Source organism: Vanellus vanellus (genome assembly GCF_965231255.1).
Source record: "Vanellus vanellus genome assembly, chromosome: 5".
NCBI classification, from domain to species: Eukaryota; Metazoa; Chordata; class Aves; order Charadriiformes; family Charadriidae; genus Vanellus; species Vanellus vanellus.
In genome coordinates, this window is record NC_138910.1 from 61,162,732 (window position 1) to 61,234,820 (window position 72,089).

The following is a 72,089-nucleotide window of genomic DNA, read 5'->3' on the forward strand; positions in this document are numbered from 1 at the left end:
TGGTGGACAAAAGTGGGAGAGGATGTAGTGAATTCCTCTAAGAGTTTTTCTCATAGAATTTCTTCATAGAATTACTCTCGATTTTCACTTTATTTCACAGACTCATAGAATACTTTTCAGGTTGAAAGGGACCCTCATAAACTTCCCTCTTTTGCTTTATTAGATAGAAACTTTGGACTCATGCTGTGTATATTGAAGCATCAAGCAGTAAAAAAAAGATATGAAAAAGCATTAACAATTCTGAAACTTGAATGAGCTGCTGCTCGTTTCGGTAGTCCCTGCCAGCCTTAAGGGCTCAGTACTGGCTTTGTGGGTCCTAAGCAGTTCTTATGGGCTCCTGGGCAGGAGGTGCAGATGTTGAGGGCAACTCTGGCTTTGTCTTGCAACCCAACAGCGAAATAACGCAACACCCGAGTGAAAAAACAGTTATGCACTTAGAAGTAAGGAGCTTTGTGGTAGCTGTACACGTATGGAGCTTCTTCCGTGTTATTTTTTTACCTCCTGGTGAAAGTTTAATTTACTATTTAAATGAACACAATTCCAGAGTACAAATAAAAAAAATAAACATCTTACATCTTCTCATTTGCAAAAGAGCCTGGTGAGATGCTTTACTTTTGTAAAAAAAAAAATCACATTATAACATTGGAACCACTTATTTTTTGATTAAAGAAGTTAATTCAAAAAGGCAATTCACTTGCTCTTTAGGTTGACATAGCGTTATACCAATTACTTAAAGAACAGTGAATCTTCCCCACACTACGTAATCAACCTTGCCTTGATTCCAAGGGAGTTTCTTAGTTTGGCTTTGACAGTTAATGGCTTACTGGCACCTCTTGGTTAATTATTAATGCAGACATAATAATGCTTATTCCTTAACTAACCTTCTAAGCAATACAGATATGAAAGGAATTCTTCCTGATGAAAACTCAGTTTCATGCCACAGTTTAGATCAAAAATTTTAAACCTCAAAGTACAGCTTTTTGCCTGTAGGAAAACTGATACAATGTTATTTGATTATTTTCCTGATTATATTTTAAACAAGGACATCCTTTTACAGTTCTGCATTTCTTTAATTGTGTATCTTACCTAAAACAGGAGGTACCTTCACTTTTCAGGTCCCCCAAACCTCCCAAATCCGCTGAAAGTTTGTGGCTGTCCCTTGCAGGTTCAGATGAGCTGTCACCTCTCTGTTCCTCCCAGCAGGACTGAGCCACTGCCAACAGTGGGGCTGCACCCAAACATCAGCGCAGCTTGGAAAAGCAGCACAGTAGGTTTCTTGGAGTTTGAGGTTCAGCTTGTTGGCCAACATGTCTTTTAATCACACTGTATTCACTAATTTGCCTCTGTGGAATTGCATAGATAAGGCTTTTCGCTCTCCACGATGATGGCAGGGCTAGTGTCAAGGCAACAGAAAGCCAATTAACGGTCCATAACTGGGTCACACAGCAAAAGCTTCAAAGCCATGCAGTGCTTTAAGAACGTTTTGCTGTCCAGGTGTTTGCTGCTAAGGCTGTACAATTTGACCTCCTAGGGTCAGTCCCACCAGCTACTGGGCAGAAGCTCCTCCATTTGTCAGAAAAGGTTTATTTAGCCATTTGCTCAGGGTAAACTTAAAACATATGAGAGGAGCCTATTACATGCACCTCTGCCCTCGTCCATTCTTCACTAAGCTGCAAGGGACTGTGCAATATAGTGGGCAGTGCTGAGATGTAATATTAAAGTGTGAGTTGGGCATATGAAAGAAAACCCCTTGATATTTCTCCTGGCCTGCAAAGCTCCTGCTGGAAGATTGGTTTCATGATTAATTTATGCCACTATTATCCTTATTTTAGTGATGCTATCAGTGAAATCCTGTCTGTAGCAATCAGGCAAATGAATGCATTTCAATATATAAAGCCCAAATCTTTTTGAAAAGTCACTATTTTGGGTGCAGGCTGACAGCAGCAGGGGCCAGCAGCTCTTTTCTTATGTCCATATTTATTTCCTTTTTCTCTGGACATGTGTCTTGCCACGGATCACTTGGAGCTTGCCAAGCGATGGAGTCTGCACCAGGCAACCATTTAAAATCATTCAGTGCTTAGAGCCACTGATGTCTTACCTACACAAGTCATCCCTGTTTTACCTTTATTACTGGCGATTTGCACTGGTGACAGCTCCCCTGTTAGGTAGCTGAGAAGCTTTTTGTTCTTGTCTTTGTGTTTTCAGTCTAACAGTGCGAGAAATGCATTGTTTACAGGCCCTAGGTATGAACCACTAACATACAAAGAGGCAGCATGTTCTCAACAACTGACCTTTTCTTCTGTCTTGGAATTGTTTCCTCTTTATGGTCAAGACACAGACCATGATGACAAAACCTTGCAGCCCCGCAAAATGTGCAATCGCAGCACTGTCTGAGGAAGCTGGTTGTGGTTAATCAGGAGTTGGGGTTTGCACACTGGACGCTGAGCAAAAGGAGACCTCTTTTCTTTATTTGACTCGTGCTTTCCAAGTACCTGTACATAAATTCAGAATGCTATAATGGGCACTTTGAAAGTATTTGACCAGTAACTCGTGACTACCTGCCAGTGGTCCCGTCTCTGATGCTGGGCAGGAAAGGGATCACTGCAAAAGATGGAGTTGTTGGGCCAAGAAAACACACTCGGTCACATTGCCTCTGCCTGTCTGAGGAAGCTGATAAGCTGTGCCAGTTCTATATTCTACAAGTGGTGATCATCTAACTAGGAAACTGCAGGTGCAGTTTGAATTTTCTATTTTACAATAAAACACTAATGTTGTTTTTAAAGTGATCTAACATAAATTTGAGTGATCTCACATAAACCCACACAGAACTGGAGGAGAAACTCGCTACCGCTCAGAGCTGTTGTTTCGTGCTCTCTGCAGACAGACACACTAAAACATCACACCATTTTTACACTGGTTTCTTTTCTTGAAGATCAGATTTGCCTTTTAAGTGTTTAATTAATTTCAGTCTGCAAATCTGCAGAAGGAAGTTGAGGTCTCCAGAGAAAAGTTGTTAGCTGTAGGTACCTCAAAGTTGAATTCCTAGTCAGACTTCCGGCACTTCAGAAGTTATTTAAAGTGGTTGGGCTCTAACAAGCTGTACAAAGCTATCTGGAAAGAGCAGAAAGGAAATCCAGTAAGTATAGGCAGATTGATTTTGAGTAATCGCATAGTATAAGCACTTGCTAAGCATTAGCCTAAGGAAGGTGAGACTCCATAAAAATAAAAATATTCAGAAATAGGTCTAACTACACAATAGGCTTTCTAAAGTTAAAAGTTTCAGAACTATTTGCACAACACAAAAAGGACAATGTTTGATTGTACTTAACAATAGACCTTTGTTTTGCATTATGATACTGCCACTAGAAAATCAGAAAAATAACAACATGGCCTCTATATAACTAATTGCTAAAGTCTTTCCCCCCATAAATTATGGCCTAGCTAAAGAGGAAAAGATATAAAAAATAAGTCATGGACATAATGAACCGCAGCCCACATTTTTACCAAAGATGCAAAATCTCGGATGGTGCTTCTGATTTCCAAATGCCTCAGAGAGCAGCTTTCTGCTCCGGCAGAACAGACAGGTAAAATCAATGCAACGCACACTGGCATTTCTCATCGCAGCTAACCAGGCATTACCTTTTCTCAGAGGAGCCTAAATTAGAGTCATGGTATTTCATTTTTGTTATGCTTAAGTATTCATATCCTTCAAGGTAAGCCTGTTCAAGCTCAATTTCTTGAATTTTCCCTTATCTGGTATACAGATATGCAGCCTATCTTGTTGGAATCCTGTTTATAGGACCGTACACTACTGAGAGATTAGGAGCTAAAAACGGCAGACAAAATTCAGTATTAATAAATGCAAATTAATGCTCACTGGGGAAAAGCCACTTCTTCTATACCTACACACTGATGGAAATTAAATTATTTAGTAACCTTCAGAATAGCTCGTAATGTTAGTGGACAGTTCTATGGAATGGCAGCTCAGCATTCAGCGGTACTTTAAAAAACAAATTTGGAATTAGTAGGAAAGAATGATGAAAAAAATCTAAGCATAATTATTGCAACATGTACATTTCTGGCGTGCCTGCATTTCGAACACAGGTTGCAGCAATACTAGAATATATAGAGAAAAGCAACAACAATAAGCACAGATGTGAAATGCCTTTTGTACAAGATGATATTAAGCTACAGCTTTTCCTCTGGGAAAAGAGGAGGCGCTTGGAAGACACGCTAGAGGTTTGTAAATTCTTGAGTGGCACAGGGAAGACAAATAGGAAACAACTGTTCATTTCTTCTCACAATTTAAGAGGCAGAGGGCATTACCTGAAATTATTGGGTAGCTGGTTTAGGAAATCACAAAATTAATTGATTTTTCCTGCAAATTGAATTGTGGAATCCATTGATAATCAGCATGGTAAAAACTAAAAGTTTAGATGGAAGGAAAGAAAATAAAGCAGAGGAAAAGGCATTAAGGGCTATTAAGCACATTGACAGAAGCTTTGATGTTAAAAAAAAAAAAACACACACAAAAGACCCAGTGGGAAAGATACAATGGGAAAAGAGCACAGTCCAGCCACGTTGTTCTTCTGTGCCTCCTGCAAGCATCCACTGCCAGCACTGCTGGACACGACACCGCGTGGCACAGCCCTCCTGCACCCGCACCGCCTTCCTCCCAACATGGACTCACTCGCCTCTCATCTGTGAGTCGTCCACGCTGGGAGAGACGCATGCTTCTTGCAGTATTTAAGAAGCATCTTAACTGCCATTTTATAGCTAGAAAAAAAAAAAAAAAAGCTGAGCTTTCATTAATGCTTCACGAGGGCAGCATGAGAGCAGACATCTATGCATTGCTGGAAAAGCAGTACTGGTATTCCAGGTCTCACTTGCAATCTAAATTCCTTAAGATCAAACCCACAAAATGACTTGTCCATCTTGGACAGGTCCACAGCCACCCAAGGGCAGCCATGTGCTTAGGAACTGACGTCCCCCTCCAACCCCAACACAGCCATTAGGTGAATGACAAGAGAGAGCTCACAGACCACCACCAGGAAAGGTGAAGGTGACAGCTGAAGCCCCGCTGTTCTGCAAGGCCAGAGCCGCGGTTAGGCTGTCCCTAATTCCTGCACCTCATTCTTTCCATATTCAGGCTTGCTCAAGATGGTAACTACCAGGGAGAACAACTGCAGGAATTACAAGTGCAGACTGACAGACCTTTTGGGTGGAATAATTCAATGACTGGAGCACTTGAATGCATATTGCGTGACTGAATCAGCTAATAATTTTAATGCAAAACTCTCTTTTCCTTTCTTATCCTTTTCACTTTCACACTGGCTATCCAAAGAGGGAGGAAGTTAAGGATTACAGGAAGGGCAGCCATGGGAGTAAAGGTTTGATCCTGCAAACTCCAAATGGAAGCTCTTGTGTTGGCAGGATCAGTGCTGCAACTAACAACGTATTGTTGTAGAAAGTCTATTTTGTGAACTGTCAGTTTTTCTTTATCCTTTAAAAAATGTCAAATTGAAGATGTTTAATAGACATGTAAATACTGAAAACAGAATTAACAGTACTTTAAAGCGGCATTAATCTCACAGAACGTGTTCGGCATCTTTCTACACCACGTTGCCATCGGGTGACTAGCACAATCTATTAAAATAATCCTAAAGAGCTCCTTGAAGACTATGCTAGCTGATTTTACACGTACAGGACCTTAACAAAGAGAATATAACAAGCATGCTGAAATGCCAAAATACCTCTTAAAGACTAGGACACAAAATGGAGGCAAGCTTTCCTTATTAAACTTTTTATTAAAATTGAGCTATTTTTACATATTTAAAATACTTTATATCCAAATTATGCAATATTTATGAAAACAATTGTATGCAAACACTTGCATAAAAATATGTAAAATCACAGCTAAGCAATATAAAGCAATATATAGCATGTTCCAAAATGTATTTCAGGAATAGAATACCTGAGTTTTCAATAAGCTGGTTTCCTGCATTTCACTGATTTTTAACAGTTAAATTTAATAATGTATCTGATCTTGTATAAAGCACTTCTTTGGTTGGGAGAAACTGCATGGAAAAGGCAGAGATCGAGCAGGGATACTACTCAAGGCCTGTCTTCAGAATCTTCTTCCACATGAAGATCCACTGTTTGAGATGCTAGGAAGGACTCCCATGTAGCAAGGCACTTCAAAAAAAAATCACACAGATACATATGAACATAGCAGAAAAATTTCTGTAACACTGGTAGCCAAGGAGAAAAAGAAGAAGAAAATTAGCAGAATACATACGCATTGTCACTAGCTGCTTTTGTGGGACTATGGTAAGAGCAAAATATGTTTTCCTAGGCAGCTCAGTGATACATAAAATGTTAGCCAACATGCTGAGTGAGCTGTAAAGGTCACTTTTACGTTATGACAAGCACAGTGTGAGCATCATCATTGTATGTGTTAGCATGGAAGATGCTAGCATTAATTATGCTCTTCTTTAATCTCTGCCTTTAGTTACAGGCAAAGATTTCTTCCAAATAGAAAGCGCACTGTCAGGCACAGTTCCCTTGTAATCTCTGTGGATTCCTATTGTATACCCAATTTTCCTTCCAAGTTAAATTAAAACAGTTTTTTTCTAAACACACAGTGAACTCGTTTTTCCCCTGAGTAATGAGAAAGAAATAGGACCAGAAAGGTGGAGGGGATGACGATGACACTTTGTCATCCTTACAACAACAAGTGGCATTTAGAATTGTACAAATTATTTTTTTTATTTGAAGCACCATGACTCTAGGCAGTAAAATGGAAAAAAAAAAATAGTATCTCCAATGTCGTTGGTTCAGTTTGGCTTAAATGAGTGTTGGCAGCTTCGCAAACCATTATAAATCACAGATTAGTGTTGAGAATCATGGCGAGGCTATCACTAGGTAACCCGTGGTGTGCTGGTGCTTGTTACCCAAAGTACCAGGTTTCTACTAGGTCAAGTCTGTCATTAGAACAGGGCAGTCAAACTTATGCAATAATTTTATTGTTTTGATGCTAGTGAAAAAAAACCAAACACCTAGAAATCGAAATGTTCTAGTAAAATTTTGACTTACACACTCATAATCTATGGCTCTTGACAATGCAGCTTATCTACTACTTACTATACATAGTTTTTTTCATTAAGAGTCTGAAATATTCACAGTAAGTAAGTCTTCTGAAAATTCTCAGGAAAGATCTTCTTTTATATTAAAACCTAGACAGCATAATGCATTTATTTGAACTTTGAATTAAATCAGTACCCTGAAAACAGCATGATTTCCTAAGTGAAAACTTTTGCCATAAGCTATTCAGGCCACAGTAATTTGCTATGCCCAGCTACAATGAAGTATCTAGCATCCATCTGTCATTGCTTAGGAGACATGGAAAATACGCTAGCACTCACGCTGCTTGAACTTACAGCCACCTAACTCTGTCTTATTAGACCTTTCCAGTGAATGACTTCAAAACTCTGCCATTAAATATGTAGATTTAATCATGTTACATTAAAGAGCCTAGGTCCTGGTATTATTGCCTATCTATGTGCAAGTAGATGAGTGGGAGGACCTAATAGTTATGAATAATATTAAAGTATAAGCTCAAAGAGCAGAATGAAGGAGATATGCAGGATGACCAGAGTTGGGGAAATCCATGATGACACAAGGACGCAGAACGAGGGATACCAATAAAATTATGGGTGACAAAAGTAACAAGAAACAGCAAACAAAAGTCAGCAGTGATTAAGTCACTGAAGACATAGAAAAGTAGAAGATGTGGGTCTACAAGATAACAAGAGAGTTTAAAACACCTGACTGACCTAAGAGATCACAAAGAAGAAAGTATGCCAGAGCTTATTTCTGCATAGGTTTTTGATTGTTATCAAGCATGTTAGAGACTGTTCCTGTTATTCATATATTGTCCCCTGGACCTTTAAAGTTTGATCATTTGTTTCTCCCCTACTTCATGTGACACTGCGGCAGCTGAGTCTATCTGAGATGCTTGAGCTGGAAGGTGGCACCTTGGGTTTTAAAATGTCAATGAGGCAGCTGCTCGCAATGTGTCTGCACCATGGCACTTGGACTCAGATTTCTGTCTGCTAGAGCCCAGCCTGGATTACCATCCTAGAAAGCTGCAAGGCACATCTGTTTTCCTAGGCTTTTTCTAGGTGTGGGACAAGGAATGATCACTGTTTCTTGAAGATTCTTTTGTTGGTAATGACTGACTTTTTTTTTCTGAACCATAGTTGAATTTATAAGCATTTAACTCCATGTTTTGTAATTCTGTAACTTCAGTAATGTGAATTAAAATACATATATCAGCACTGGCTGGAATGTAAAAATGGCTTTCTGTTATCTTTGCAACACTGAGCCAAACTGCACGTGTTAATATGCAATCACAATATGTTGGCTAACCAGATAGATACACTCTACTGAAGTCTTTCCAAAGATGCAAAGCCATTTTTTTGAGTTATGCAAGTTCTTCAGTATTTAATTTATCCTCGTTTATATAACCAAAACACATTTTCCAAAATGTAAGAGCAATGGTGGCTCATTTCACTGTCAGACATCACAGCGCCGCTACAGCTGACAAGTTTTATAATTAACCATACCAAAACAAAACTAGGTCTCTGCGCCTTAGGCTCACGATTTTTACATTGTGAAGCATGAACTGCATAAACGCTATTTCGTTAGTGATGTATACTTCAACATTATTACAGAATGATTTTACTTCATTCTCCTGGGAGGTTGAAAATGGAGATCTAAACAGAGGATCAGCCAGCTTTCACAAAGGAGGCAGAAAGGGGAAAAAAAGGAAAACCAAACCCAGGAAATTAAATGTGCACGCATAGGATTGAAATTCATAATCCAATTACTTGTAAAAGCCTGGCAGAAGACATAAAAAAGCCTAAATGCACAGAATGAAATAGCAAGAGCTTAAATAAGGCTACTTTGCCTAAAATATTCCGATTACTAGTGCAGGTCACACATCTATTCTGCAACATCATTTTTAGAAAAAACAGCAAAAAGGTTTTCATATAGACAATTGCATATCTAACTAAAAAAGAGATCTGAAAATAGAACGTGTAGTAGGGATAACAGAAGCAGTGTGTTGCATGCCATGTGTGTTTCTGTTCCAGTTCCCTGTTTTTCATGGTTGATACCTTAAAAATATAATTTATGATGGCATTTTCTGGAGTAGAATCTGAAAATCAAGTCTTGTGTGTCTGAGGGAGAGAGAAAAAATACTTTCATAGTTTCTGGGTGCAAGGAAACAAAAACTAGAGTGCATAGAAATAGTGATTCCCACTAGAAAAAAACATCTTCCTGAAAGTGTTTAAAAGGAATTTTTAGGGCTGAAGTGAATGAGGGTTCAAAGATGGATCCTGGCTTTGAAGTGACATGCACAGAGACAAACTGGCTCAGCTACGTGCGAGCTTTTGAAAACCACATGAAGTTTGTAGCTAAATTCCCAGGCATTGCTAAGGTAGGATGTGATCAACATGCATGAGCAGCTAACTTTTGCTCTACAACCAAATGACTAGTTAAATGCATCACTATAGAGGCCTCTAGGGCAGACAACAAATCTCATCTATTTTTTTACAGCTTATACGAGATAAGGGCTTTGGATTTAGAGGGAAGTTGTTGTAATGGGGAAGGAGTATTGTTTTGCCCTAATGAATCTTTTGGATTAATTTATGCCTGTACAACAATGTAGGTCACAGAAATAAACTAAGATATTCTTGAAATAGTTAAGAAAATCGGGAAATTATTTATATTTTTGGAAAAGAATAAGCTGTGTCAATACCAACAAGAATCTCACTATATCAAAGATAACTTCAGCTTTTTGTCTGATTAAGCTTCACAGGTTTAACAGGATTAGTTTGACATGAGAAAAATAAAATTAGAGGCTACGCTTTAAAACAAAGGCTCATCCATGCACAAGAAAAAACATGTTATTTCAATGCCAAAACTAATTAAATATCATCCTACAGTATGAAAAAAAACCCCACTCTTCCTACATTTACTAGACTGCCTCACGAGCAGCAGAAAACCAAATTCTGGTATATTTGCTGGATTTATAATGTCTAACTAGTCTTTGGATTGGGCTGCAAAATCTAGCCACTTATTCCGATGTTTTTTTCTGAACAGAATAGGTTAACAAAGTTCTTTGATGAGAAAAATTAAAGTGTTTCTTTTTCTTTTATGCCGTTAATATCCTAGAGACTATAGTAAACACAAAAGGAAAAAATTCGTAAATGTTTAATTGCTCTTTGAAGCCAGAGTTCAACACTGCCTGGTTTGGTTTTGCTAATTTGCACCAGGAACCCTTCAGACGTGCTAGCTAAATAATGCTAACACCACCACCACCAATAACTTTGTATCTTGTTTTGGTTTTAGTAATGCTGCATCTTTAGGGCTCTGCAGAATATCTATACCTAACTTAATGAAAATGCTCCTGGTGATAATCAGCTTTCTCACCTGTAAACTCCACCCTGTGGACAGGTTGCGATTTCAACTGTTTGGCAGATGCTTCTGGACTAAGGTGTGCTGTTTCAGAGAACAGCGACACAACTAAGGCATGGGGAAAAGGAGTGAAATAAATGGGACAGTGTGAACACATACTTCATTCAAGAACTTTTCTCTGTAAGGCAAACAAATTGATGCAATTTGCTTCAGAAATAGGGGTACAGTTCTGTATGTTTAAAAATTAAAACCTTTTCAAACTGTTTCAGAAAATCCTATTTTAGCAACGCACTCACAGTCAGTATTAATACAGTATGTTATTGGCTTTAAACCTGTGTGAAATACAGAGACACTTAAGCATGTATTCAACTCTTTTCCAGAAGCAAAGTAAAGGAAGTAGAGAAGTCTCTGAACTCTTGAGACCAGCTACAGGAATACCAAATGATTGTTCAGTCACGGTAATTCTTGGCTACTAAATGATGTTATATTTTAATGTATTATAACATAGCTTGTACATTATCACAGCAAAGCCTTCATTCTCATAGGTCTGCATAGGAGCACCCTGTAAATTTGCAACATGGGGCTTTAATTAGTGTCTTTGTTACCACAGCATTGAGAGACACAAGAGATTGGTGATTCCACAGCTGTAGAAACAAAGGAACACTTCCTATTCAATTATATTAAATCTAGATAGTCGGTAAACTGGAAGGCTACAGAAATACCTCTACTTGTTTTGAATTAGTAAATCTGGATAAATATAATTACAGGTAACACTTTAAAGTAGCACTTCATGTAACATGAAAATTAATTCAGCTTAAGGGAGTCGTACTCTTTTATGCTAGCTAGGTGATGCTTGACAAGTTGACAGCAGAATCCTTAGGCAACTACAATTAAGGAGAAATACAAACAAATGTAAGGTCATACTCTCTATTGTGACAAAGAGGAAAGAACATTTTAGAAATTCTACTGTACTTTGACACACTGCTATGTTGTACTTTATCACACTGGCTTTAGTTCTATAGAGTCTTGAAGTACTGTATTCTCTACTACAAAAGCCACCAGAAAACATGAGATGTCCATCTCTCATTGCTCTGTAGTTCTCAGAGATTTAAGGAATGCAGAGAATGGCCACTAACAGGAATGATGCCTGGTTAGGTTGTGTGCCTGGGAAATGAAGTCAGCAAGACTGGGGAATAACGAGGAGCACCGTGAAATAGTGCCATAGAGAAGGGTATGGGACATTGCTCGTGGAGAAGCAAGAATAGTTGAACTGGTGGGGGTAAAAAGCTGTGGAAAGGAGGAGCAGCAAGCAGTGCCTGAGTTAGAAGGTAGGAGATGATTCCTCATAGGAAACGGACAGAAGAGCTGGGCAACTGAATCATATCCATGGTGCCTGGGAGCAGGCAAGAACAAAGATGAGAGATGGTACAGGAAGAAAAGGCTTCGTAAGCATCAAATGGTGTATCCAAAGCATGAACGAGCAATTTAACTTCAGACATGTGAGAGAACGTTAATGATGCAAGTAACGACTGAACAAGTGAAAAACACTAAGAGGCACTGTGTTTGTGCATGAGTTTAATGAGTGAGACTCAAACTGTTATCTTGAAGGTAGGATTTTGTTTTCTACTTAAAGTATAAAAATCAAATTCTGATCCTCAGGTTTCTGAGGTTCCCTTCTTGAAGTTTCACTTCTAAACAGCAAAAGCAGATGCCAGGGCTGCTTTTTCTGCTGTTTTCAGGAGTGCATTATGCACTTGTAGTTTGTAATATAAGGGCCTCTGACAGTAATCACATCTCCAACAATTAACCATCAGCATTAACCACAGGTCTCAAATAAACATGCATTTTTAGATCAAAACTCCCAATCTAATATTAATTTTAGCAAATTCTCTTGAATGTCAGCATTAAAATAATGATTTTCTGATAAAACAGAAAAAAAATGGTAAGCCCTCACTCTGCAAACAAGAAGATTTTATGCGGATTTCAATATTCAAGAAACGCACCAACAAAGAATAATGTCTCAGTATAAACCGATTTGTCCGGTATTCCAGAGGCTATTTAAGAGGAACCACTGGCAGTTAGAGAGATATCTGAGCCATTTTCTGCAGTTTGTGACTTAATGATAGCTATTTCATGTATAGCACGAGCTTTGGCATTCTGAATTAAAATTCTAATTCAGCAAAAAGCATTTCTAGAAGGGAAAGGGAACCAAAGAATTATTTTTGTGTTTTAATTTAGCTAATAATTCGGTAACAAAATATTCCAATATATTTAGCATCCTTTTAACACACGTATTGCTGATATAGAAGTCAGAGATCATCAATAACTGAAGAAAATGTGAGAGGATGCCAAAAGCTGGCTGCCTGATTTCAGAAAATATTTTGATCTTAATATCTAACAACAGATTGTCAATGTCCATGCATCTCACAGACTGTATGTTAATTAATTAGACGTGATGATCAAGAGCTCTGTCTTTTCAATTATGTTTTAACAAAATGATTTGTAAAATCAGGACACTGTCATTGGCTAACGGGCAATCCATAAAAAGTTCTAAATACAGAATTGGAAGTTACAGATGTCAACATATATCTGTGAAAATTACTAATTTATTATTAATAGATGGCTTAGTGTATTCCATTTTTTTTTCTCAAAATAAGAAGAAATTCTTTAAAAAAATTCAAGACATTCAGGATATTTTCAAAATATTTTCAATCAAAACATGTTCCACATGAAGAAACTTCACAGAATGCTTCATGTATTTTGTTATGTTTTCAAGTTCTCTTTCTTAGTATATATTCTTGTAAAAGGGAATTCTTACTAAGAATATTAACCATGACATTTGAGTTGAAAATAAAAATCTAATTTCAATCACTTTTCTTTCTTTCTGAAGTAGTAGGTTTCAATTATAAAAATATTCAATTTAGTAATTGTATACACTTGCAGAATATGTATTTTTTGTTGCAAAGTGTAATAAGCTTTTCATATTGACTTCTTAAAATTGTATTGTTCTTCTTTATCCTTGTAAAGTCTGATTATTGCACGAAAGACAATTCCTTAGAGAAATAACAACGATGACTTCCTGAATGTGCTGTCTGAAATGGAATCACATTTGAATGTTTTCCTCATACAAGATCATTTACACAAGCTTGAGCTTTCCAGAGGGCTTCTTCATGCAGTTATAGCAAAAGGTTTCCAAACTGAAATACAGCAGCTGACATTGAACCAAAAAATACGTTCCAAATTGCTGTGGTTAGTAAAACAAGAGTGCCCTCTGTCGATGATGAACTCAGGATCAACCACTTGGGCACAAATAAAATACGTTTCACTTGAAACGTGTCAAATTAAGGGTAACTGCCTCCCTCTTCCTGCAAAAGCTGATTCTGAAGTTAACACAGGTTTGAACTAAAATTCAAAAATTCCTCTTTAAAGACAACCCATGTTCTTCTCCACTGAAATAATCAATGAAAAAATAACATTGCTATGACAAAGTGTTTTTTTACCTCTTCATAATAACGGAGATTATTCTCAGCCACATTAGTGAACGTTGATCTCATATCACACTGCATGTTTTGCTTCCACCTGTCCCAATCTGCTTTCAGAGCATTATTGGCATATTCGACTTTGTCTTCAAGTTTCCCGATCTCTTCTGAGAACTAAATATGAATTGTAAATATTAAAAATATTAGTAAAGTCACCATTTCAAAAGTGATTGAAATCAAGTGATTGTAGTGCAGACAAACAGAACTGCAGAACCAAGGCTGGTATTTAACTTAACGTAGAAAATAATTTCCTGGGGATATATTTAAATTTTATTCTTAATGAATAACTTGGTACAATTTCTGAAATATTAATAACAGAAATTCTAGACCAGAATTAAAGTGTTGCTGGAGATATTTTCATTGACTGAGAAGTTACAGACTCTGGCACCTCTTCACTAGCACTTGACAGTAATGCATCTAAATAGGAAAATATAGAGGGCTCTACTAAAGCAGAATCAACTACATAAATTAGATTTGGCCAGAAAAACTGACAAAACCCTGACAGAACCTTTGATAACCTACGGAGAAACCAGAATGGGGAGAATACAGCAGAAATCAAAAGCACAAACTTTCTGATTTCTTGCCCGTCACCTTGCCATCTTATCTTGTGGAACTAACCTCTGTGTGACCATGTGAGGGATGGAGAAATACAGAAGCAGGGAAAGAAATTAAACCAAAGGACTTCTGCAGAGAAGAAACCCTTTCACAGCAATCCAGGATCAAAAACCTTGAGGGCTGTTCTACAGACATTATTTTCTTCTAATTACTGTAGAGGCACAAAGTGACTTTTCAGCTAATGGGAATGAGTAAGTGGACAGAGGCCCTCTCTTTAATGAGTCTTCTACTCTTCTCAATAATTTTGTTACCTATTGTCATTTGCTAATCAGCTGTGTCAGCTCTGGCTGGCACCCAGTCACAGAACGAGGTACATCTTCTGTAGCTACAGTGCAAATCCATCCGCTGGGACTGCACAGCGCCTGTCTGCAGCAGGAGGGAGGTCGGGCACAAACACCACCAAGAAGGATCATCAAGCAGGAAAAGTTAATCTCCTTGTATTGCTTCCATTGCAACTCAGGTCCCACACACCTTCCTCTTCTTCCTCGTATTCTGCTGTCAGGCGAGTTGTTGTTTCCTCATACAACACTCCTGTAAAGTTGGATGGCTTCTCATGCTTTCTGCAGTGCTGGTGCTTTCATTGATATGAATTTCACGATTCCAGGATTAACTTCCACGATTTTCAAGGAATGCTTAGGCTACTGGCAGAATACAGACATGCCAAAATTCAGAGAAGAATGTGGAGAGTCTTGGTGCGCAGCCTCCAGCTTGGACCATGCAGGGAAGACAGTGTTCCAGTGCAACAGCCGGCAGTGCTGCCGCCATCAGACATGAACTAAGCAGCACTGCCTGAAATCGTGACAGAACCTGAGCCCAGCGCTTAATTCACAAACCACAAATCCCGATTCAGTTTGACGTACTAGAATCCTTCAGCTCTTAAGTAGCCAAAAACTCCTTAGCTAGTAAAACTGAAAATTTCATCTGAATGGATTCTCCACATTCCACGGTACACAGATGAATAAACATTTTTAGTTAGACTTGATTTCTACACTGATTTTCCTGGCCACTCTTCTAGATTAATGAAATACCAGTTATTAGTCAAGAACAAAATGCAAAATATTATTTCTACTTTACTGAAAAGCCCAAGATCAATTATCTAGCCAGACCTGTAATCAAACTATGGACAAGGGTAATTTCAACAACCAACACTGTATTCAAAATGAAAAGGTTAATCCAAAGTTCAAGTGTGGAGAAATTACCTTTAAAGGAATTACAAACAGCTTGGATTCAGTATCTTGGGCATGTCCCAAGTTAATTGCCTTTTCTTCAAATACCAAAAATGAATGCACACAGAATACTGAAAATGGTTAATATTTTTAGATGATTTAGAGTAGGAAAGGCAGGAAAACCTGCTTTTGCAAGAAAAAAATTCTTATATGGGAATAGGCTACACACATAAAGAACAACTCTGACTTGGAAGTCCTGGCTGCAGCAGCTTCCCCTTATCTCGTTCTTCATATCTTTGACATTTATTTTACAGTTTGTTTTTTGTTTTGTTTTGGTTTACATTTATTTTATACATTTGCATTTATTACATTTACATTTATTTACATTTATTTTACAGTTTGTGTGTTTCTACAGTCTTGCCTTTTCTAGGAACTATGAATTTCTTCCACAGTGTAGTCACAACGTGATGGAGACAGGCAGACTCTGTTCTACATCCTTGCCTGGATATGCGGTTTAAACATCACCTTGAAAGCCCAAAAGAAACTGTGTATTGTATCAAGACAAGGGTTGGACTTAAGGTCTAAAGGCAGCATTAGGCCACACTTCATCTCAAGTAGAGAGGCTTAAGATGTAGTTTTTCACAATTGAATAGAAACATAAATGCCACCCTCTTCGGCTGCCATGACAGCAGAAATCAAAGAATGGCTCGGTCTCAAAAAAACCATCTACCTAGTCTGTTCCTCATTTACAAGGTGTAAATTGTTACAATTTATCCTGCAAATGAAATATGATTCTGAATCCATTTTCTCACATTGATCTCACATCAGTGATCCCCAGAGAAGGACAGCATGGTGCTAATCAGGCATCGGACCACAGGACAGGAAGGTGGGAGCCAGACACTGCTAGGGCAGAGCGCTACCAGACGTGAACCAGTGCAACCTGTAGCCAAAGAGCCTTGGCCCAATAGCCAAATTATCTAGTAAGTGACACAGCAGTTTACACTATCTCACTATGCAAAACAGCATGAATTTCTGTCTGCTATATTAATTGATCCTACAGCTTTGATGATACTGACCCTTTTTAGCCTGGAGTTAAAACATAAGATCTATTCAGAATGTGATAGATTCAGCATTTCATCTCTTTACTACTCAGTTTCAAGCCTGAACACTAGAATTCTTAAGTTCACATTTAATGCTTATCTGGTGCTGTCAGAGCACATTCTACCAACCTTTTGTCAGAATTACTGTTACCAGTAGTGGCAGTACCAAAACTGTTAAAAACTCACAAACCACAAAGGGTTGCACTAGCATTGCTGTGTATGCCTTCAGAATGGAGTATGGGAATGATGGAGCCACAAACTCCAGCGTCTTTACAGCCAGAGGTGTTGAGGTAAGAAAGGTTTAGATAAGCAGGAGGACACCAAAGTCCTCCCAAATATCTCTGACAGCACCTGCATCCAAAATCAGTCTTCAAACCTTCCAGACCCACCTTCTTCGTGGACTAAATTTTGGAGCAAGAGACAAGATTTTGGCTTTTTAGCAGTACCACAAGCAGCTTTCTAAAAGTCTGGTGGCAGAAGCACAGCTCAAGAAAATGTTTATTCCCCAGCCAATGAGCCTGACATCTCATAAAGTTTAATTTGCGATTCCAGCCTATTTCAGCTGCACTGACCTTGGGGACATTCTGTATTCTCCTGCTGTATAACCTCCTGTTTGTTAAATCATTTAAAGTTTGCCGTGACCAATGCTAAAGATCTCACAGCCTTTTATCAGCTCTAATGACAATCTGAGATTCCTTATCTACGGTGGAAATGTATTTCAAATGAGATTAGAGTTCATGCCACTCATTGTCAGCAGAACTTCTGGCTACTAGATTGCACTGACAAGCTCAATCTGACATCTATGAGAACATTAGAAGCTACACGAGTTCTGCTTAGGAATAGAAATGTGCCAATACAGCCAAACTCGGTGTTTGACACCAATTCCAGTAACAGCAATTGTGTTATGACCACTTTTTATTCTGAAATCAGTCTGGTTAGAAATGTCAGCAAAATATCTCAACACATAATACAAAGGAAAATATAGTAAAAAAATGATTATGAAAACAGTTAAAAGTTACCTGAATGGTTAAAAATAGCAGTACACCATTCTCTGTGGCCAAACTATCATTAATAGAAAAAGCCTTCACATTCTAATTAAGAAAAAGTCTTCAGGATACAGCTGCCACTCAATTAGAGAACAGAGAATTGTATGATAAGATTAGACTAACAGACATCTGTTTACTGCTCTCGTGAGACTGCAAGGAAAATCAAGCTCTCAGAAACAAGATTTTTTGAAATAAGTAAGAAATAGAGGGGTTGGAAAGACAAAGCAAAGATCTGAACACCTGGGTAATCACATTGTCCAAAGGCTTTTACCAAAACTGTAAACACAGTTTTGGAAACACAGAAACAGTGAAAAAAGACCAGGTTGTGCAAACCAATCTCAAAATTTTACTGGAAGCAAGTACAAACACCTCATTATGGAGTAAACCATTGTCAATATCAAATCAACATGGTATGATCAATACTATCCTAAAGGAAAAAATACTTCTTTTTGTCTGTAACAGTTCAGGAGAAGAGTGCATTTACCTTGTTTGAGGACTCTGTCAGGTTACAATAGAAATACATTCTGAAAAGACCACGTTCTGCCAGGCAATGTTCCCTTCCCTACAGTGGGCAGCAATAAGACTAGCTGCTAAACAAACTGTGTGAAATTGGAATTCATTGCTGAATTGCTCTATGCAAATGCAACTGTTTTGAGCAGGTTGTCAACAAACCATACAAATGGGAAGTACTGATTAAAAGGGACGTTGAAAAGTTGATAGAACTAGCTGCATACAAATAACTTACACAATGATGTTTAAAACTCCTTTCTGCCAGAATAAATTCTTAGAATCATAGAATCACAGAATATCTCAAGTTGGAAGGGACCCATAAGGATCATTCTTACTGCATTCTGTGCTTTTACATGCGATGCACCTAATGTGTGCTGCCGGCAGGTGGGGTACCCATGGTGCGGGGTGCTGGGGACACAGACAGGCTACGGGTGGAACGAGTCTGCCCATGGCCGCAAAAGGCAGCATGGGAATACAGTGGCCTGCAGCCAGCAGAGGACAAGGACCTGCCATTGCTACCCCAACTCCCAGCCTGGGGGGCTTCTCCAGCTTACCATCCTCCGTGCATGTTATAACAGCTTCAAACTTTATATGTAAACTAAGGACAGAGGACAGGGGAAGCAGCAGAGGAAGTAGAGAATCAAAAACAGATTAGAGAACACGAAGGCAGTGAAATGAGAAGATGATATAAGTAAACCCAATTTCTACTTCAGGAAAAAACAAAACCAGAGGTATTTACTTACTGTCCCACTGCAGTACACAGAGGCAAATTGTTACAAAATATACCGTAGCCATCGTAGATATCAGACAGTGGTAATATATTCTGATTTATTCAGCTCAGTGACAAGAAATCAAATAAAAATATGCATTTCAAGTGCCAAAATGATCTAAACAGCTCATCTTTACATGAAAGCTAATTACGACAACCCTAATAAAAAGTATCTGAAATGTCAAGGACTTTCTCCTTTGATGTACTAAAAAGTTACAGTGATTATTATTTAGTCATTTTTACATATTAGTTACACTGTATAACACTTTGTGTTAACGCTGTGCTTAAAGGACTTTATTTAGGCTGGAAAGTTAAACAATCAAAAATTTAAGAAATGCCAATACCCGTCCCAGAACTGCCTTTTAATCAGCCCACTGAGCCTCGCTGCTGATGGGTTTGGGGATGCCCGCCCCCATGGGCTACCAGTTACAGTCTGACTTCACTGGAATGAATGAAGCTGTCATACTGCAAGTAAAAAAATAGCCCTGGGCCCAACCAGATAAGATAGAAACCTGCAAGAACAGAATCCAGAACTTTTTATTTTAAATAAGTTTAATGAACAGCTTTGCCGATTCTAACCACTTCCTCTCCCTCTCCTACAGCAATGGAGCAGCAGCTACAAGAGCACTGCAGCAAATCTGACTTTCTTTTAACTCCCAGTGTGGCAGTAAACAGAAATACTAAAAATAAGCTGTGGTACAATCTACGTTGACAAAACACAGTGGTGGCCCACTATTACCAGTCCTTTGCTCCAGCAGCCTATCTACTGAAGTCTTGCATCTTTCTCATGATTGCCTTTGCCTCGTATGCACAGCTACAAAGACCAAACCTTTTCAGAATGAGTATGAGAATTACAGAGACACCATCCAGTTACAAAGCACGGCCTCAGAGGACATGCTTTCTTCAGGGGATCATCTTTTGCAGTTAGAATAAGGCCTGGAAGATTTCAGCACTCTGTACATACTCACCAGATCCTTTTCTGTCCGTTTATTGGCTAAAGCATCAACTTTGGAGTCAAGCTCGCCTTGAATTTGGTCTCTCCTTTTCAAAACACCCTTAATATAGAAGAGAAGAAAAAAAAAAACAAAAAAGAAAGTAAACCACACCAAATTTTAGCCATCTATTCAGAAAACCATCAAACAACTTAGCTATTTAATAAATTAGGCAAGATCACAGAATAATGCCATTTAATAATTTTGAAATGATATATGTACTTTCATTAAAAAAAAAATCTTAAAATCATGCAGTGAAGACTTATTTTTCAATACCTGTACTTTATCTTACATGTTTTTCAGAAATTGTGGTAAATCCAAAATCAGTGCCGCAAGAATCTGCCATACACAGTATCATTGCTATTCGTGTGAGAAAAACTGCAACAGCATTTTACTTAGTATCAGCTCAACTTACTATATATTCTTATTTTAAAACAGCAACATGCATTTGACAAATCTTATGAACTAAAGTATCTTCTTTGAGTAAAAGTTACAATATAAAGTTGAATAAATGACTAAAAATGGTATACCAGGCATTATTGAAATTGTGACTTCAACCTTCAATATTATTTTGTAAGTGCCAAATGTAGTTCAGTAAAATCAGGTAAAATTATCATAAAAATGATAGATATTCTAACATTGACATATGTGCTTATTTTCAGTGTATGTAATTATTTTCTCCTTTAAAACTGTCTTACCAGGTATTGGATTTTTAGCATAATGTCAAAAAATAATTAGAAAGGGTAAGGAACGTTACTTGTTACACTACAAAACAGGAACAGTATTACAGATTGAATTTCCATTTCTGATGCTCATTTGCTCTGTGACCTTGAGGAAGCCTTACAAATTTCTCTTTGCCTTAGTTTCCTCATCTGTAAAAGCACACTCAGGTGCGTTTATCTCACAGAAACATTGCAAGGCTTTAGTCCTTTTAAAAAAAAAAAAAATCAGAAGCAGGACATATATAATTACAAATCTCAAAAGCCTCTTTTACATTACCTTGCCACAACTGGTTTTACTGCTTCTTCTGCATATACTAAAGAGATTTTCAGTATTCACCTCTAGCATAGGGCATGTTGAAACAGCACAGGGCACAAGCAGCTCTACCTTCTCTAGCTGTCTTATTTGACTGAGTTCTCTCTGAAATCTTGTCACTTTAACAAACGTAATAAAATAATTTAGGAAGTTAATTTTCAAATAATTTTTCAATGTTTCTTTTTGAACAGGTACTCACTACAAAAATTTGGTAAACATGACTTTGGACAATTCTGAGTAACACATTAGCAGTACATACTAATGCTCATAAATCTACATTTCAATAGCTCAGAATATCTTTTGGTTAGATAAATACAGAAAATGTTTAGCTGTAAGCACAGAAGCAAACCAAATGTGTCTGGAAGGGCTTTCCTTCGTATTACAAATGCTTTCTCTTTTTTACTATTTCTTTTGCTTCTTTTAAAACTGTTTTAATGACTATTTGAAAATTTATCACAAATACTCCTTAAATTACAAGATAAAACAAAGTATTTCAATATTAATGTGTAACAACTATAGACAAGTGCTGACTTTTAAAGGCAAACAGGGGGATTGTGTTTTTAAAACGTATTATACTTTTACAATTTTTTGGTGTAACATTTAATGGTACCCTGCCACAAAACCCTCAAATAATTGTATGTGGACCCATAACCAATTTATTGCAGCAGTTAGTACCCTGAGGCACAGCACTACTTTGCACTCCCCAGCTTTGTTCTGTGAGTCAGTTAGGAAGGAGCCAGTCCAGATGTAAATATTTTAGCTATGAATTCATCTCTTTCCCCAGTTTAAGGCTGAACTCTCAAGACTGGGAAATACAAGGATTGTATTGTATTGACCACACCTTCTTCTGCACATTTACTCATGATCTTGGCAGCACCGCACAAAGGTCCCTGTGATGAGCCGTTAAACACACCTCTGAAAGCAGGTTTTACTAGTGTGTGGCTTCCCCTATTGTATTTTTACCATGACTAGTAGGTCCCTCTCCAAACTGCAAGAAGGAAGTAAACTATAGGAAAAATAAAAATCCGTGGCACATGAAAGTAAAAGAACAGTTGTAGAAGAGGAATGAGCTATTGGAGGAAGAGTCTCCTCCAGACAGGACCTGAAGGCAGCCTAATGCAGCATTGCAAGTGTTGCATCAAGAACACTGCAAGCAGAAAAAAAAGCAATGGGCAACAGCTACTTGTAATGCGCACATGAAGAGCCAGGTAGTCACTCTGGGGGTTGTCCACATAAACCTCTCTGTGCTTTCTCTATGTGAGAACACCTGAGAAAGTGCAAGCCAGGCTGCAGATTAGAAGGCAAAGGGCAGGCAGCATCTCTTCAACAGCATGAAAGCTGGGATGACTTAGAAATTCTGAAAAATAACTGGAAGTACAGGAGAGGAAGCAGACCTGCAGTTGCTAGGATGGTAATCTCTTCAGCCCTTTAAGCAAAGCAGTACCTACCTCCATCTACCTGCACGTACATGTAAATAATGAGGCCTGTGAGATACAGGACATTTTATATGGCCCCTCTTTCAGTGAAGCTGGTTTTAAAGACAGCAGTCATTGAAGCAGTAACTCTTAACCTCTCAGTAGCCAAGCCTTACTAACCGGCAGCGCTCTGCACAGTGCCAGCAAAGGCTTAGTTAACTTGGGTCTTGCTCTACCATGGCCTGCAACACTCTCAGCCCCTACTCAGAAACCACTGCAGTAGGAGCTGGGTTCCCAGCTGAAAGGCAAGAACACATACTGCAGCTTGCATTGCTCAAAACCTAGACAAAGAGGGGTTTGTACACATTTTCTGCTTTCTGGAGGCAGCTGAGTGGGAATTACAACATGCTGAATTCAGTTACTTAATTATGTTGATTATCCATCAGCACTGAGTTTATCAATTCTGAAGTCTGATTTTTTACATTCTCTCCAAGTGTAAGAAAAATATGTACATAAAGGGAACTGAGAACTTATGGCAAAGACTAACACGTGCTTATATAATGGCACAGGGACTGGAAGTTCCCTGCTGTTCTGAAAAAAGAAAACAGTTTAGGAACATCTCCTAGAAAGGGAAAAACCTCTCCACTCACTTTCCCCCACACAATCTGTTACTCGATGAGTCCACATTTCAGCAGTGTCAGAGGAGGTCTTTCCCAGTTCCTGTTCCCCAAACCTTTCTGTGTTCCTGCCTCTCTGCTACAATGCAGATCTATCTGAAGATGGCAAAAACAGACACTTCTTAGCCCGGCTCTGAAGGGCTGCCTGCCATGCGAAACTATCAACCTCTTCTCATCTGGAAGGGGTGCCTCTTGCCTAACACTGGAAACAGGACAAACCGGATTCCCTGCTAGCGGACAGCTATCCTATGCTGTGCACATTGTTTAGTAACAACAGTAGAGGGACTGCAAAATCATTTTCATCAGTTGCAAACTCTCTTCTAGTGTTTGTCACTGGACTAAGCCAAACTTGATATACAGCCATAAGCAATCCTCAAGGAAACCTTACCATCAGAATTTCACTGTAGAGAACGTATTCATGTAAAATCGGCAGCAGGTTTTCCGAGAGCCCTGCCATTCGCTTCTCCGTAGCCTTGCAACACTTGTCAATGCAGCTGGCAACACCTTTTAGGGAGTCTGCTATATCTTCTTCTGATGCTGACCACAGTGTGTGGATGGGGCCGTATTCCTTCATTTCATTAAAATACTCTTAACAGGAATATATTCACATATTAGTCTTTTGTTCATTAATAGATGTCCAAGTGATACTAATTGCAACCTCATTTTTACTGTAACAAAGCAAGAGACTGTGGCTAATGCTTAAATTTGCTCAAATGACCATGGTAAGTAAACTGCTCTTTATGAATAAACTAATCAATGAATGTATTGTAATTAAGTAGTTCCTACAAACCTATCAGCAAAAATGCCCCAGTCATTTTAAAAGGACACATATACTCTTAGACCTGATGGGTTGTATTCAGTTCACTCAATGATCTGAATTACTTCACGTTGTCTTCATACAGAGGGACATGAGCCATAGCAGCCCCAGGCAGCGCTTCATCTGACTTGCTTCTACTGTCCTGAATTCTTCTGCTACAGTTATGCTCCAAATCCCGTTATTAAAACTAGTAGCCTTGGTATGTCCCAAAAGCTGCAGAAGACACACTGAAATTCACTCTGGTTCTGCAGGTGTTATCTCCTTTAGTAGGTTTTATTAATTTAAATACACGGATATCCTATGAATTATTTCTTTTATGTCTCTAGGCCAAGTGATAATTTGTAAGCAGAAGGAAAAAGCTCCATAATTCACTGTGCCATTTGGCAGGACTAAACTTGGGCAAGGCTGGATAAGACCTGGAAGCTGCATGTTCACAGGAGGGTATTGTGAACACATTGGTCATGTATTGAAAACGCAATTTCATCACAACCGAATTTATAATGAAGAAATGTCCAAGAAAAGATGCAAAGCACATGTGTGCCATGAAGAGTGTAATGTTTACTTTGAGATTAATTGGACAAAAAAACCCTCCATGGAAGATATAATCAAGAATCCCACGTTAAGCTACTGCAGGCAGGAGTGTTCTCTGAATCACAGCCATCAACAGTTCATATCCACAACGGCACAGCCTTGCTCATGAGTGTTCTGCCAAGTGCTATTTGGAAAATCTAGAAAGAAGATATAACCTACAGCATTTGGAAGCATGTCAAAATTCATAAGGTTTTCCAAGAAATATTTTGGCACCAATGCCTTGAACCTACAGAACTCATCCAGCTACTTCCACTGAAATGAACGATATCAAAAGAAACTCTTTTCACCAATGTGTATTTTCCTTTTATAAGACCCCTCCAATTTAGTGAGAACACGCTGAGATCTGGTACTGCACAATAAAGCATAAAGGCTCAATTATTAAAGAACAAAGTGCAGCTCTTCAAATTATATTATATGGACAATAAAATCCCTCAATTGCTGACCAGTGGAAATTCTACTGAACAGGCATAGTCCGAGATCAGGGCAATCTCAGAAAGTCAGTAATTTTGTGTTCCAAGTAGGTGTTCAAACGGCTGTTACTTAAGGAAAAAATTGAGATTAAGTCATCCTTCTTAAGAAAATTCTAACAGGCACAGTTTCCTATGACAGAAATTATGGCCAACAGTAAAGCCATTAAAAAATATAAAATCTGCATGGTTAACACAGAAGAAAGGTGCAGAATGAAACCAAAAAAGAGATCTGGAACCTAGACAACATTATGCCAGTATCAGACAGCACAGAAAGCCGTGACTATTTACATTCCACTGAAAGTACAAAGCAAAAGGTCATGCAGCTTTCCAAAAAGCACAAGTAATAAGATAGCCACACTTGCTACATTTTCTTAAGTTCCTTATCAAGTAGTTCAATGACATGTTCAGACTCTTCGTATTAACAAGTTATTCAAACTAACTTGAAGGCCTGCCAAAACAATGACCGTTATGAAAAACACAGTATAAAAACAAATCTCCCTTTTCTTGTGCTTGCTTCAAAGAGTATTTTGCCTGGCACAATGAAAGCTAAGTTACTTTTCCAATATATTAATTTCTAAAATCAATACATCTGATACTTGTTTTCTACTTACCCCTTTCTTCCTTGTAAATTCTATGAGCTATTTTGTCTAGTACGTTTATTTTCTGACTAAATGTTTCCATGTAATCGTTCATTTCTGTAAACATTTCAGGACGATTTTTAACTCCTCCTCTTACTGAGGATGCTACAGCTCTGACGGTCTGTCCCATCCTGCTCAGCAAACCGGGTCCCTGCTTCTTGTGTGAGGAGAGTTCCTATAGACAGAACAAGCCATGTTTAATTCCATGTACTTTTTTTTAATTCTCTGAAAATTCTCTTTTTTTTTTTTTTAAGAAAACTATATAAATAAGTCTCTGTATGTATTTTTAGTGTATAAATCTTACTTTAAAATTATTAGACCGGTGTCAGAACTGTACCTGTCATGTGCATTTATTTAGCTAAGCCTTTCTGGGCAAACACAAGTGTGTCATGTATCACGTTCTCACAAGAGTAATTAAAGATGGCAGAGAACCTTTACCCTTTTATTCCTTAGAGCGAGTGAGTTAGTTTGCAATTTAGCCTTTTGAACAGGAAAGCAGAGGCAATGATTGCAGAAATAAGTCATTGAGAAAAGCAAACAATGTTCCCACTGGAAGAAGTAATCCATTGGGGTTTTTCAAAACTCTTTTTATATGTTGCTAGAATAACCTTTGCTGAAGTTCAGAGGCAGGCTTTTCTGAGTACAAAACTCCAATTTTCAACTGGACTCATCTTGCAAAAATACAACAGGAAATTCAAAGTCTGTATTTTTCTTTTATGAGACTAGTATGACTGTAAAAAAAAGCAGGTGGAAAAGACAGTGCCATGCCAAAACAATATTTAATTTAAAATACTACTTTTCATCTAATCTTGGAAGCTTATATGTATACCAAAAGGCATGCAGGGTTAAATACTGTGAATTTGCCACAAAAATCCAAAATGCAGAAACAAAAACTGCTTTGGAAGGTACAGCAATATGTATGGCCACACACATGATTATCAAAAGCCCGCAAGAAAAGGTTATCTCGGGGAACAAATATTCAATAAATCCTCTGCCTTCTTCTGACGCTTCCATAACAAGCCGTGGGAGGACACTGTTGAATACTGAATGAGGGAGACTCCTGATATACTCTACTAACACAAGACATGATTTCACATAACTGTAAATAAAAATAAAGTCATTTTACCCAGGCCTGCGCAGTAAGAAAAATTTTGAAGTCTTCATTAAAAGTTAAAGTTGGATGATCAGCAATGCGATTCAAAAATTTATGTAAAGCTTTTCTTCGAGTCTCAATGAATTCATCATTAAACCGTTCCACCATTCCTTTCATTATGAATTTTTCAGGCAATGGCTAAGGAAAAAAGAAAAAATATATTGTGTAGTTGGCATAATATTAAGGGTATTATAAGAGTTCTTCTACTTACAAAAAAACGTAGGTATACCTTGTAGAACCCACCATGCAAAAACCAAATTGTTATAAAGTTATGACACTCAGCAGTGGTATAACATGGTTCTTGTAGCACACAGTGCAGAAGAATACAAGTACAACTAAGAAAGAAGGACATAAACTACTGCAAATGGCACAATTCCAAGTGTAAGAAATATCTTTATGGGATTTCTAATTATCACATATGTATCAAGCTAATGAAACTAGGTTGGTTTAATGTTTGTGAGATTTCAGAAACTAAAGAAAGATCTCAAGCATCTCTGTAATAAAATTGGGGCCATCTTATAAACAAATAATAAGTTTTAGCAAACGAACAGGAATAATCAGTGTTGGATGTGCTTCTTCAAGTTTGCTCTTCAACCAAAGGAAATCCTGATATCGTCTTCGAACTTCATATTCACTGGAGTCAAATTCACCACGAGATGTCTGAAAAACAGAAGCAGAAAAAACAGGCCCAGATTAGAATACCAGAAAAAAAGAACAAAATAATTTTAGATGCTGGAGAAAACTGAGTATTGAGGGGACTGCATACATGATTCTAGTTTGGCCGTGTTATTTGCTTGCTGTTTCTTAAAGTGCAATGATCAACCACATCCCATTATAGTATGAAATTGAAGTTCTATTGTAAAAAAAAAACTCCAACAAACCAAACAAACGAAAAAAACAAACAAATGAAAAGCAAGCACCAAACTGCACACAGAGTGATTTACACTAATTAGCCTACCACAATGTTTCCAAAAGATTTCAATAACTGTTTTAGTGTGGCGTTTTCCTTTTAGTGATCACGGTTGTAGTCATTACTTTTAGAGTACTTCTTTTTAAAGTGATCAGTAATCTGAGTGAGTAAAGTCCATTTTTTAGCATTCTGAAAAAAAAACAACCAAATAGCTGACATCCGTCCTTGGGACCTGCTGACACTAGTCAACCATCCCCACATTCAAAACACAAAAACTTCAGTATATCACAGCAGTAACACTTCCTGCACTGCTTAATGGATTCTGCGTTCCATCATCAATTCCAGTTTTGTAGCCCTTTGTTAGAACTTGCCAAGAAACCTTTAATGCTTAGAAAAAATGCTTATTACAGCATTGCAAAATTGTCAGACCATGAGATTTATTTTATCACTGCTCTATCTTCTAGAATCAAGCCACAAAAAGCCTGTGTTTTCATCAAAGTAATGTGTGCTGTTTAGCATTCATTGTTGCACAGAGATTTATAATGGGATGCAAGTAAATTCTAAAAACCTCAAAATGCGCTTATGTAATCTAAACATTTTTGAGGGTTGAATAAAAATTTTTCAAGGTATGTGGGAGGAATGCTATTACTTTATCACCAACAGCCAGCACTTCAAATTAAATACGATAAGAAAGGATAGAATAGATAAAAAAGCAAAAGCAATCCACCTTACAGCCCTTCCATACTTGCCTGAAGAAAAAATGTTCTCTCATCTACAAAAACATGCATAAAGTGAAAATTATTGCTAGCAACCTAACGAAGATAGCTCTCTTCCTACTCTTTAAATATTTTATGAGGAATTGATATCTCCTGTTATTTAAGGATGAATAATTCCCATTTGAAAATTTGATTTAAAATGAATCTTTTAAAAAGAACTCAAAGTAAAACACATTAACAGTGCAATTCTCAAAATGCAGCCTGCAGAATATTTGCTGGAAACCCCAGAAGAGCTGGCTAGTCTCACAAGGCTGACCTTCTTCCTTATTTCCAGTAAATAATTGGTATTCTGGACAGCTAAAAATACACTTAGTTGTTTCCCAATACTACTTTTTCATTGGAGAATTGTGGCAGTTTCCCCAGAAATCATACACAACTGTAAACGGGAAACAAATGTCCATGAGATAGTGGACACTGTAATTACAAAAGAATGGAATTGAAAGACTTTGTAGCAGGTAACATTTATGTAAGACAAAAGACTGCTAGCCTGAAAGTGATCCAAAAGTCATAAATACTTGGGCTAATATAGTGTCTTTGAACTGAATCAGTCTTTCTGCTGTTTCATATTCCTGCTGAAGATCACAATAGAAAATGTTATATAAAATTGATTTGGCTGTTGAAGAATTATTAGCTATTTTCTCAGCATAAAAACCTAAGCACCTATGTGTGTAGACTTACACTGATATTTTTTTTTTTTTCAGAATCTACATATCATACAGTTTTAGCAGCCTACAACTCATGGCAAAATCAGAGTATAATTTAAATTTAGTAATATTCCAGAGAATGGTGTGCAAGAAAAGGAAAAATGCTACTGCTGTTATCAATGTAAGCCATTATACCCATGAGTAGATGCTTACCTTTGTGACTACTCTGTATGTAATAAATGTTTCAATGGCTGTAATGTGGCTTTCAGGATCATCGACTGTAATGAAGAGATCTCTTAATTCTGGTTCATCTTCAAATTTATACTGGTTTATCATTGATGAGGGGGATATTGGCATTGAAGGACTGAATGAGTTTACCTCACCCAGTGATGTATCCTACAGATAAGACATGAGAGCATCCGTATCAATACATCTGTATATACAAACACACACATGCAAACACATATGTCTCCGAAGCTAAAATGACGAGCTTTTGAATGGTCTGGTAAAACAAATAAAACAGAGCAGATGAAAGAATTATATAGTACATGGCAAATCTATTATCCTTTTCAGTATTTGCTTCAGTGAGGATGTAAGAAATAAGAATGAGATTTATTCTAAAACTGATGAAAGAGCAAAATGCTACCATTTGACAAGAATGTTATGCATAGCTAGAAAGAGAACTTGCCTATGAATGCTAAAATTAGTTATGAATCCAAGCACCCAGTATTTGTGTAGGATACTTACCAGCTTTATTAAAATTGTTAGAAGCCAGTTACTCAGGACTTAGGAAGTTTGAATTATCTCTAATAACCTGAACAGGGTGGATAAAAAGTGATGATTTTAAAAGAAAACATGACAAAATCCAAATAAGAATTTTTATTGGAATTGGATATTTCAGTTTGCAATTTTAAAATAAAGTTTGAAAAGGAAAACTTTTACAGAGACATAAATTTAATCTTTTTAAAAACAGTAAGTAAGGATGCAGTACAAATTTGTTGCTTATTTTCTAAAAAGAGTCAAACCACTGTTTTGCTGAAGTGGGAAACCACTTTCTGATAGTGTCAACCACTTCCACCACAAGTTCTCTAAGAATATGCTCCCATAGGAGCTGCTTCTGCTCAGTGTATTCAATGGTGATCACTCAAATGCTGAGATATTGAGTGGAAATCAGGAACAGACAAAAGTCCCATTTTCTCTCCGAGATGCAAGTCTGGATGAGATCTACTAATCTAAAATCTTGAAGGATACAGTGACTAGAAAAATAAATTAAATTCACTAACGCCATAAAAGAACATAATAAATGAATAAATCACTGAAAATAATAAAATTGGGCCATTAAAATGAAGTCTTTTTATAACAAACTTTAAAAATAATTTGTTTTCTAGAAGTTTTCTACAAGTGTAGGCTACATTAACTGCCACGAGTTGCCCTTTCTGGTGCCTCACTATCTATGGAGTAAGGAGAAAAGGGATGTTCCTAAACAGATAACTGCTCAAATGGCAGAAGTGGAAATGTGGGATTCCACAGAAACTAGACACGGCGTCATACCAAGGCTGATCTCGTGGGAGTGAAGAGCACACCACCGCAGTGCTGCTCAGCTTGGTGAGAGCTGCTTTTTTTCCTTTGAATTCAACTGGATCAAACCTTTCTCTAGAACACGTTCCCCTCTCTTGATATTTTGCTGCCTGAAACCTCATTGCCTACTGCCATCCCTCTCCTTTGGATTTATCAATGTACTTCCACAAATATGGAGTAGAAATTTATATTAAGAATTATGCTTGGAAAGCACTGATGTACAAGTTCTCCTCCCATCACTTAGGTACAGTTCTTTGAACAGGGAGACAAAAGCAGGACGGAAGACTAAAGGCAATGCTTTAAATAATATATATCGGCTTACTTGTACACCAGTAAGTCATTTTAATTTTACTCAGCATGTTGCTATGCATAATTTCTATACTGGTATCCAGCCAGCACTGTCCTGAGTGCTGGAGGATAAATAGAGAAGCTGTTTTCACTGCCTGCTAGCACTAGCTGGCCATGCTCTACATGAAGAATGAGGACCACTAGTTCAGAGCAGCCCATGTGATTCAAAGTGCTGAGACAACGGGAAATTTCCAGGGAAATGTGAGCATGTAAGGGACTTGAATGGCAATATAACTTGAGGAATAATGACCTTGCAAGGCCTAAACTGGATCAAGGCAAATGTGTTTCATATTTTCTCATTTTCCATGGGTCATTACTACCTTAATGTTTCGTTTCTCCTTCTAGGTTGCTACTAAAAATTGCTCTATACAGGCAGGTTTCTGAAGGTGTATTTTTATATGGAAGGGCTTATGAATGTGTATTTTGTGAAACAAAACATGGGCAATAAAAATTCATAGAATTAGCAAGTCTTCAGTTCTGCTGTAATACAGCTCTAGTGTTCATCTGCACATGAATGAATACATGCGAGTTTTTAAAAAGCATCTGTTTCCCTTTCTTTATCCTCATGATAATTCAGGTTTACTTCCAGCAGTTCTTGAAGTTCGTGTGACATAAGTCTAATGTCATCACAGAAACATGGTAAAAAAAGATGGTAATTTTCTGTTTTCTATACAGTTGTAATTTTGTGGTTGGGGCTATGTTTTTGTGTGCACACAGATGAGGGCAGAAGGAGTTTTGTGGCATAGGAAAAACATACAATTCTTCTAGCTCTTGGGATGTATAATTTTTAACAAATTTAAAAACAAATTTAAAACAAACTTTCTTCCTCTTCATCCATGCAAAGATAATCAAAGTCCTGTCCCACATAACGATGCCCTTTCCCACACCTCCCCCAGCCCCACCTATGTGCCGTACCCCCTCTCCCTTCCAAGCCTTTTCACTACTGACAGCAGCTGGCAGAGCTGTGTGTGCCGATCAGCAAATAGGTTCACATATTTTGAGTTACTAGCCAGAAGACCAAACAGACAAAAAATCAGCGAGCTCCTGGGAGCATGAGTGCCTTGTTCTGAGTCTCTAATACTTGCAGTAACCCTATCTCACTCTCACATTTGGCTGCAACGGGTCAGGAAGACTCCAAAATAAATAAGGGAAGGAAAACACTCGTACAGCAGGAGCAGCCTCAAAGTAGGCTGAGCACACAGCTGAGCCTGCAGCTCTTGGTAGAAGATGCTAAGCCCCGGGCTTTGCCTAAACACCACTCCTCCCCAGAGCATAGATCCTTGACCCAGGGTTGCCTCCATGCCTCGTCCATCCATTCGTTCCTCCCTCCCAGCAAGGATCCAGAGCTTGCAATCTTGTGAGGCCAGGCATTCAAAGCAGGTCTGGAGATAGAGGACGTAGTGACAGAGTTTGTCTTACAAGAGAATAGCTTAGTTTTTGGAGCATTTTTCAAAGAAGCAAAGAGGTTCACGAAGACAGAATAGTTCCTTGGCCAAAAAATTAACTTATAAATCAGTCTCAAATCCTTGATCAACTTGTTTTGGAAGAAAAATTAGCCTCTATGCAATTCTGAAGTGGCTTGTATTTCTTTTCCAGAAATACCATTAATTAAGTGTTCTGTAATTATGAAATGGAGACAAACACTGTAAAGTAGAGTTTGAAAGAAGAGCTGCTAAAGGTTTTAAGCATTAACTGAAGTGCTGACAGCTTTGTCAATGCTCGGTCACCGTACCAGTTAACAAGGAAGGCAAAGATTAACTGAATGGGTATTGTGATACATGTGGTACTCTATACTTTGAAACTAAAGGGAGAAAGCAGGTTAAAAACATTGTCTTTATGTGACTCATAACGCAGACCCCAGAAGCTGTCTCTGCTAAAAAGACCTCGGAACTTTTTCCATGGTAACGGAAACTAGGATAAAGTGAAATGCACATCACATTATGAAATGCTTTATCAGAGTCGCCGAAGAAGATGCTAGTATGTAATACTTGAGATATGTCACAGGATACCGGGCCAATGGTTTATGACACCATCAGGTTGAATGTCTATGAATTTTCATAAAATAAAAGCCCCGTGTCTACATCTTGAGTAATAACTTAGGGTATTGAGGTTGACAATTTTTAAGAATCTCATTTTTCACCATTTTGGTAGCTGGTACATTTCATTGACTAAACTGAGAAAAATGAAGTCAATGCCAGTGTCAGGCACCAAACACTGCACTGCCACGGCTGTCCCACTTGGCCTGCAAATGCTACACCACTACCTTAAAGACAGTGGTGTGAGAAGCCCCATTAAGACACAATTTAAAACAAGGTGGTCCTGGAACAGTATGTTATGGAAAAATTTGTTTTACAAAATTTAGTCTGAAGCTACATTTAGCCTGTCAGTTTCCTTTGAATATACAGAACATGAACAAATGGGGTGTAATCCCCAATCGACCCCATAGATTTTCATCAGCTCAAAAGATCACCCTTCAAATCACACCTGAAAGCAAACCATGAATTTCTGGTCTACATATAACCACTAAATGCAGGTGTCCAAGCTTTAGAAAGAACGCTGTATTTTCACATAGTATGACAGATTTTCTTTTTTTGCAGGAATAAGTTCTCGTGTGGCATGCATTAATAGTAGGTAAGATTTAATATAAGCAAAAAATATTTGGCATGAATACAGGTAGCAGAAATTTAAAGATATAGATATTTGCCATATAGCAGCAGTAACTCGTATCAACTACACTTGCTTTTATTTTTAATTCCCAAGGAGCATCACTTTTGACAAGCAAGCAGCATTAACTGTTGATACACTGTATTGACAGTGAGATACCTGCATGCAGAACTGCCTGAGCTTACCTACTAAAAGCAAAAGGATTCAAAGTAAGAAACAAACAAGTAAGATCATATTTTAGCACTGCTTTTGCTTGCAAGTTCAGTGAATCATTCACCTCTTTATGTCAAATCAAGACCAGTGCTTTTCTAGAAAATATGATTTAGCTAGCTAGATTGATTTGAAAATATGATTTACCTAGTTATGCTTCAGAAAAACACACATAACTTGCTGAAATTTAGCCTGACCTCTTGCATGTTACAGACCATTAAATCACCTAATAGTCCCTTCTGGCCTTAAAATCCATGAATTTCAAAAACTGTACTACAGTCAATGTTTAAATACATAGCTCCTAACAACAAAGTTCTTATTCCAATGTTTTTGTTCCTGCATACCAAAAAAATGTCTCATTTACAGAAATATAAAAAATAGACATTAAATTCATATGACAATCAGTCCTACTGAAAATACATTTGGTGTCACATTTTCAAATAGGAAACCTATCTGCTATTTCTCTCTGGTGTCACACATCCTGTCACGCAGCAGTTCAGGAGTCTCAGAAGGTGAGGAGGGCCTTAGCCCCCTATATATATATCTTTTCCACCTGAGCTATCTGTATGTCCTTATGTGATATTTTAGATGCTGCCTTGGTAAGGCAAATAGATCCATGACATGCTCTCTCCTTTAATGGCTGAAGAGGTAAATCTCGGCTTAACCAAATCAGCACAAAGTGAGAAACAATACACGTGGTAACCATACCGCCCTTCATTGGTTTAATTACAATCAGCAATATTGGCGAGACTGGCGCCCAGGTACGTAGCTAACTCTGTGTGCTTTCAGAACGTGGACTCTAATATATTGTCAGTTACATTCCTTTCATTCCCTTCACCAAAATACAGATGTTAGCTTCTCAAACCTCCTATGTGAAGGTGCTAGATTTCCCCTCACCTTATAAAAGAAAACCCAAACTGAATCTTGGAAATACTTATAGTCAAATACAACTGCAGTTACTAAACACCACCGATTACTTAATTTACAGATACATATATGACGAATGTAAGCGATGATATGGTCACAGCGAGTCCAGACTACTTTCCGAATTTCAGGTAACAGCAGTTACGACTGGCACAGCCGGTCCGGAGCAGCAAACCCCGCTGTTGGTGCCCGCGGAGAAGCACCCGGGGCTCCGCTGAGCGGGGCAGCGCTCGGTGGCCCCCGGAGCCCCGGCTGACTTCTCCTGGGGCAGCGGCCCACGGCGGCGGCTGCCCTGCCCCGGCGCTGCGCTGTCCGGGCGCATGGAGCGGACGCTGCCCGGCCAAGCCCGGGGCAGGCGGGCAGAGGCCGCGATCGCCGCTGCCGCCCGGGCCCGCCCCGTCCTGTCCCTCCGCGCCGCCCCGGCTCCCCCCGGCACACGGCAGGGCAAAGTGCCGGCCAGCGAGGGAGCGACCAGCAGCCCGCCCGCCCCCGGCGCGGCCCGGGAGGGCGCTGCCGTACCTTGCTGAACACCTCCAGGTCGTCTTCCTCATCGTCCAACGCCAGCACCTCGGCGGCGGCGGCGGCGGCGAGCAGCGGCCCCCGAGCCGCGCCGGGGGCACCGGCGGGGGAGTCGGCCTCGGCCTCGGCCCCGGCGTCTCCCCCGCCGCCAGGGAAAGGCGGGGTGAGCGGCGACCCCGGTACCCGGCCCTCTGCCTCCATCCTTCCCTGCGAGCGCAGGCAGCGGCCCCGCCAACGCCGCTCCCCGGGGGGCCGCAATTGGCCGCCCGCCGCTCCCCCGCCCGCGGCCCGCGGCCCGCGGCCCGCCCCCAGCCCCGGCCCGGCCCGGCCCGGCCCGGCCCGCCCCGCCCCGGGGGGCGCGCCCAGTGCGCAGGGGTGGAAGCGGCGGCGGCGGTAACGAAGGGAGGTCCGCCCTGCCGGGCGAGGAGGAAGCGGGAAGTGGAGTCTTGGAGGGCAGCAGGACTGCGGCTGAGGCCGCGGCGTCTCTGCGGAGGCTGGCTGGGAAGGGGGAGGAGGCGGCGGCGGCGGCGGCTGCCGCCGCCGCTCACAACGCCCACGGGTGGTTTCGTGGAGGCGTGGGGGTGTCGAGCGTGTTTCGCGTGTCGCCAGCTCCCCGCTTTGGCCGCCTGCAGGGCCGCGGAGGGACTGGGCGGGCTGGGATTAGCCGCCCTTGGTTAGCCACCCGCGGGGGCGGGCTCGGGGGACGTGGCTGCTGCTGGTCCCCGAGACGGGAAAGAGCGTGTTGGAGAGGGGAACGGAGCCGGACGGCCCCGCTGCTGTTGTCCTCGGCAGCCCCCAGGGCCCCCGGCAGGGACGGGCGTCCCCCAGGCTGACCCTCGGACACCCCGCGTCCCCGCCACCGGGGCAGCCGGCGGGGAACAGGCCTCAGCTGCTCGCCACTCGCCGCCGTGCTGTCGGCCGTAGCCGGAGGCTGTAGCCGCAGGCTGGCTCTCTCCTGCGTCGAGGAGTCGGTCTGCTGTGCTTTCTGGTGGCGAGGACAGAGATTGCTCTGAGGCCAGAGAGTGGCTTGTGAGGGCAGATTGACACCGCATTACATCTGAGAAGGAGCAGGGAAGGGGGAAAGCCAAACATGTAAAAAATAGTAAAGCTGCAGAGAGTGAAAACGCGAGAACTGAGGGGTTTTGAAGGCGCCAGTGTTGAGTAGGAAGTAGTGAGCAGTGCTGGTGGTTGCAGGAGTGGGGGACGCGCGGTGGTCGAGCAGGCAGGGTGAGGGAGGGCAAGGCTGGTCTGACCTGTGGTGGGGTTCAGCGCTACCTTCTGTTGTAGCTTCTGTGCCCACCACAGGAGCTCCTCTGCGGTGCTGGGCATCTCACCACGGCCCACGTTTGCACAGTGTAGGACAAGGCTCGACTTTACAGGCTCCATCTGAAGTCAATGGGAACTTTGTTGTTAACGTAGGCTTCAAGAGTCCTGGGCGGGTACTCGAGACAGATACAACATAATCGTTGCGTACCTTGATTCCCTTGCTGTCAAATTAGAAAAGGCAAACCCCGTAATCAAATGAAAGTATTTTGAAAAGCGTTCATCTGTGAAACGCTCCTGGCAGTTGATGAGGAAATTCATTTGGTATTTCATGCTTTTCAGTGAAGTCTTGAGCCACAACTTGAAAGAAAGAGATAAAAATAAACACTAAATATTCACTGAACTGTGCAAAGAGAAAAAGAATATGCCTGTGTAATTAGGGAATGTATACTAAGACATTTTCATGCTTGATTAAAAAAAAAAAAAAACAAAAAAACAAAAAAAACCAAACAACAAACCAAGCAAAACCACAACCTAAAACTCAGAGGGAACTGTGAGTTGGGGGGTGGTGGACCTTTACACAGAAGTGATCGCACACATTTTGGCTAACAGACAAGCGTTTGCCCTAGTCGATTGCTCTCTTCTGTGGACCAGCCACCAGAGGGAGATGGGATGCACCTTTCCTGGTTACTCAGATACTGATGGCAGAGTATGTTTCAGTAAGTTAAAATAGGCACTTTCTGTAGTTTTAAAGTAACAACCGGCCCTGGTATGAGATCCTCAGGCTTCTCTTCCTTCTGACCCTGTGTAGACTGTCCCTGCCCTGCTGCTGTTTGTTGTGCTCTGTGCCTCTGAGGAACCTGGGGTTTCTCTGCTGCACTGCCTTCTCAAGCTGCTACCAGCCCTTGGCCGGGTGCTGCTCACCTCCAGGCTCTGCAAGGTGCAGGCTGGGCTTCCCTGTGATGCAGGTGCTTCTCATCCAGCGCCAATCTGCAGTTCTTCCCACCTCTGTAGCTTTTACAGCTCCTTTCCAGTGTTCTTATTGCCCCTGTATCCTCTGGTTGCCCTTGGTGGTGTGGTGTAGCCACAGCTGGCAACAGGACCATGCAGCCAGTTGCTCATTTCCCCCAGTTGGGATGGGGCAAGAATTAGAAGAGTAAAAGTGAGAAAAAACTCATGGATTGAAATAAAGACAGTTTAATAGGTAGAGCAAAAGCCACCCATGCAAGCAAAGCAAACCAAGAAATTAATTTGCTGCTTCCCATGGGCAGACAGGTGTTCAGCTGTCTGCAGGAAAGCAGGGCTCCATCATGCGTAATGGTTACCTGGGAAGGCAAAACATTATAACTCCAAACATCAACCTGCCCCCCTCCCCCCTTCTCCTTCCCCCAGCTTTATATACTGAGCGTGACATTGCATGGTATGGACTAGTTCTTTGGTCAGCTCTCCCACCAGTGTCCCCTCCCAACTTCTCATGTACCCTCAGCCTACTTGCTGGTTAGGCGGTGTGAGGAGCAGAAAAGGCCTTGAGAGCTTAGCAATGACCAAAACCACCTGTGCACTATCAACACTATTCCCCATCCCAAATCCAAAACAGCACTGTAGCAACTGCTAATAAGAAAGTTAACTCCATCTCAGCTGAAACCATGACACTCGGGTACCAGATACCGATGAAAAGTGAATGTCAATGTATAAATTTTCTACTCTGTCCTTTGTACGTGAGTGATAAGACAAGTGTAGTTTGTTTTCTGATTTTATATAGATGATGGATGAGTTTTGTTTCCGCTGGTGTTGCCTTTATTTCACTGTTTCAAAGTGCCACGCATTGTGCCAGAGGCCTACAGCTTTTCTGAATACAGTAAGTACCTACAACCCCTATAATGCCTGAGTTTTTAGTATGTCTGTATTTAAATTCAGATGTTATACTTGTGAGGCAATAACAAAATAAAAGAAAACTCATCAAGGATCAGAATTCCAGACGGCACACATCAGACATGATAAATAAAGGACAGCCAGTCAAAGAAAATATAAAATTGATGTACTGTAGGCTTGAATACTAAGGCTGTCATCTGCATCATACTAATTTTTCAAAGTTTTACCATTCTCTTGGGTTCTTTATTTCTGTTTGAGAGAAATCTCACAAGATGCTTTAATTGGATTTTTTCTTATTATAGCTTTTTATTAGCTCATTAATCAAGCTTAACAAGACATATTTTTAGATTCCTCGCTGGCGGTGCTTATCTTTCTGTGCTTTATATTTGAAGTACCAATCTGCGAGGAAAAGGTATTCATTGTCCTTCGCTCTAGGAAAAGACGCATTACATTTAACAGTTATTTGGAGTTTTGATCCTCGCAAGGACTTTTGCTAAAACAAAATAGGAGACTGTTTTGCCATCACTTTCACCTGCACTCCCGACCTTCTACCCGAGTTGTCCCTAATCTCTATTGAGAGTAAATGTACCTTCAGGGCACCTTCCCTCCCATACTGAGTCCCAGTGGGATTGCCAGCACCTCTCCCCCTGTGGTATTTGGCTAAAAGAGCTTTTTACAGACTCAAGAATTTGTTGCTCATTTTCTGCTGTAGGACCAGAGATGACTATAAAATGTTGAATAACTGTACTATTCAGAGATGTTGGAGGTAGCGTAAACACAGAGCTACACTTACCAGAGGGGATTTACAGGTTTCTCCTGTACTGTTATTTCAGAAGTACATTGTTGTAGATCTTGGTTATTCTTCATTTCAATGTGTGCACGTGCACACATATGCCGGCAGGCGCTGTGTTTGCTGAGTGCATTTAACCACAGACATCCTTCCCTGAACCTGTGGAATTGGATCTTGGCAATGATTCAGAGTTGATATGTCAGGCGGTGTTATGCCATGAATATTATTGTTCCACTTATTTAAAGAAATAACCGTTGCACTGAGACAATACTCGACAATATTTTGCTAAATAAATCTTTACATTTTGTAAAATACGGTGTTTCCTAAATACCTATACAACCTTCATGAAATACTCAACCTTCCTGGGCACTCCTACTCGGGAACACCAAGTGGAGTGTTCGCGTATGCCAGGGCTGAGCTGCAATCGCCTCCAACTTTTATTTATTCACTTAAGCCCAAAAAGCTATTTTGTATTACAAAAATGTCAATATTATTCCTGCTTGCATTTTCCCTTTTTCTTTGGTAAGAGTGTTGATCCTAGCTAGTAATCCCTTCCAGAGCTGCTTTTTCTTGAACAAATTAAATTTACAAACACCGAAGCAGAACCAAGCTATTCCTCCGCTCTCATGTGCAGGCTGCATGTGATCCCTTTAGGCCACAATACCACTTTGAATACTTAATGTTGACTCGTCGAGTTTCACCAACTGCACAGTGATATGGACAGGATTAAATCTTGTTTTATTTCATCGGCTGCCGAGCCAGGCAGTAGCGGGGCACGGAGGGCTCGTGGTGTTTTACTCTGTTCCACCACTGCAGTGCAAATAATAAGCATATTAGTGAATCTGCTGACATTCGGCACCTTGACGCAAATGAGAACATTTTTCTAGGTCTGGAATGCATTGTCAAGTAGCATTCTTGTCAGGGTTGTATACTGTGTAAGCAGAAGTCATTACGTTTACACCCAGAAGATATTTTGATGGTGAATTACAGGCTGACCTTCGTATCATACCATTTATTAGAGCAAGCTTTATAGTAAGCTCCATATAATGGCTCACAATAAGGTTAACTATTTGTGTTGCCTGCCTGAACTGGCAAAGGACTCAGACCATTAAAGCTCCCAGAGAAGCTGTGAGCTGCTTAGCTTTTCAGCTTCCCGATGTGTTTTGCTTGAAAGGTAACTGTTAAGCTCTTCTGTTATTTTTGTTGTTGTTGCTAGTTTAGGTTTGGAAGGTGCTTTAATTGGAATATTGTAAAATGATTTATCTGTCGGACAGTGGATATCCTCCAAGCTTATTTTTTTTCTGAGACTATCAGACTGTCTTTGCTTTCTGACGGCCCAAAGGAAATTACAATGTAGTGTACTCATAATCATGTTATCTCTTTTATAGCTGCAGATCATTTTTATGACATTGTAGATGTACAAAGCCCTGATCGATATCTAGAGACTTTCTATCCTTTTAAGTTATGTGACTCTGCCAAATTTTAGATGTGAAAATATTCCAGGTGAAGCGTTATTTGGTTTCATAATTTTTACAATATCTAAAAACAGTTGCCAAGCTTCATTGGATATGAAAGCACTGATTTTTTTTTTTTTGGTAATACTTGGCACTGTTGTCAGATAGAGTCCATCTGTTCTAATCTAGTATTGTCTCTTCTGCTGAAGGAGTGGTTTCATGTTTCCAAATAATTGCTGCTGTTCTTGTGTTTTGATGACTAGTATATTTAGCAATCGCTACTTCATGGCATGAAATATTAGAGTATCTCCTAGTCCAAAAGTATGCAACAAATATATTAATATTTAACATACCTTGAAAGGCTTATTGAATTAATTACATCATGAATCTGAGTTCTTTCTATTTTTATTTTTCCTGACACCCGCTTTGGGAACTCTGAACTTTAGGTAAAAGGAAACAGATTAATACTGGACCTCAGTTAAGCTGTTTATCAATGACCAGGTGTGGTCCTGTTTGTTAAATAACTGGAAAGAAATGACAGTGACCGATATGAACGTTATTCATTTACAGATGTCTGTTTATAACCCATTTAAATTGAAGAATCGTGTATTTCAGCTGTTGCACAGGCTCTGAAAATACTGTGCAAACCCGTGATTGTTGTTTGACCTTTTAGGCAGAGGGCTTGTCATTGTTTCAGGGATTATTAGCCTTTACAGAATTGCTTTATAAGGATTTAGCAATCTTTTATTTTCACACATGCTTTCAGTGACCCTAAAAAACTTTACCAAAGGGAGCTGGCAGGTAGATGAGCCTACTTAAACCAGTCTGGGAGGCACATTGTGGTTGAATTAACCCTCTGTGTTTGTGATGTTTTAGTAGATTTATTTTATTTTAGACAGAAGCTTTGTGTGCCTCTTGCCTTAGTTTATTACTTACCAGGATGACCATTAAGAAAGTTTTTATATGGAAGGTTTTTTAGTCCTCAAATTCACATCTGAACTATTGACGTAAAATTGGGATCTACACAAGACCTAATTAACACTTTAATACTTATTAATAGAAAATGATGTGAATATAGTCAGTCATAAAACTTATGGAAAATTCATTCTACAGCTACACTGGCGCAGAATCTCTCACTTTTATCTCATGTCACAGAGCTCTTCTCTTCCATAAAACTCTGTACAGTACTAATTGTAAAGGACAGTGATTCAAGGTCATTCTTGCTAAAAACTGCCCCTTTTTGTTCTAGAGATCAGAAAACGTGTAAAAAAAAAACAACTCACATCATAATGCAGAAATAAAAGTGTGGTCATGGATAGTAGATTATGACCCAGAGGAAAGAATGTGAACAATGTGGCTGCAGAGAGGAATTTTAAGTGATGTATGTGAAACTGCCAAAATGAGAATTGCAGCTGAAGGAAGCGAGCCAGCAGTCTAACTACAATCAATATCCAGGTTAAGTAAACAATTACAGTCTGCCAGAGTTGGAAGGAAATTCACACAGCCTGAAAGGGTAACTGCAGTGTCTTCAGGTGTAAGTTCTGAATTTACTTTGTGGATACCTTTCTTGCCATTTACATGGAGTGTAACTGATTTTTTTTCGCAACCAATCAGGCAAAGGCTGTTCTGAGTTTGTGAAGAGCTGTCGTTAAGTCCTTGCAAACAAATGATGCTTGCCAATTAATAGCGGAGGTCGTTTTAAAAATCTGGAAGCCGGTGAGACTCAGAAGTAACCAAAAGAACAATGTATGTTATCAAACAATATGATTAGTCAAGGAAGCAGGCTTATGAATAAGTAAAAAATACAAAGGAGTAATATTAGGGTACTTTGTGAGGACTGAGCTTGCCTGACATAGAAAAAATCAATGCTAGAATGGAAACAGCTGTGTTTACAACATTTTAGGATAGTTTCTTTATCAAATATTAATATGTGGAAAAGCCCTTGTGTGAAAACTTGGCAGTTGGTCCAACAGAAGATTATTCTTCTCCTTGCAATATTTGCTATACAGTTGCTAAATAGCTCAAAACAGTTTCGACACCATTAAAAGAGATGCCTAAACCCCCAAAGAGCTAAGATAGATTGATAGAATATTTTTTTTACGTTTGGACTTGATCTTTTACCCCTTACTTAGGCAAAGCTTCTGAGGAAACCTCAAAATTTTCCTGACAGCATACACACATATGAAACTGATAGTATATTAGACAGCCATTCTACTATTATCCCCTTATTTTATATTTAACCCCCCAAAATATCTTTATGCTTTAAAAATATCAGTTGCTCCTAGTGGACAGTAAAGTGCTGGGGAGTATTTGTTTCCCTGTGCTCAGAACAAATGAAATGCAATGAACCAGCTCCCGCCTGTTCTCTCACCACCGCGCGTCTTACTTAGGATTAGCTAAGGTATGTGAGATACCTGGTGAGAATGCTATATAGCGAACATGTGAGAGGTGTGGCACGAGTACCCTTGATTAATTTTGTAACCCAAGAAAGGATTTAATTTTTTTTCTTTTTATTTCCTCTTAGCATGTGTTGGTGCGTACAATTTTGGAGACTCTTTTTGTCTTCAAAATTGAGAAGTACTTGTCTCCAACTACTGAGAAAAACCATTGCCAAATTCTAGAAAAGAATAGCTGAAGCAACAAGTTAAATTTCAAGACTTTGTGCTGAGGCATAATCCAAGACACAGAGTGACTTTGGACAGTATGGTCAGACTGCAGCTGCAAGAGCCCTGGATCAGACGGGGCAGGAAGTATGCCAACAGATGTGATTTACAGAAGCGGCACATGCAGTCATATGCTTCCTGCAGTTTTCTCTTATTAAATAACTATTAGTAGGTGGGTTTTTTTGTGTTGTGAGAAAATGAGAAAGACCAGATTGGTCTGTATCTTAGAGGGGAAACAATGGGGTTAATTAGGTTCCTGTTTTATTCAGCTGATTTTGCACTTAGGGATGATGTGACAGCAGAGCACTTCAGACATTGACCCAATGGATTTGTGAGAGAATGTGTGTTTAAAATGAGGTTTGTGGATGGACTGTGGCATTGAAATACTCTATTTGGGTGAGTTACAGTGAGCTGTTAGACAGCACTGGCACTTGTTTTCCACTGAGAGAAAGAGAAAAGTTGTTAGGCGAGATGAAACTGCAGGGAAGAGTAGGTGTACCTCCCCAGCTCCTAGGAATTAAATCCCTGTCATATTAGATGAAAGCTTAAATATATGAAATTTCTCTTCCTTATTAATCTTTCTGATAAGCAATTGCTAGAAGGATGCTGTAGACTTCAGAAAATGGAAGGAATATAGGCAAACTTGAGAGGCGTGTAGTACAGCATTTACACTTAACCTACTACATACTGTGAAGAAGTTTGGAAATTAGAGAGTTTAGTTCCTTCTACTTTAAGTGTATTTCTGTGCTTTCCTTATCTGCAGAGCAAAGCTGCATGCTATTTTTGGCTTTACCGAACTTTTGAAGCCTTATTAGAATAATACGTTTTTTTCTGTGCTGTATCACTTAAGACAGCAATTGACTATCTGTTAGATTGTGTTTTTTCAGCCTGTGGCCATGTATGCTGCAGTAGTTGATTTGATGTTCTGTAAGAATTCCTCTTTAAATTGACTTAATGATTTATACTACCAAATTGTTCACATTTCTAAACTGTATATGAAACTAATGAAACGGGCTAGAATTTTAGACTGGTGACCTTTCTTGTTCTCATGTGATACACACGAGGAAAACAGCAGTGAACTGAGAATAACTGGTGGAAACGGTTCATTTTCCATATACATTATCTCTTGAGAGCACCTTTGGGTTTGCTCAAGAGGAAACGCCAGTTTAACCATTCTAACATCTCTTAGACTGCCGCTTAGATGAGCAAGCTCTTTTGAAGCCGGACTCAATAGCTGAGTGTAGGGGAAAGGGTCTTAGTGGTAAACTCATCTGGTTTTGAATCAGCTGGGAATTACTTCAGCTGTTTAGCAGGTTGGAAAACCTTAGGAGTGCCTTCACGTGATTTTGCATCTGTTTCAGAAGGCCATTCATGCTGCCAGGAGGAACAATAGAAGATGTGGGAGACTTTGATTTGGTTCCCACTCTGCCAAAAATATCTAATATAATTCCCAATAAATGGTATGGTTTCTGTCTGAAGCCCTGTGCTGATAAGGCAACACAAGTATTTTGGGCATAGTTTTGGAGCACAAGAAGGCCATTCTTGCCTTCAGCTATCCTCTCTGCTTGATAAGAGTTACTGGGTAGATTGGCAAAAATCCCCTTTGATATCTATATGCCTTTTTAGGGCTTTAGGAGCATTCCCAAAGAAGATTTGTGATTCCCGTGACCTAGCAGAACCAATGCAAATTACTCACAAGACAACAAAGAAATTGGCCTAAGGTTCCCATGAAAATGTGCTGCTTGTGTGTGGATGCCTTTTAACTTTATCCTTAATTTTACATGCACACCTGAATGCAAATACATGCCTGATAGGAGTGAGGAAAGGAGGCGAAAGGAAACAATAAAAGCAAACACAGTAGCTATGAACTTAAACCCAGATGAAAAAAAGGTTTGAATAATCCTCTGGTTACTCGACATATTTAAAAGTATAATCTAGTTAATAAAGCATTTTTTCTCATTATTATTTTTATAGTATAAAAAAGCAAGCAATGTACATATCAGTACAGAAGCTGAAGGAATGAGCCTCCAGTAAAAGTACGGCCTGAAATGCTAATAGCTTTAAAACAAAATTATGCCTATTTACAAATGAATCAGCCAATTTTTAGGTAACCAAAATGCAGAGTGGAATGGGTACAAATCATCTCACAATTGATCAAAAGGTAAATAATGACATGTACTGCTGCATACTGAGGAAGCTGAAAATAAGGACATAGCATTGATAATCTGCCTCGGGGGACTGAGATTGGCATAAATGCTAAAATGAGTCTGAAACTAAGAAATGAGGGAGGGGTAAGTAAGGCTGAGAGACTTTTGGTCTGCCCAACCTATCTCCTGTAAACAGAAAAAGTAAGTTCAAGTGTCTTATGATGATGATGATGGAGTTAGCAGCGAGCAGAAACACGGGTAGCAAGAAGAGAAAATAATAATCTGCATCGCACCAGTCGGGTAGACCAGCCTGGTCCAGCTTCTGCGGCATGAGGGATGGATTCCTTCTTGGGGCTCGTTCTCTCAGCCCTGCACCGATGGATGCGCCCCTCTGGGAGACGCGTCGTGCCACCGCTACCTGCCTCTGCACCGATGGATGTGCCCCTCTGGGAGACGCGTCGTGCCACCGCTACCTGCCTCTCCTCTGCGGCTGGGCTGGGGTGGCCGTTTGTACAGCTGGGAGGAAAGGGTCAGATGCTCGGCAAGGGAAGTGCAGCCCACCCTGCTGGAGGGAAAAGCAACAAACCAGAGCAGTTCCTCCAGATTATAGTTGGGTGCTATAATCAACGGAAGGATTTTGGTTAATCTGGGTAAAAATTGATGGTCGGGAAAGAGTAATTGAAATGTTTGTATGCAAATATAATGAGCTGGACCAGCAAAACACAAGATATTGGAAGGATTACAAGAAAGTAGTGGGAAAACAGGTGTGGAACGGGGTGTGGTAATAAAAAAAGATAGAATTGCACATTAATTTATGAGGCAGATTAAAGAAAGAAGTAGCAGTAGTGTAGCTATGTTGTTTGAAACAAAAGCGCTTCAGAATCAGGGAATGATAGAAAAATTCTATTAATTGTGTGAGTCTGTAGGATATTGTAGGGTTGGATTTGGTTACTAAAAGGGATCTTTTTAAAGCCTTTTATGTTTTAACATTTTGTGCGTGGTTAAAGCTGTAAGTACTACCAGGAGTTGTGGCCATATGGGTGGGCAGGCCCACATATGGAAGTATTTAACTTCTTCAGTATAGCTTGGAGAACAAATGCTAATAATACTGGTTATTTCTGCTGGTAATAGCTGACAGTTTTTTCACTTCATTGATAAGAGGCCAACTTCAAGGTTCCAGTTAAGTAGTGAAGATACTCTAGATGAGCTGATTGAAGAATGTATGATGTGTGATTCAGATAAAATTAAATGACAAGAGTAAACCAAACAGGTATGTAACTGAGGATTTCAAAGTTCCATACTCTGCGGATGCGAATGATTAAATCAATCTACCAAAGAAGCTGAGAAACTCAAATGTAGAGGAGGTCTGGAACTTTCTTACTCAAAAGTTTTAAAACTATCTGGAATTAATATCCAGAACAAAGAAGGAAAGATTCTAGAAAGACTAACTGGATTAATAGCCCCATAATTAAAAATAAATGAGCAGAATGAAAAAAAAAGATTGCAGAAAGGACCGACAGGCAAAGAAATCTATGCAAAAGAGGTAAGCATAGGAATGAGGAGAATTGAACAAAAGTCAAGCAGAACTAGACCTTGCACTGGACATTAAACATGACGAAATTACCCAGCCTTAAGCAAGCAGTTTCAGAAACAAACCACTAAGAAGGACATGGGGTCACTGTAGGTTGAATGTATGACTCTAAAAGTAAGAAAATGCTTTACTCTGTCTTCATTAGAAATGCTGCTGTTGACTGTGGTGAGAAATGGAGGTTGCCTCGTAGGAATGAGTCCGCAGGCTTTAAAATAAAAATCATTGCAACTGAGATCCAAGCAAAACAGAAGCAGTGTTTGGCGTAGTGAAGAATGGTGATCAACAATTTCCTGACCAGAAAGAGACCGGCTCATGAACTCTCATATCTGATACCATATAGCAGCAAATACACGGTGATTAGGGAAAATGATTCAAGTGGTTATAGGTGCATTAGCCCGACCTTGAAGTTTTAGAAGAAACCTTGAAAGGAATCCTTCCTATACCTGCAGATGCTTGACTGATACCCACGTTGGTTATAAGCATTGGGCCATCGCGGGATTGCTGGTGTTAGTAGCGTACTGCGGGCAATGCACACGTGCTTAACCTCATCAGGTACCAGGCGTTCTTAGGGGCCGGGTTACCCCGCCTGCAGGCTGAAACACTTCTCCTGAACAAATTGTACTTTTACGTAATATTGGATGTCTTTTTATAAAGTGTTTGAGCATTTCTTCTCAATTCCTTGCCTGTAACTTAATTTTAACGCATGAAGGGCAGATTGGGATTTGCACAAACATGGATTTCAGTTGTAGGCTACAACTTTCTCATACAACGTACCAAAACTTAATATAGGTGCAGAACACAGATGATGGAGTTTCTGTGAGACTCTCCACCAACTGACTTATGAATGCAGCTAACACTGCAAAATGGTCTTAACTTTCTTCCTGAGGATGAGAGACACACACTTGAGTCTAGAAAGATTTTCCCATAAGAATCACATCCACTAGATGAATTTCAAGTTTTGTCCTGGAAGGTAAGTGCTTTAGACCTCTTACTAGCGCTAAGCATAAATTAAGTTGTAAATTAAAATCTGTTTAGAAAAATTAAGTTTATTTCTGAATTGTATTTAAGCAATGGCATTGTGACTGAGGTGAAAAACACAAGAAACCTTTTCCAATAGGTTCCCTACTAAAGGAATTTCCTTCTTGACCACCAGAACCTGACAAAAAGCATTCTAAATACCACATTTTCTGTACTACATATAAAGGGACTGCGAGAAAAATAGGCTCAACCCAAATATTGGAGAGCAAGTCACTTATATTTTGCAACCTATGGTCTTTCCCCCCCCCCCCCCCCTTTGGGACTGTCCATTGGACTGAGGTTTGAGCAGTTCTTCCCAGAATTGAGATGATGAAGCGGTGGGCATTTTTACAGCACAGGTCATTTCAGTATTAAAATTAGCGCTTAGAGTGCTTATGCTGTTAAAAATAGTGCTGGAAGAGGACTGTGCAATGAATAATAAGTTTAGGCAATGCTGATAAATTAAAAATAAAACACGATTTTAGAAGTTGCTCAGAGGAGCTTGTTTAATCTTCAAGTTTTCCCAAAATTAAATATCGAATTATTAGTAATGCCAGGCATCCTTTGTAGCAATGTAGTTCAGATACACTCATCAAAAGAGCTCATATCATTAGAGGGGTGATTGTGTCATCTCCGGTAGAATTATTCCACACCATTGGTATTTCTTGGCAGACTGACACGTTTTCACTTGACATTGCGGTAACCCCTGGGAAAGAAAGCGAGTCCTACCTTCCTGTGAATAATTCATTAGTGAGCCATCACACTGAAGTATTCCAAAGAAGTATTCCCTTCTTTTGGGGGAGGAGGGGAAGGACACCAAAGCTACTTATTTTTTATTTGTTTTTACTTTTACTTTTTTTAACACTAGCCTGCAGTCTTACCACTTCCTAAGCATTCTTCCATAGCAAGCTTCTCTCCCAGCAAAGAACTAACTCTCAGCTCTGGTCTTTTGGTCTGTAAATTAATCTGTGTTATTTTTCCAAAGGGTTCTGGAGCAGAGCAGTGGGAAGCTGCTGACGCAGTGGTGTAGCCTTTCTGAGAGTGCTGGATTTTCTGGAACTGGACAAAAATGCCGGTAAATCAAACTTGCTCTCAGAAATCCAGTCAAGAAGCATGGCTGGCTGTTTAATAAAATATGCTAAAATATGTTTTCTAATGACTGGGTGGTCTGACGTTCTTAGCAGTGAGCATGCAGACCACATATTAATCACCTGGCAGAATCAGGGAAATGCGGTCCTTCATATTTCATCAGGGAATGGAGGGCTCAGCATTCACAGACACGTTTAAAGCAGTGGTGAAAATGGTTACACAGAGTCGGTTTGTCTTATTTTTAAAGTGTAAAAAGCCCGGATTTTCCATTTACCTGGATAAACGTGCCTATTGCTAGTAATGAGTTTAAGGAGTGTAAGTTGAAACAGAAGACCCTGTATGGCGTATTTTTTTTATTTTAGGTAAGCCTTTCCTAGGTGTCTTTTTTGAAGGCTCTACCACCGACACATTTTTTCTAAAGTTGTATCAATAGCAGGTGCTCACTTTATTCTTTACTTTTTCACTTCTAATATGTATTTTTTCATGTCTGCTAGAAAAGCTTGGCTATCAGTTTAAAGCATGTTCTTGATAACAGGCAGGCAAGGGCTGGATGAGCTGTTCTTCTATTCTTATGTGCAATATCTTGGGTATTCGAAGGGCTCTTTAGTGATCCCTTCCTCTAAGAAGCTCAAATAATTCCTGGTATTTTATTAATCTGTCAGAGCAGGGGTTGCTTCTGAATTTATCTTGGTATTTCTGTCTGAAACAGCTGTGCAGCCTATGCTTCAAATTGCCAGCATTAAATCAACATAGTTTTCCTCCTCATTCTTCATCAATTTGTCATATAGATAAGCCCACTACCTGCACTAGCAATCTTCCATTATCCACTGTTCTTGCTGGTTTCTTCCATATACTTCCATCAACACCCACAAAGGCTTTTTACCCTCAGATACATTCTGTCTTTTTCTCTTTAGGTTTTTTAACTCCACTGCTTAAAACGATGGCTGCTAATGACTCTAAAAATTGAGCATGTCCTGTGACTTATTTTGCCAGTGATATAGGTAGGTGGTTTGGGCTTTAATCTCTTGATATCACATAAAGGAAATTAAAAAATTATAAGTAAGATAAAAAGAAAAAAAATGAGAAAAATGCATCTTGATGATTTTTGTTATTTATGGAAACACAAGCATCCAAATTTCTTTTCTAATTACCAAAACTGTACATACTAAAAATGTACACATTTGAGGAATATAAATGAGTAGACTGTACCCTCCATTATGCACTATGCAGAAAGTGTCCTTCATGATCAGATTTTTACCCCATGAAATTTAAGCGTCGTTCAGAATCTTCTGGATTTTTTCATGTTTGCTTGTCCTTAAGTGTGCTTCTGACACGTGTATATGGAACCTCCATAACTAAGATGTTTTTATTTGCATTGTAGAAGAGTAAAGCATTTCCAATGCCAGTATTATAATGAATACTGTATTTAAAAGATCGTGCCTTATTTTTTTATGTGCTTTATCAGCAGCAGAGTGTTATAGTCTGTCCTGATATTTCACTGTATAAATTAGACGGCTAAGGAAGGAAGAAGAAAAACAGCAGATATAGATTAAGTAACCTGTTCCAGATCACAACACACAACATTGACCGCATAAGAAGTAGATTCCCAGCCCAAACTACTAAATTTGGAGACGTGAGAAATGTAATTCTGATTTTTAGGAAAAGATGAGGGGTTTGGAATTGGCTTTAATTTTATTTTTATCCTTTTTGTGCTTCTCTACAGAAATAATTCTAACTATTTACAGTGGCTGTTGTAAACCTCGTTGAAATGGTTTTCAGAAACTGTTTCCAATTGTCATTTCAGTAATGTTTTTCTAAAATGGAAAAAAATGAAAACAAAATTTTTGCATAGGAAAAAAACCATTTCAAAGACTCGCTGCTTTTCCTCCATTACAGCACAAGCACAAGTTGAAAGGGGGCATATGTTTTTCAGTGTGTAACCTCCATGTGTGGGCATGTTGGACACTAAAAAAAGAACTGCTAGACTTTTTTACAAGGAATAGATTTATTTGCAAAGGAAAAGATTAGCAGAATCATCAAAACACCTGAAGAAAAAATAACGCAGAAATAAAACAAATAGGAAACTCCTCTAGAATGTCTGTAATTGTGCAAGCTGTTTGCAAATAAATATTTTCAAAGAGATGTTTCCTCTTTCAAATCAGACAGAAGCTGCTGATTCCCTCTGCTTCCCTGTTGCTGCTGCGGGTGCCCCGGGCTCTTTCCTCTAGTGCAGCTGTGCTCCACTGAAATAAATGGCACTTCCTGGGGACTACATCTTTAGTTACTGGTACAAGAGTCGTCATAATGTGCAATGAGATATTTCAATAATGCTTTCAAATGGCTATTAAAACACAACACTGCATAATAAAATCACAACTGCAGGGTTGCAGATAGAGCTACCAGTGACACAGCTACCTGCATATTATTCCCTTCAAAGAAGAGCTACTAGAAAAATTGTAGGGCAGCAAGGAAAGGTGTAAAGAGCCCCAGATGCTCGGTGGTGTAGTCTCACTGCTGTCTGTCTTTTCTTCCCAGCTCCGTCCCAATTTTCTGTTTTGGTTTACAGTCTCCAAAGTACTGAGTTTTCATAGCTCAACTCATGTATTGCCTCACATCACAGGGAATAATAATCCATGCCTAACAGTGTGAAATCTGGAAAAGCGGATTCAAAGTAAGCCTTTGTCTTCAAGGAGATCCCAGTTATTTCCCATACAAAGTTAACATCTTGCTTGGAAGAATGGAAGATGTTATGTATTAATGGAAATGCTTTGCCTTTTCTATAAGAAAGGTCTCTTAATTAAGAATTTGTGCGTTAAAGCAGGTGTGAACCCAAACGGTGATTGCTGCATCATAAAGCTCGCAGTCCGTTCTTCAGAATAGAAATCAGTAGGGTAAAGAAAGAAGTTGAACAACGTTTAATTGTAGCAAGAAGTTCCCTTTTTTTTTTCCTCGTATCCACCAGTAAATACTAAAAAGGAATCACATTTAAGTTGGTTCTAATGCAGCACATGTTGCTGGCTCCTCAGGACCTCGTTTGGGACATGCAGAATTTATCTACCAAAGGCTTTGCAACTGTTGAGGCTGTTGATCTCAAAAGTGGCTGTGGGCTCCTTGCCTAACTCGAAGTACATGTGTGTCTCAGGTAGGACGCCAGTGTATCAAGGCATTGAGCTTCTCGGTAAAGAGCAACGCACACCTCTTGGAGCGAGGAAACGGGGACTTAAAGTTCTGCTGAGTGCTTGGAAACTGAGCCCCACAACAGCTAACAGCATCCGGCCTCGGGCTTTTTCATTTCATATTTTTGTCCTTTTGGTTTTGGTCATTAGCTTATTCTGTCCTTAAATGCAGTTTGCAGCTCGTGACTTTTTTTCAGTCGAGGAGCTAAGCTTGTCATTGTGAACCCGTGAAGTTGCATCTATAATATAAACAGGAAAACGGTAGCACTTGAAACACCAGTATATATTTCAAATGGACCCTATATACTTGCAAGATGTTAGAATGTAGCATCTTTCTAGTGACAACTGCAACTGCCTTGTTTAATGTCAGGCTTCTGGAAGATTCTGTTTAGCCATCTGTCCCTTACAGAGAAAGGAGACACAGGTCTTGTTCCCTCTCCAGCTGGAAACATTGCGCGTAATATTCTTCATTGTATTTATTACAGAGGATATGGTACCTGCTTGAGTATACCAAGATCTTATATTTGTATTGCTTTTTTTGTATGGTTCGTGACATTTGCCCATTGATGGATAATGAGATCTTTCTGAACTCTCTCATTTTTGCAACAGAATTTCAGTCTCATCTTGCATTCTGTACTATTTATTTTGTCATCAGAACTGTTAAAATTCCTGTTAAGTACTTTGGCACTCGGTCTATATGTTAGCTAGGTTATTTGGGAGCAATTATGGTTATCTCGTAGATATTTCCAGCATGTTTTTTTGAAAACACAGCCTTTGTCTCTACACTGTTTGAGAAAATCAGTAATTGAAATTGGAACTGTATGCTGCTCTGACAGAAAGTGTATTCTGGTTTTGTTTTCTGCTTGGGGAGGAATCGAGTTTCAGCTCAAATGGTCATATATTCTCCCTCTGTATTTTGTTTCTGGTGGGTTGTTCTACAAGCCTACAGAGTAGTGTTACAGGATAAAAACCTCCTGAAGACATCCTAAATACATTTACGTGTATATACTCTATAGATACGTAGATTTGTCAGGCTAGAATATTTATAATTTAAAGGATTTTAATTTCCTTATAGTTTGGATAAGATTTTTGAGTGTCAAAAAAGAAATGTCTGTGTTAACCTTCAACTGATTCTTTGCATGAGTGTAAGGGAATTATCCTCATAAAGATGTCTGGGAAAAATAGTCTCCTGTGATTCTTTAGTAGCTTAAAGGCATCGCTTAATTTCATCTGTTTCTTTATGTATATATGTGAATACAAAGACTGAAGATTAACATGTTTGGGAAAGTTAAAAGCTGCTGGAAAGAGGACAGTGGACAGTTATTCCAATTCAGCATAATTGAGACTAGAGATGTAAACAACTGCTCTTAATATTGATAGCTGTACCTAATTTTATTTTGATGATTTGTGTCATTTCAAAAATATGTGATATTAAAGATGAAGCTTTCTATGGAGCTGTTGAAATCTTACAGTTCACATTTCTGAAATAATCAAATTACACCTTCTTATACTTAACTAGAGAGACCAAAGTGCTTTTCACATGCAGTACTGCGTTTAGCACAAAAACAAATGCTAATGTGACTACCGGTACAGGACCAAACTTTATCTGAGATCTGGGGTGTTGCCATGGCGATTCCAATTGTTGGAAAAAATTTCCCTTTTGTGCTTCATTCTGACATTATATTGCAAAATTATGATTATGAAGAATCGTGCAACCCAAAAGGGGGGGGAGGGAGGGAAATCTCTTTTTGAAGATGTAAAACATACTTTCTATCCCATTTACTTTTTGTGAAACACTGAGTGTGTGCCCAGATTGTTATGAGCTGTATTTTTGCAGATGCAGATACATTTTTATTTCTCAAACTGCCATACTACTACTGAATGTTCTTTCTCCCAAATGTAATAATCAACGCAATAAGGAATTCAGAGACATATATCTCATTTCCTATGCAAAATATCGATTTCTAGTATATTATACTGCTGACGTGGACCTCTTGCTTTTAACAATACTGCCTATGTTATTTAAAGCATATCTAAAATACAAAACTAGCCTATGTTATTTATATATATCAACTATATAATCTATGTATAATATAATCAGAATAGCTCAGAATAGCCAATACATCAGTCATTTCTGTTTCTAGTTATAAAATTGTTTTTCTACCTATACATCTCACTGTGAGAAAACTGATATGGTTATTACCTATTCCTTGCTAAATCAATATACAACAAGCTTTAAATAAAAAAAATCCCACACGATACTTCCAAAAGAGAAAAAAAAATGAAGTGGTAAAGTTAAAATGTGGTTTGCACTGCAATTCATGCTGAAGTTTATTGTGCATTCTTTTGTGTAGGAAATGCATAAAATGGGAAATGTTTCCAGAAGAGAACTAATTCTTGCAGTGCTGCATTGCTGCTTTATAAATAAATCATTGTCCTTTCTCTATTGATCACTGGAACAATCCAGTTGAAGAATGCTGACTTAGTGCAGCCCTTCTCAGGAGTGCGGGATTGAGAGAAAAAGCCGGGTAAGTGGGACACAGCAGCAGGGAATAGGGAGAACCCCATACTGCTTAGAGATCAGGTTTGGTGCATAAAATCCAGCCCTTGATTTATTTCTTACCTCCAAAAAAAAAACTTGACAAAGAAGCAGATTTCTGCAAGACTCTTTCTTTCTTTCTTTCTTTCTTTCTTTCTTTCTTTCTTTCTTTCTTTCTTTCTTTCTTTCTTTCTTTCTTTCTTTCTTTTTTCTTTCTTTCCCTCTTTCCCTCTTTCCCTCTTTCCCTCTTTCCTTCTTTCTTTTTCTTTCTTTCTTTCTTCCTTCTTCTTTCCTTCTTTCCTTCTTTCTTTTTCTTTCTTTCTTTCTTTCTTTCTTTCTTTTTCTTCCTTCCTTCCTTTCTCCTTCCTTCCTTTCTCCTTCCTTTCTCCTTCCTTCCTTTCTTCTCTCTTTCCTTTCTTCTCTCTTTCCTTTCTTCTCTCTTTCCTTCCTTCTTTTTTTTCCATAATGTCATTGATCATGGGAAATAGTAAATATATTAGTTGTAACTGCTGGATGCTGAAGATCTCTGTATAATGTATTGTGAAATTTTTGTACAACATAGTCAAAAAGACCTTCTGAATTTAAACCAGTCTTTTAATGATCCCAAATATGATATTTATTTGTCAAGAAATAAGGGCTCAAGTCTTCCAGGAATATGTTTGAATTAGTAGACTCTTGGAAATAGTACAGCATGCCTGTGATTTGAGGTGGAATCTGAATTTTATTTGGTTATCTCAAAGATCACAGCTTGCCAGCCTGACAATTTTGTGATGTCTGATTTGTCAAGATTGCTGGTATCTGGCCCCAAGGCTTTTCTGGGAAGAGAAGTAGCCTGTTACAGCGAGGAGCGGAGAAATACTATCTGGGTTTGCATGTCTGACCGTTATGATCAGTATTGGCTCTCAGAAGGATATATCTTAGCAAACATGGCTTTCACCGAAGCCTGCAGTAGGTGTCCCTGTCAAGACTGTATGCTCACAATGTCCTTATCCAGAACTTCCAGCTAGTTCCAGAATATAAAGTTCTTTTTCACGAAATAAGATTTACTGGTAGATGCAGGGCTCAGCTGATGGCAGGTTATTCAGGGCCATGGTGATGCATTGCTTTTAGAGCATGTTGTCATCGCATCAGTTTTTTTCTGTTTCCCATTAATTACCAATACTTCCAGGATGCAGGGCTGTAAAATGTAATTATTTATTCCACTGGGTGTTTTGTCTCTAGTGTCGCAGTCGGAGGCAGCACATGCTGGCTGTATTCTCACCCGGTGCGGTTAGCTGGCTGATAGGAAGCAAGGTATTAGACAGCTTTCGTGAATACAATAGAGGCGTATGGTACTGAGCCGAAAAACTCACTGTGAGGGACTGCGGACTTGAATGGACGAGTTGTTCTGAATTGCTTCAGCCGTGCGGGGGGCGGCCGGGGGGGTTCTGTTCCCCGTTTGCTGTCGGCGAGGTGAGGTTGCGGAGCGGGCTGGGGGCTGTGCACCAGCACGGACCTGCCAGGATGGGCTCCCTGCTGAACCCGCGCAGCCCACCGCAAAACTTCCCCCGACTTGAACTATAAATCTGGACCAAAAAGACTACGGGGAACAAATGTGGAGGCAGAGAAAGAGACTAAACATGTTGTTGTTGCTAACACGGCAGAAAGCACCTGGCACAGCCCTGGTTTCCTTTGGACCGGCTGCTGGTAGGCTTTCCCTTCCTTCTCCCACTGTCCGAATATCAGTCCGTTCATGCCTTCTGCTAGCGTGCTGAGAGGCTTGTCGTTAACATGAACATAATAAACCGTGCAGTATTTTGTTATGTGAAATAGCGCAATCTATTAAACAAACAAAAAACCCGGTGGTGTTACTACTTCTCTTTTTGACCATCTCCCTCTTCCAGCTGAAGCAGAGTCTGACCGCTGACCACTAGATGACACTGTTGTATAAGGACATGCACGGCATAATGGCTTAGACAATAACCAATTTACTTAGAGAACATGTATGTGTATAATTAGGAGTCATCAATGTCTTTCTTTTAAAATAAAATAAGTTTACCATATCTAATTAGATATTTCTTATAAGATGGATTTCATTCTAATTGGGTAAAGCTATGCTACTGGTTTAAAATATAGCAAAGGATATATTTGTATTCACTTTCACAGTTTCCATATTTTTTTCGTCCTGGCAATAAATGGATCTGATTACACCTTTTAAATCGATGTTCTCTCAAACTGGTATGACATAAATGATTGTTCTGTCATTGTGATTTTACTGCCATTGTTTTCAGTGTGTGAGGTTTGTTAGTGATATCTCTTTTAGTCTCATTCTGTCTTTCCCCATCCTCCTGATGGTGATCTTGAATTTGCATGTTCTTTCCATCCAAACTGAAGTAATCTGTTTAAAGAGCCAAACCTGCCACTACGCACGACTCTAGCTTGACCACGACACCGCAGGCTTTCCAGCAGCAGCGAGCTCGGTAATCCCCAGCTAATGAACCACAGCTCCAAAATGTCCATTGTGTGAGGCGTTTCTTTAAAAGCTCAGATTTCCTGTAACTGAGTGCTGCCAATGGAAAATCTAGTTTTTGCAGGTGTCAGACTGAATTCAGCCTAGGTAAAATTCGGAGTCAGTGGTTTTCTGTAGGGAAAATTAATGCCTTCAAGCTTCTGTGTGAATTCAGAAGGCACTGGCTAGTCAACGCCACTCCCGGCATGGACGAGGCTTCCATCCCTTCCCAACGAAATGTCATTAATGCCTGAATTCACTTCACCAAGTGAGTTCTGGATATTCCCAGTAAAACACTGTGTCACGTGCCAAAGTAAGGACTACACTCGATTCAGCCTTCTTTCAGATCTGTGAGAGTTTTGATACAGGTGGCCTTCCTCAGATCTGCTCTGGTGACACCAGGCTGGGACACCCACCACTTTCACCTTGTGAGCGTTCCCATCGGTCCGTTCCTGCAGCTGTCTGACATGTGAGCCTCTCGTAACTGCGTTTCCCGATTATGACTGGAACTTGTCTATTAAGTCTTGATGGCATCTTTTAAATGAACTTAAATTCTCTTCTGAAAAGAGCTACTCCTGCAACAAAATAACGGCAAAGTAATTTTAAAATAATTTTCAAAACGCGGTTTGTAGCTACGTTGTACCTCAGAAATAGCTTGTTTAACTATCCCAGTGGCGCACGGCTTTCTCTGCTATCCCTGTATCTCATATACAAAATTATGGGCTATTATACAAAAGTCATATCTCTGTCTTATTTACTGAAGTGTTGGTTCACTAAATAAAGGATCTCAACATTGATTTGAGCTGGCTGAAAACCTGCTTGAAAATTATATATTTCAGCGAAAGGTTTTCAACAAGCTCTATTTTTGAAGCTAAAGTACTTCAATTCCCAATGAACAAATTCATTAAAATATAAATTAGCCTAAAGAAACAGATGAATTACAATGGTGTATTTGCATATCATATATCTGGTGTGAATATAACAGTTTCTTCATGTAGACTAACAGCTACTGCAATCTTCACAACCCCATAGTTGAGTAAATGACTGTGGGGCGAGTGAGGAAGCAAAGAGGACAAGGATGAAAATTATTTGTACTGAATGGGAAAGAATACTGCAGAATTTTGCAGTCTGAATTAAAACCTGCGTTAAACCAGTTTCCTCCACTAAGACATATCTTAGCTAATCAGTTAGCATAGGAGGTATATGCACGTCTCGGTATTCTAATAATAGCAAGGGATTTAAGGAAACGTTATGTTTCGATTGGATATTCAGAATTGTAGATAATTAGTGATTATTGCAACAAGGGTGAATATGATCTAAGAAATAAAGGCGAAGAGCGATCAGGCTGGATGGAATTAGAATGTCTTATCTCAGGGGAGTTAAATGATCCACCTGCGGTAAAGACCTTTGCATCCGCAAAAGGCAGCAACAGAAATTTCTCATAAAGTTTGACCTGTTGTTCTGTAAGTAATATAGCAGAGACTCCAATACAGAGTATCTTGTCAATTCCTTTTAATAAATGAAGCTGAACTGATACAGCGGCTGTGTAGTTTCTCTGATCTGTACCAATTCTCTGCTCTATGCCTTCATGTGTATTTCCGAGAATTGCTGATGCACTTGGCCAGTGAGTTTTCTGTGACTTCAAAGCCAAGCCTTTCACTTTGCCTTGTATAAAATATGCCCAGAAGCTGGGTACTGAAGAAAATAAGTCAGGAGAAAAATATTGATTTTAGATGTTAAGATAATCTAAGAAAAATGGTTAAAAAAAAAAAAAGGAAAAAAAAAAGGCAGGGGAGGAAGCCCCTCTCTTCCTTTTAGATTTTTTAGCTTTCTCATTTGTTGCCAATACTTTCCAGAAAATTCTGTTGTAGAGAAGCAACTAGCTCCATATAAACGTAAACAATAACTGCGAATGTTGTGTTTGTAACTTCTAGAAGGTGCTGTGATATTGGGGGATACGTTCTTAAGAGACATCATTCTACATCAGTTCAGCTTTCCAGGGGAAAGGATGAAGAATGGATTGGTTACTCTTCAAGAATGATGAGCATCAGCTTCATCAGTGGCTTTTTGAAAAGGCTTGTGGTTGACATCACAGTGCACAAACTTGATTAGCTCTAATATAATTCTCTTTGTTAGCTTTTGTGATGTAACTCAACGTATGTCATTGTGCATCGCTTTGACGAAGTAATGTGAGGAAGACAGTCCAAAGAGGCAAACAGTCCCAAGTTTATGCCCTTTTTAGATGTGACTAAGACATTTTGAATCCTATAGGTCAATAGACATTTATACTTCTAAATCACCTAGAATATCTTTGAAAATATGACCTTTAATACAGTTCCATCTTTCTAAATAGCTTCAGGGGTCATCCCAGAGTTTCCAGATAAATTTGGAGGCAAATAAAATGAGGAACTGCTGAGTTCAGCTTCAAACTGAGAAAGAATAAATCACAAGATGAGACAAAAAGAAAGTTCCAGGACTAAAGCTTTTCCAAACAATGTGATTTTAATGTATTATCATATCCCACGAGTTCTTCAGTCACATGAGAACTTGAAGCATATAAGTAATCTAACTGACTAAGTGTGACTATTGCTACTCCTTAGGAAAATATTTCAATAACTCATTGACCTGTTTTAACTCATTGTGTAAAATATCTCCTTTTTCTTGATACTGTCAAATTTATTGTAAGAGAAAGAATTTTTAATATTCAACTTTGTAGCATTTCACACCAACCTGAAATAGATCATTTTATGAGAGTTTTATAAACTTCATTTAAACTGAATCCAGGGAAATGGGAAAGAAAGTATTGCAGATGAGTAATTTTTAAGGGATTGGGAGGAAGAGACACCATTATGTAAAGGAATGTTTAGTATCAAAGCATATAAATAGCTTTAGCTGACAGCAGAACAATAACTTCAAAAGATCACAAATTATTCTCAAATTTTAATAAAAAAGGAAGCTAGATTTATTCCATTCTGAAGATAAGAAAGGATGGCTTAATTCTGTTCTTCTTTAAGCATTTTTCAGACATGCCTAACTTTTGATTTACATGGTTTTAATCCTGATTTGCACTAATAAAAACTAGGTGCAAATGAGTGCTGATGAGTCTGTATTGAAGTTAAAGGAATAGTTAAAAATGTCTATGAATATTCATTTAAATTCAGGAATTAACTCCAAATTGATCATGTCTATGACTCTTTGTGAATTTGCTCTCTATGAGCATACAAGCACTTGAAATTATCTTTCATGAATATTTGCAAAAGCAAATTTTCAATTAGACTTTTCAGATACTTGCAGAAAATAAATTTTCAGTGATATATTTAATTGTGAGATCTGGATTTCACATCGTGTTGCCTAGTATTTGTGATCTATTCTATGGGAGTGCATACCTGAAGGACTTCAGGAGGTTTTGGCTGGATGGAGCGCTTTGGAGAACCTTTACCTTTTGTATTGCAGGATTCATGGAGAAGCAGAAACAAATTGCAAGATAGAAGAACATAAGAAACTGTGCAAGTTTCAAATTTCTATTTGAGAATTATTTTTTTTTATGTATTGAAGATTGTATGTCAGCATAAAGTGAATCTTAGAGGTCAGTTCCTCGTCATTTGTGCTGTCAGGAGATTGTCGCTGGCAAATTCAGTGACTATGTCCAAGCAGAATAATTTTTGAAAAGTGGTGGGGATTTTTTTAGCCATTTAAGACAGGGAATCGTGATAGAATGGCACGTCTGATAGTCTGGAGTGACTTAGAAAAAGTGGTGTACATTCAGTGACTGTCATTGGAACTCCAAAATGTGATGCGCGATTTCAATTAGAAGCTATCTCCAAGTAAGAGGCTCTAACTCTAATAAGACGTTTGTATAAAACTCTTCTCATGGTATATCAAGTTTAAGCTTAGTCATGAGCATGTTGTGACTTGCAGGAAGACCTGAAGCTGAAAAGAATATTTTTACTAAGGAATATGATAGAAATGACAGTTCAGCAGATCTTCCATAGCGGGGGAAGAAGCTCGTGCCACTGGGCGAGGCAGGAGGATGGGATGTGTCCTGCTTGGCACGTTTACATTTGTATTCCCAGAAACAAGGAGAAGAAGGAAGGATCCCTGACCCCTCCGTGGACCCAGCGGGATCAGTTCTGACCTGAGCTGCAGTGCACGGGGACGCTGGGAGAAGCTGCTGGCAGCCCGCAGAGGTGCCCCCAGGAACCCCCGGGCTAGCCCGGAGGAGGTGAGCTCATCCACCTCGAACGAGGGAAAGGTGCTGCTCAGGGTGAACAGTCTGGGCAAGGTTTGGACCCGTAATTGCCAGCCCACCCTGCTGCTGATCTTGCGGGGGCTAGGAGAGGTCCTTATCGATAACTGCTGTCTAGGAACGCACTTTTAAACTCTAGTTTAGTTTTTATTTTGTGAGTTTATTCAACGTTGTGCACGAGAGCCTAACCACTTATTTTACTGGACTAAATGTGTCCTGATTTCATCTTTTACCTTGTCAAGTGAAAGGCACGTTCCCTATGGGTGATTCAGGGCACTTTTTTGCTTGGGGAGGAAAGAACTGAAGCACACGCTAGCACACAGGTATTCCCTCGGAGCAGAGGAGTGGTTTCCTACCTAGTTACGAGAGTCAGCTCGAGGGCAGGTAGCAGGCAGTACCGGGTCAGTCTCCCTCGGCAGGCAGAGCTGGTGCCTCTAACAAGCAGCAGGCGTGGGGGAGATTGCTTATGATGCATAAGGTACCCTAAGAGGGTCGTACAGCTTGAAAGAAATCAGATCAGGTTTCTGAAACTGAGACAACTAAATTATTCAGCATGAACAGTCTTCTCTTGCAAAGGTGCTGAGTACCTTGAATCCCGCGTTCAAATATTCTGCAAGCTAAAATACTATTTATGGGAAGAAATTTGTGATTAATTTAAAGCTGGGGTTTATTTGGGGAGTTTTCTAAGTGGTTTGTAGACAATTTATAAACAAGAAAAAAAGGACGTATGAATTATTTTGTTACATATTACTTCTTCATCTCTAGTTTTGATACTGAGGGAATCCAGCCCCAGTGCCTAGAAGGCATACATGCCACGGATTGGATTTCCTGTGTAAAAGCTATACAATGTGATAACACAGTTGTACTGCATATTCAGTTTTGATATGTAACCTTTTAAATAAATTGGAATACTCTTTGTGCCTATACTGGCACACACAGAGAGATCATAAACAATAATTTTGTAAAGGTCACTTCCTCACTAAACGCTTAGCGCTCATGGCATGAGCCGTATAGGGCTTTATTCTTCTATTTTTCGGCGGGTGTTAATATTTTTGCAGCTTTGAAGTTCTGTTTAATATAAAGGCTCTGTGGTCCTTTGCGCCGTGGGTCTGCCCGCGCAGCCCTGTGCCATGGGCCCCTGTGCTGCCTGTGACCTGTTGTGGCAGCAGCATTTCGAAACAACCGGGTATCTCACCAGATTAGTGTCCTCAGGAACCTGGGCAACAGGAGAGTGCCAACAGTGGCTGAGGGACCTGCACAAGGCGAGAGGCACCAGTTGCCCACCGAGCTCAGTCCAGCTGCTTAGCCTGTTGCTGAGCTTTCCCTGCTGTTGCCTTCGAAGGCGCTAATGAAGTCGTCGGTGGAACCATTTTATTTTGGTCCAGTGGAAAACTTGTTCTCTTAGTCTTGCTTGTCTCCAGCAAAATATGTTGTCTCAGAGGAAATTTTTAGAAGCTCCTAGTCCATCCAATCAACATTAAAACCAGCTATATCTTCTGGTCTTCAGAAACAAAGGCACCTTTTATTACAAACTCTCCTTATATTATACCAGCTGGGCCGTTCATCTTTCCTGTGATTGACAAGATAGCCTAAATCAATATCCTTTTATTTTCAGACCTCTATTATTTTAAGGAAAGCCACATCTTTCTTGCTGACACTTAGCATAGGGGAAAGTTACTCCCCACTGTAGTGACATCAGAGGACACCCTCAGCCGGGTAAGCGGAGTCTGTCTGGTGTCACTAAAATAGCCCCTGGCCTGTGGATGTGTGCGGCGTTTGGGGGCCTCTGCCCCATGGGAGAGCTGAGCAGGAGGCTGAGACAGTGCATTTTAACTCTGAGGAGGTATTTTGTCTCCGGTTCTGCCTGCCAGCGTACGGCCACTGTGGCTCACAAAAAGAACGGGGTGTTTGTAAGGATAACGGCGATACGCAGAGGTGTTGTGATTAGCAAACACCACAGTGCGCCCGGGGAAAGGATGCTTGATGTTGCAGGCATGGCCTCTCCAGCGGGCAGAGGTTGGTGCTGCCTGCCGCGGGAGGCAGCTCGGCCGTCTGCTGGCAGGGATGCTCCTGCACTTGCTCTACCACAGCTGGAATTGCCCCAGTCGCAGACGCTGTGCTACGCAGAGCCGGGGCCGGAGCTGGGGCAGCAGCCCGGGTACCTGCCAGCTTCTGCTGCCGGCATCCACGCTGCTCTGGTGTTTATTCAGTACCTAGGAATTTTATTTAAAATTATTTCAGCTCTCTCTCAGTGAGAAGCCCTTGAATGTGTGATTCAAAGCTTTGATTTTCTCTTCTGTGGAAGACCCGTGCCTAGCATCAGTCTGTGATCTCAGGGAGGTTACATGCGCTCAACAACAGAGATGTGTCGGCCCGAAAGTTTAAATTACCCAGGTGACTCTTATCCTGGAAAATCTCTTCGCTCTTTGTGTGGGCAAGCTGATAAAAATAAGTATTTCCCAAATTTAAAGTATCAGTGAGCGTTTTTTGCTAGCGCCTCCTGCTTGAGCACGGACAACACTTTTAATAGATTGTCTGTTTTATGGGATTCTTAATAACTGACCTAAATTTTAACACATTTGCGTGACAGCATTTTAAGCAAAGTCATATTTTCTATGGTATTATGAAAGTATGTACTTGTAAGGTTTTTTTAACATTACAAAATGCAAGTCTAGATTTATACTTGTCCCACATCACTCCACAGACTGTAACTGTTTTTTCCTCAACTGATGCATTGTGGCTAGTAATTTTGCTCCTCTGGCAGTATTCATCTGACCTTCCCCAATGGGGCCTGATCCCTGAATTGAAAGGAATTTTTTGTAAGATGCTACATAATCTTCCCAGAAAAGGAATAGGAGTCCAATCTCATAAAAAGAATAAAAGATGTAATTTCCCTTGTGATTGATAAACATAATTTTTAAATGAACCCGCTTTGTGGAATGGTGAAAAACGGTTGGAGCAGTTAAAAAGGGATCGAAGATGGAGGAAGTACATTCCCATAAGATAGAATATAAATTTGTAAATGGGGAATATAAAATGATTTTTAGACATTAAATTAACAAATTAATTTGGCTGACATTACCTCCAATTTACATAGAAACCATTTTTCACATTTTCCATGTAGACCATTTTCTATGTTCTGCTGTGACTGAGGGAAAAACAAAGCAGATGAGTCCTTTAAGGCAAGAGGAAAACATCCCGAAAGTCATTTTAACTCATTCCAAGAGTTGTGCAGCGGGCAGAGATTCAGGGAATGACAAAGGCATGCACAGAGGGAGGCAGTGATGCCAGCCTAACAGCTGGTATCTGAAAAAGCCCAGTTTGCTGTTCCCGTTAGTACTCTGCGTGGAGGCTGGGGTGGAGCTGCTTGTGGATCAGGCCAGGCTCTAGCAAGAAGGATACTGCTGTGGAGTTGCTGGTCGGAAGCTCATGGCTTGCGAGGCCCCAGCCGGGTGGGATCGAGTACAGCAAAACCAGATCCTAACTCCACACTGCCACGGACAGGTGGAAAGCCGGTTCCTTGCTGGGCCACGTGGACTCTGTGGGGATGGTTGCACGAAGGAAAGGTCTCTGGGGTGGGCTTGTTTCAGTTCTGCTCACGCGGGAGACATTGCTGCTAGGCTAGGTGGACACGCGTGGGCCCATCTGTGTTCTTCTGTCTCTTCTATCACAAGACTCTGAAGCAATTTTTAAATTTGTGACTCTTTGTTTCTCTAATTCTTTCTGAACACCCCAAAGCTGAACGTCCGGTGATGGCCAAAGATCTGTGTTAAGGCACCAGTTCCACAAAACACAGCGTGGTCACGCTGCATGACAACTAAATCCAGTGTGTTTTGGTACAGGAGGACCCAGGTGAACATCTCGACAGGTGCAGCTAATTTTCACAAGCAGAGTCCACAATGAGATGTTACAGGTAGCCTTTCTTCCTACTCAGGCATGTAATCCAGGCTGAAAAGCAAGCTGAGTCGAGCCTTGCATGGTGACACCTGGTGACCAGAAGAAAAGTGCAAATATGCCTAAAATTCAGGACCTCAACTTAACTCACTATTATAGGGACATTTCAGACAGAGGATAGAGAACAATACACGCATCCAAAAGACAGTGCATGTATAAAAAGTCTAATAAATAGTTCTGATTGTTTCCACAAACAGTTAAAAAAAGAAAAAAGTTCAATACCTCTGTTATCATGTTCTGTTTCAGCATTGAAGTTCAGTAGCAAACTATGTGAAATCGGCCGCTCACATTAACTGTGGCCAGGGGAAAGAAAGGATAACGTGAAGATATCAGGAAGAGAGAAGTGGAAAAATAGGTTGCCCATTCTCCTTCCTTTCATCTCTTGCACAGTTTGGCAGAGAGTTTGGGAAGGGGCTTTTTGCCTCTTCAGGGAGAGACATAAACTTGGACCACACAGTCTCAAACTCTGCCAGCTTGTCATTCAGCTCATGTATTCAAGATGTTGCATATTAATAGCACTCCCTGATGGCTGGTGGATAGGGGTCTCTCCACCTATACAAAATAAGCCTCTTGGCACAACAAAGTACAAAAGAGGCCCACACAGGAAAAAAAAATGCACTTGAGAACTGGTTTGGAGAAACTCTGCACAGATGCTCATGTGCAGATGCATATTTCAGATGTTCTTTTTCCTGATTAGCATGCAGCAAACTCACCTGTTTTGCTGCCTAGAAGAGTCACAGCAGAAATGGAGAAACACCTGCGTGAGTTCAGTTCTTTCTCCCTATGAATATGATTTCCACAGCACCCTTTTTCAATTGCCCTTCTGCGTAGCCACTGGTATCCTTTTCAACTTCCCTCTTGGACATGCCTAAGCCAGCAAACATGGGGAAGTGCTTCAGGAGGGAGACAAAGCATGAAGAGTGCAGGGAGCTGCACGTTGAGAAGGGGAGACAGCAACAAGTGGGTGGGCTGGTCACACCAAGTCTTCCTGTACTGGTGTCGTTGGGGATGCTCAGGCGGGATGGGTTCCGGCACAGCTGAGACAGGAGGATGAGCTCCCAGGACCTGGGTGAAAAGTCAGCATTCCTGATCCGCAAAGGAGTCAACCGTCAGCACGTACATAGCCTTTCCTGAGGTCTGGTCATGGGGTGCAAGAAAAAGAACCAGCCTGCTTGCTCCCAGCCCCTGCAGCGTGCTGGTTGCCCAAAGTGTCTGCTCTTAATTCTCACACTGAGCTCTACAGGCAGATCCTGTGTATGGCTAGGGGAATAAATTTCCTTTGTGCTCTGCTTCATTGTAGCTTACTCCAATGGCAGAAAGCAGAGTTCTAACCATGTGTTTTGTAAAAATGAGCCTCGGGAGGAGAAAGCGGGGAGAGGGTTGCTGATACATGTGTGGGTATCTGATGCAATCCGCAGTGTGAGCCACGTTTTTCTGGATATTTCAGCACACACTGCGAATGACACATGAGCAGTCCAAGCTATTTTCAGAACTGACAGTTTTTCTTTTCATTCCAACAATTGCTTCTTCAATACACTAGAGTATGCAAAGTACTTCAATAAACTTTTAATTAGGAGTAGGAGTAACAGTGAAACTAAGAGAAAGCTTTAGCCAAATTGAGAGCTGACCTCAGCTCATACCTGCTTTGCAGGTTTTTGTTAACTTTTTGAAAGAAATTGCACATCTTGACTTTTTTTTTTTTTTTTTTTTTTTTGGTTTCTGGCAAGGCTGAAAGCAGGAGTCCTGAAACAGCCTAAGAAAGATTGGTTTTATGGTGCTCTTGACCCAGGAAAGACCCAGCAGAAATCTCTGATGGGAATCATGGGCTAAAGCAGTCTGGATACATTTTGATCTGAGCTCTCAGGTACTTCTCTAAACCAAAATATTCAAAATGTTTGAGGTTTTAAAACAGCCTAAAATCTTCTCAGATCCTTACAACAGAGAACAGATTACAAGCGGAAGTCTCCAGATAAATCTGAGATGGATTTTGCTGCAGTGGCTCTTTCATACTCCGTGACTGAAGTCTGCTGACTGACACCAAGAATGCAAATACGCTGTGGAAGGCGTCTCTGCTTTTTCTTAAGCTGTCTAAATCAATTAGGTGTTTGAGGCGTGGCAGTGTATTTCCGAAGAACTTTGTTTCTTTCTATTGCCCTCCCGACAAAAGTAACCAATCCCTTTGGAGTCTGCAAAGGAAGATGCGTCCCACAGAGCTGACGCTGTGTGCGCTACATGTAGAAAGATATGTTTAACGAAAGATGAGAAATTATGGATCAAATAATGATGTGGAAGCCACTCTCACAAACAATGAAGATCATTCTGGATGAACTCCAAATATCATTACTATTGTTTAATTTCAACTCCAGTCTCCCGCATCTGCTTAAGATAGTGTCAAAGATAATAATCTCACCAGACAGATACAAAATACAAAACTGAAATTACGTTGCTTAATTATTTTGTTTACTAGTGGTGATAAACTACTGTTTTTGTCTGAATCATGTGGGACAGCTGTGATTTTTACCTTTAAGCTCCCCTGACAATGCAGCAGTTTACCATCAATACCTGTTTCTTTCCGGATTATGTTATATGAATGAGTTTGATAGGAGTCACCATGGTGAGGAAAGGATAATGGAATTTCAGGTAAGAGTTCTTCATAATGAATTCATTCCTTACACCATGTTAACACCCACACATGGAATTAGGGACCTTTGTAACACAATGCAACAATTTACTAGAAATCACAAAACACCAATTATAGAATTGGACTGAAATTGGCTGCCAAATCCTCCGTCCCCGATAAAAGAAGGATAGGTAAAGTCATGCCAGCACATTTTAACTCCTTCCTAAAAATTCACTTGGGTCCATTGTGTACTTTCTCAGTGATACAGAAGTAGACTGCAGCACTATGTGTATGACATGAAATGCGAAATAAAAATTAATAGGTCATGAACAGCAGTGAATATGAACTCAATTTGGATCATATTTATTTAAATAATCGCAGTAGATCATTAACTTTGAGAATCTCCTGATTTATGCAAGTGAAAAAGGAAAGAGAGTCAGCTTCTATATTGTATATTTAGCTTGATAAAAGAAAGCGAGGCTGTATGGAAGAAGCATGCGACTGAGGTTCCTCAGCTGATATTTTATAAAAGCACAATTAAATGTCAGTATTTTACAAAGAACTCTTAAATCCTCAGACTGAATCTTGTCTGTTTTTACTGGTAGCAGGGTACCAAACTGTAAGCAGAACTGAGCAGATCTGACTTTCCATCACAGACAGTTAATAATTAAATCAAACATTATATTCAACAATAGAACATATGCATCAGCTTCTTTCAAATTGCATTTCCTTCCTGTTAGATCCATTAGTGTAAACCAGACTGCCTTTAGAAAACCCCTTATTGCTGCTGTCTTTCAGCACAGTTCCTGAAATGGATAATGTGGTGCATATTATGGGCAATTACACAGAACTCCCTAGTGATAGGGTTTTAGAGTTTCAGAATAAAACAGCTGGAACTACAGGGCTGTAAACTAATCTGAAAAAGAGACAATAGTAAGACATTTAATGCACATTGTTAGAACATGGACAAAGACTAGATGTGAAATACTACATATCACCATACCTACTGTATCGCACATCATCTTCTCTGCAAAATCCCGTTTAACTCTTGAAAGACAAGACAGTCAAAAGCCGAAGATTTTGCCATGAACAAATGCACACACAGCTGTATAACCCGAACTAATTGGAAACATTAAAGGAAGAAGTCTTGATCCAGAGCCCTGGTTTTCTCTTAATGTCAGTGGAGTTTGAATCAAATCCAGAACCCTATTCAAAAGGGGTAATTTATTAATGAATGCATAATGAATATATACCTAGGTATGCTAAGAAATGATGTCTCCATCTCTCGTCTACTGTTTTGATACAATCCAAAAATTTAGCATTTTGGATGCAAAAATTGCATTTGTTCATGGGTATATCAAGACTACTGCTACAATACGTGGTGCTTGATCCTCCATCAATTCAAATTGACAGAAAAGCTCCCATTAATTTTAGTAATACATCAGTGAATTTTTAGAATAACACATGCACCATTTGGAAGCACAATGACCATGATTACATGTGTAATCACAGTAATTGTGCACACAATTACTGGTTGGGTATCTAACTGCCTTTCAAAAATCAGTTGCTCTACTTGCATGTATACTCACAGCAGTCGCTTGTGCAAATACAGTGCAGCCCAGAGCATCCTTACTTCTATGCTCACCACTGAAATAATACAGAAGAGGGCTCTGCCTGTGGCAGTAGGTATGTGGGACAGAGAAGCATATGTTTATGTTGTGGTGGTGTGAACAATAAATAAGAAAGGAAGAGAAATGGTTGCCGTGTCTCTTTGGGAAAGTAAAAATGTGAAATTACTTCAACTAATTTTTCAAAAGGACAGAGACTGATTTTCACCAGCTCATTTCTTGTGATCCTCCTTATCAGCAGGGTCCAGCAGGCATCAGCAAGTTAGTGTTTTGTAATGCTGTGGCAAAATGATCAAATAATTTAGCAAATAAGAGCACCATACTGAAATAAATAAAATAAAATAAAATAAAATAAAATAAAATAAAATAAAATAAAATAAAATAAAGCTGAATAAAATTTTGCAGCTTGAAATATTCATACAATAATTCAAATTTTCAACATAGTGTACTGTGAGTTCCTTAGGTTGCAGAACCAGAAAGCCAGCTGTTGTGGCTAGCTCTAGTTTAAAAGACAACTCCTTTTGCTTGGAAGATTGATTTTTATAGTCATAGCAGTATATGAAAGCACATCCTCTGTAGATAGTGATAAGGATTCCAGATCCATCCTTTCGCGCAGCAAAACGGTAGCAGGAGCAAATTTGACACAAACCATTTTATTCAGCTGTCCCTTACAGTCATAGCTTCCCTCTTCCCTGGGAGACCAATGAGACTGCTTTCCTTTCCCAAGAACAGCTTTACAACCCCACGCCAGAGGGGAAGATGGAGCCGGACAGGTTGGGCCTGGCTGCCCAGCGGTTACTCTCCCCACGAGTCTGTGTGAGGGAAGTCTGGGCCAAAAGTCAACACAGGGGAGAGCAGATGTAAATTAAAAGCCAGGGAATGCCCTTTTCCTGGGGGAGAAACCTCTGATATCCTCTTTTAGGGGATAAAAAAGCCAGGGGTTGTGTTAGGGTGAGGAGGTAGCACAACGCCTTCAGGAATCACCCCTCATGGTGGGGTGACAGACAATGGTCTGGGGCGGGCATGGTCCCGCGCGACTCATGAGCACAGACGCCCCAGTGTCGCCGCTTCTGGCAGCCCTGAATCTAACATGAAATGAAGCCGTCTTTCCATATGGAAGACTGCTAAAAATGGCTATATGAACTTTTTGCTAGGCTGCATGTCACAGGGGGAGGGTGGCTAGGCTGGGAGGCCTTTAGCAGCCTACACCTCATATGTTTACTAAGGGAGAAAACCTTGTAAAATTTGCTTGGGTGGATGTAATTATTGCCAATTACACATGCTGTCTAAATAAGATCCGTGTATGAAATACCATAATTTAGGTCTCTACTTCCCTTGTTTTAGATGTTGAAATTTTGAAGCTCAGCCCCGTATGTGGGATTTTGGTCCATTGGCCCCTCCTGTCAGGGTTTGGGAAGTGTGGCCCTGGGCTCTGGTACACTGAGGAGACGACAAATGGACCACGTCTGTCAGGCAGAAGAGGGAACAGTGTTCAGACGCTTTGAAAAATGTTTGCTTTGCTACTGGAAAGCTTCAGCACCTTTCCTCCGAACAGTGTTAGCATTGTTGCTGAACACATGGCTGGGGAGCATTGCGCCATGTGCACGGCTGTGCTTCCGCGTTTCTCAGAGTCCCGTGGTTATGTTGGCTTGACATGTTTGCAAAACAGTTTTACGTAAGTTAATCCAAATGCCTTTGCAAAAATAACTACTAAATAATTATTTAAAACTTTATTGTGGTACTTGACTCCCTGCTCGATTCTCTACAGCCATTCTGCTGATAATTGCAGCAAATCTTGCTCTCAATTTAATTAGAGTAAACATGAAGTAACCTCACTGAAGTCCAATCAGAGGGAATTTCAGCTCTGTACACTACGTTGGGTCTGCAGTCTTGTACACAGGAGCTGTGCGTGTGGACTGAATTCAGTATAAAGCATTAAATGCTGTCTCTTTCGTAATTAACGA

The 72,089-nt window shown here is 39.8% G+C and overlaps 1 protein-coding gene across 1 annotated transcript; it reads right to left on the bottom strand.

Annotated features, from left to right (window-relative positions):
• Positions 1-5,793: 5,793 nt before the first annotated feature.
• SNX7 (sorting nexin 7) lies at positions 5,794-35,789 on the bottom strand (the record flags this gene model as incomplete). Its single annotated transcript, XM_082484050.1, has 9 exons — positions 5,794-6,195; positions 13,983-14,135; positions 20,196-20,282; positions 23,735-23,934; positions 25,836-26,037; positions 26,989-27,153; positions 27,565-27,675; positions 29,559-29,741; positions 35,589-35,789. 9 exons carry the CDS (start codon positions 35,787-35,789, stop codon positions 6,115-6,117), a joined length of 1,383 nt encoding a protein of 460 aa, XP_082340176.1. The 3' UTR covers positions 5,794-6,114.
• Between the last annotated feature and the right edge of the window lie 36,300 nt (positions 35,790-72,089).